Below are 69609 nucleotides of genomic sequence, written 5' to 3' on the forward strand. Positions count from 1 at the left end.
ACCAGCTCAAAGCCCAGGTCGGGCCCAAACCCGTTCCGCTTTTCCCTCTGTCTTCCCCTCCAGGGACCTCCGAAGCTTCGGATGATTCTCTTGGGGGTGATCTATGGGTCCCGGCACCCCCGCACCCACTGTCTCTGTGGCCTCAGGATTGTCAGGATCCACAGGGCCCAATGAGGTGGCCTTAGTGGACAGCCTGCCAGTTCCTGAGACCCCTGCAGCATCTCCCTCTTCTCAGAGGCATCCATCAACCAGTGGTCCATCAGTTCCACATCGCACCCCTCGATTAACAGCTGGGCAACACTCAAATGTTTATCATCTTCCTCGGCCTGTGATTCATGAGGCCGACGGGGCCATTGGTACTTGGAGGGCCTGTGTCAAATACGCAGTCAGCAGTCTTCTGGCCTTGGTGCTAGCGTGTTGAGGGCTTTATCCATCGTCGGGGCGACAATGCAGAACTAGGGGGTAGAATGTGGCAGGACGGTCTCATCTTTGTCCCACCCCTCCTCCTTGCTCCATCCACATCAGGTGTGGATTGATGCACTGATTGATGGGCGGCGCTGCACGCTTTATTTATACTGTCCTGGCCACACCTGCGAACCCTTCCTCCTTTCCGGTTCTGCTCATCCTCCATGGTGGCTGTGCGTGGCAGAGCTGGTGCACGTGTTTGAGCCTTTGTGGCATGTCGGAGTGTGGTGGAGCCCGGTTTGGCGTGGCGGATCATCTTGGCACACGTTTCCTCTCAGGTATGCGCACCACTGTCCTCCTTCCCATCTAGTGTGCCGCAGGGCGCATCTGTGAAACGGTTCTCCTTTTTGTTGCTGTAGTGTGGCAGGTTGCTGGGTGTAGTTGTGCGTCCTCATGGTAAGTCGCCGTTGTCCGCCCTACTCTTTCCCTTCTAACCGCTGCTCGACCCCCGGCTAATTGTTAACATTCTATGCCAAAGTTTGGATCAGGCAGAAGCCGTGTAATAATTCTGCTACCTGGCCTGCTGTGACCCTGCGCCTGTGAGGTCCATTTCAACATTTATTCATCGCCACGGCTCCCTGGATGACGCTGCTGTTTTGTGTGGCTCCATTGTTTTGGCAGCTGTTTTGTTTTCATTTAACAAAGAATAATTTTGGTTGTTTTCTTTTATTTGGGTTTTTTCTAAATTGAGTTTGGGTCCAGCATACCCCTCACAGAGCTGTCATCAGAGCCCTAATGCTGGGCTCTCTGGGGACTGCTGCAGGGGTTATTGACTTGAGGAGAAGCTTGATTTATTAATTTGTTTATTGTTTAGTGTAAATTTGAGTTCTTTGTGTTTTTTCATCGTTTTTTGTTTAATTGTATTTGATGTAATTGGTTATTTTGGGGTCCTTTTTATAATATTTTGTGTGTGTGTGTGTGTGTGTGTGTGTGTGTGTGTGTGTGTGTGTGTGTGTGTGTGTGTGTGTGTGTGTGTGTGTGTGTGTGTGATACCAGCCAGACTGAGGCCATTTTAATTCTCCCTCTCTCCTTGTGGACAGGTGCTGGAGCTCAGAGCGGCGACCCACCCTGGTGGCGGGTTCTTTATTTCTCAGTTGCGTGGGTGTGCAGTGTCAAGGGTGATATTATTTTTGGTTTGTTTCTCCCTCCTCTTTGGTTTTAGGTCGCCGTGGCAAGCCCAGCTCTGTCCATCCCCTTTTATTGGCCCCGTGATTACTGTGAGATGGCTTGGTAAATTTTGAATTTAAGGAACCCGTTGTACAATAAAATGATTTCTATATTTTGAACACTGTCTCCTGCCCAGTGGTGATTCACGAACCTGTGTGATCTTATAGTCTCCTAGCAAAACAGTAACTACTTCCTGTGGCAAAATTCCCCAGGTGGCGGTGCAACACTCACCCTTAGCTACCACCTCGCCACATTAAGTTACCATTTTACCCATTGACTTTTTCCCTCCCCTGCCATTTTTCTTATTAAAGACTCTTTGATTCTTGCCTTATCTGTCTGGAATCAGATTGCCCTCCCTCCCCTGGTGTGCCACTGAACCCCTTTTCCCTTGTCCTCGAACAGTTTCTCCACTTTCTCATGCGTGATCTAAAAGTGCTCTCAGACATTCTTGATAATGGTGCACGATCTCAGACATTCTTGATCAGGTGCACGATTACTAGTTTTTCATACCAGACCTCAAATGTCACAGATGGTTACATGAGGGGTATATCTTTGGTCATTGTTTGCTTTTAAACAGCTCCTCCCTGTATAAAAAACAAAAAAACCACATGCAGCATACTTGTCACCAGCCATTCCAATAAAGATGAAATTAACCAAATATCACATTTGCTCTCTGAGGAAACAATTTTATCGAAATAACACAGACAATGAAATTAAAGATCAAAAACCATTTTATTGTGGTATATTTCACATCATATTATATAATTAGAAACAACCCATCAGTTGAAGTACTTCATTCAGCTGCCTCTTTTCCCTGTTAAAAAAGAACAAAAAAACAAACAAATAATACATATCCTAAATATGTATCTTCATACACATCATACTCTAAAAAGTTTTGTCAGTTAATTTTATGAAGCTTATTGAAATAATTGGTCAATTTCAATTATGTGAGTTTTGCATGACATACATGAAAAGTACTTTGAATTTCATTTTTTAATTTCATTTTCATTAAGCTTAAATTAATTATATATTGCATATTTACCTTGCCAGCGTCACGGCTCTTTGCTCTCAACTTGTTGACCTGGGACTCTGCGATGTCAGCACGCTCCTCAGCCTCCTCCAGCTCATGCTGGACCTTCCTGCACTTGGACAGATGAACATTGGCCTGCTCCTCCTGGAAATCAATAGATTGACATTTCTGATTGTCCTACAAAGGCCAAAGGTCTATTTTGTGTGAAAAAAATCTGCTACAGTATCATGTTTTCAGTTTAAAAAATAAATTGTCCTTACCGCCTCCTCGGCCTGCCTCTTGTAGGCCTTCACCTTGAGCTGCAACTTGTCAACCAGATCCTGCAGCCTGGCAACATTTTTCTTGTCCTCTTCAGTCTGTTCAAGTTAATTTTAAAGTATAGTTAATGTACACGTTATGTTATTCACAATAGGTTTGTTAAATTGATTTAAGTATATTAACTATCAAAGTGACTGTACCTGATAGGTGAGCTCCTTCACTCTCCTCTCATATTTGCGGACACCCTTAACAGCATCTGCTCCACGTCTCTGTTCAGCCTCAACCTCTGCTTCCAGCTCACGCACCTTCAAAGGACAATAAGACAATAAGTATCTATTTTCTTTCATGTCAAGTCTTGCTTCAGCTTTGAAATTATCAGCATGACTTTCTTACCCTAGACTCAAGTTTCTGGAGCTGCTTTTTGCCTCCCTTCATGGCCAGGTTCTCAGCCTCATCCAGGCGGTGCTGCAGGTCCTTAACAGCAACCTCTAGGTTCTTCTTCATCCTCTCCAGGTGAGCGCTAGTATCCTGCTCCTTCTTCAGCTCCTCAGCCATCATAGCAGCCTGGAGGAGACACCATTAAATGTTAATTGAAATTATATTGAGAAAACATTTTAGTAAAGAGGTAGGAACAAATGAAATTCAAACCTACATCAGTGATGGCCTTTTTGGCCTTCTCCTCTGCATTCCTTGCTTCCTGAACAGTATCATCCACTTCACCCTGGACCTGGACCAGGTCAGACTCAAGCTTCTTCTTGGTGTTCAGAAGGCTTGTGTTCTAAACGGTAAAAAGATGCAGGCACTTAGGGCAACACATTATTTCACATGTTAAATCATATCTGGAGATTAGATTTTCGAATTATTGAAAAAATGATTGGGATTGTTCACCTGAGAGTGCAGAAGTCCAACACGCTCACTGGCGTCCACCAACTCCTGCTCAGCAACTTTGCGGCTTCTCTCTGTCTGTTCCAGAGCAGCTCTGAGTTCCTCAATTTCAGCTACCATGAGACCGTTTCTGCGATCCACCATAGCAGCTTGTTCCTTGAAGTCATCCTGAGCTCTGACAGCATCATCAAGGTGCAGTTGTGAATCCTAGTGAAAAAATATCAGGAAAATATTCACATGGATGCCAAAATGTAGCTTCACTGACCATAGTCTGTGTAAAAACTCTGTGTCTTACCTTCAGTTGTGCCTGGACATTCCTCAGCTGCTTCTGTGACTCAGCAGCCTGGCGATTGGCATGGCTCAGCTGAATCTCCATCTCATTGAGGTCTCCCTCCATCTTCTTCTTAATTCTCAGGGCATCGTTCCTGCTCCTGACCTCAGAATCCAGAGTGCTCTGCATGGAGTCAATCACCCTCTGGCTGTTCCTCTTGATCTGCTCCATCTCCTCATCTTTCTCTGCCAGCTTTCTGTCCACCTCACCCTTAATCTGGTTGAGCTCCAGCTGGACACGCAGGATCTTGGACTCTTCGTGTTCCAGAGTTCCCTATAAAAAATTATATATTAATGTCTGCTTTCAAACTTTTTGTAGTATATTTGTTCATGACTTAGATTCAGAAGACCTCCTCAGAGAAATTTTTACCTCAGCCTCTTCAAGAGCTGTCTGGATCTCAGCCTTCTCCGTCTCCACTTGTTTCTTGGACTTCTCCAGCTCATGGATGCTCTTGCCAGTCTCACCAATCTGTTCAGTCAGATCTGAGATCTCCTCTACAGAGAGATACATAAAATAAATAAAATATCAAATATCTGAACTTTATTATGATATAGAGTTTGTACAGAGAGTATTCAGACACCCTTAAATTTTTCACATTAATTTGAAAATATCACATGGCCATAAATATTCAGACCATTTGCTGTGACATTCGTATATTTAACTCTGGTGCGGTCATTTATTCTGATCATCCTTGAGATGGTTCTATACCTTTATTGGAGTCCAACTGTGTTTAAGTAAATTAATTGGACTTGATTAGGAAAGGCACACACCTGTCTATACCACACCATACAGGTCACAGTGCATGTCAAAGCAAATGAGAATCATGAGGCAAAAGGTACTGCCCGAAGAGCCCAAAGAAAAATTGTTGCAAGGCACGGATCAGGCCAAGGTTACAACATTGTTTCTGCTGTACTGTGAGCTCAATGGCCTCCATAATCCTTAAATGGAAGACATTTGGGACAACCAGAAATCGTCCTAGAGATGGCCGTCTGGCCAAACTGAGCATTTGGAGAAGACAGCCTTCAAGTCAATAACCAAATGACCAAATTCAATCCAAAAGGAAGGAGCCCATTGATGATTTCTTCCGACAAAACACGTAAACGTTGTGGTTTGTTGCAGACATGGGAATCCCCCTGCCTCGATCGACGTCTCAGTGTCAAGATTCAAACTAATGAGCCACTGGTTTATCAGAGCAAGGTCAGCGTACCGCAATATCAGCCTATGAAAAGTTTCTGGGTTTATAAGCTTTCGTTTTTTGTTTCACAGACGGGAAAGATACAAACAAGAAGCATTCTGTCTCTCTTCATTTCAAGTTGCAGTCAAGTTGTCTATCCCTGTGCTTGCACTCACATATGCTGTGCGTCTTCCAGCAACACTGGGCCCTGACCCCTGCCCCCTGAGACCTGCGTGATGTTTCGGTGCTGCGGGGAAAGCTGTGTGTGACTTTTCCAAACCTTTAACACTATTGTTAACTTATATTTCACGAAACTGCCACAAACCACAACATTTATGTGTTTCACTGGAATAAATCATCAATGGGCTCCTTCCTTTTGGATTGAATTTGGTAATTGACTTGCTGAGTGTATTTGCCTAAACACAGCCTGGGATGATTTTACACAGGAATTTTACTTTAAATCCAAGAAGAATGTGTGGCGAAAAACCAGGAACCTCTCATCACCTGCCCATTGCAATCCCAACAGTGAACCATGGTGGTGGCAGCCTCATGCTGTGAGGGTGTCTCAGCTGCAGGGACAGCAATGGTTGCAGTTGAAGGTAAGATGAATGCGGCCTAGTACAAAGTTATCCTGGAAGAAAAATTTTTCCAGAGTGCTCAGGACCTCAGACAGGGCCGAAGGATCACCTTCCCACAAGATAATGACCCAAAAATCAAACAGCTAAAATTACAAAGGAGTGGCTTAGGAATAACTCCAGCCGGAGCCCTGACTTATACCCAGTTGAGCATCTCTGGAGAGACCTGAAAATATCTGTCCATTACCTTCCAACCTGACAGAACTTGAGAGGACCTGCAAGGAGGAATGGCAGAGGATCCCTAAATCGTGGTGTAAAAAAAAATGTTTCATTCCCAACAACACTTACGGCTGTAATAGCTCAAAAGGGTGCTTCTACTCAATACTGACAAAATAAATTGTCATGGGGAGAATCAATATTTTCTCTTGGGGCAACATCGGGACGTCTTTCATTTTAATCCCTTTTAATTCGGGACGTTTTCGGTACGGTGGTGAAAAAAGTTTGTTTTAACCCCTGTTTTACTCTTGGTATATATGTGTTCAATGCAATGTAAGAAATAAACATGTAACTATAACTGTTACTCACGTTGCAGGTTCTTGTTTTCACGCTTCATGGTTTCAAGATGATCCAGGGTTTCCTCATAAGAGTTCTTCATCTTGAACAGCTCAGTGCTGAGAGAACGAGCCTCCTTCTGTGCTCCCTCAAGCTCTGCCTGACCTTCCTCGTACTTCTGTTTCCACTCTGCCAAAACCTAAATAGCAAAATACAGTTCAGTTGTTAATGTAGAAATGTTGAGAGAAATAAATATATCTATTTCATTGATTGTGTGGCAACATAAAGTAAACAATGCTACCTTGTCAAAGTTCCTCTGCTTCTTGTCCAGGTTGGCAGCCAGTGCATTGGCCCTCTCCACATCAATCATGAGGTCCTCCACCTCACTCTGGAGCCTCTGTTTGGTTTTCTCAAGAGAGGCACACTTGGAATTCACTGCCTCAATCTGCTCCTCAGCCTCCTGAAGGCGCTGGGCCAACTTTTTCCTGTTTGAAGAGGTAAGATTAGTCTTCCAGTGAAAACTATGAAGTTACATGCACTTTTTCCATATAATTCTGCATAATATACATGAAATACAATATTATTACAGATTTTTTTCAACAGAAATGATCAAATGAAAGCAGTGCTTTTCATCTCAACTGTCATTATATCATATATCATATTTTTGGATGCATTTGATAAATACAAGAACTGTATTGATCCAAGCAATGCAGTTGTCAGTTGAGTTATGCTGACAGGCTACACTTCTGATCTGGCCATTTAATTGTTTGAATGTTACTCACTTGGCTTCCTCCAGCTCCTCAGTGCGCTGGATAGCATCAGTTTCATACTTAGATCTCCACTGAGCCACCTCACTGTTGGCCTTGGACATTCCACGCTGCAGCTCAGCCTTGGCCTCCTGCTCCTCCTCAAACTGCTCCCTCAGCAGATCACAGTCATGACGGGCTGATTGCAGTCCATGGGCAAGAGCATTCTTCGCCTGATGAAAGTAATATGATTGAATACAACAATTTCCCCAACCCCAACCTCATAACACCAGTACACACTTAACAGTTTCTTACCTTAACTTCCTCTTCAATCTGTCTTTTCAGCTCCTCAATCTGCTGTGTGAAGGCCTGTTTTCCTCTGGTCAGCTGGGAGACAAGAGCTTCTTTCTCTTCAATTTGACGGCTGAACTCACCTTGTGTGAAAGATTTCATTATAAACTGTATTAGTTTGTGTTACGTCTCTCAATAACATACACAACCGATCATTCACTGATAACATGTAGATACCATTTTCTGTCAGGAGACGTGCTTTCTGTGCACTTGTGTCATTGATTTGACGAACATTTTCATCATTCTTGGTCTTCAGTTCGCTAAGTTGGTCCTCAAGAGTACGGCACATCTTTTCAAGATTTCCCTAATGAGGAAAGGTGAGATTAAATCAGTGATCACATATTATTCATAATATGTATTACCTTATCTACTATATTAATTTTAGAATTAAAATAGCATATTGTGTACCTTTGCTTTAGCTACAGCCTCCATGTTGCTTGAGAGGTCATCAATCTCCATCTTGTATTCACTCTTTTCCTTCTCAAGCTTCTGCTTGACACGCTGGAGGTTGTCAATTTGTTCTCCCAGTTCAGCAACGCTGTCAGCCTGCTTCTTGCGAAGAGCAGCAGCAGTGGCTTCATGCTGCAGAGTGGACTCCTCAAGGTCACGACGGAGCTTCTGGAACTCAGCTTCACGCTTCTTGTTCATCTCAATCTGAGAAGCAGTGGCACCACCGGCCTCCTCCAGCCTCTCACTGATCTCCTCAAGTTCCCTGGAGAGGTCAGCTCTCTGCTTCTCAACCTTGGCACGAGCAGCACGCTCAGCCTCAATCTCCTCCTCCAGTTCCTCAATACGAGCCTGTTTCATGTAGATGGTATGTCTTTTAGTAAACTTTCACTTTTAATTCACAAAAATAAATGTATATACCAATGTTAAATAAACATGTCACCTGAAGCTCCTTGATCTTCTTCTGAAGCTGAGCGCCCATTGACTGCTCATCTTCAATCTTGCTAAGGAGCTGACTGATTTCAAAGTCCTTCCTGTGAAAATTATAGAAAAGAGCTCATGCATTTGACAGTTTTTTTTTCTTGAAGAAGAAGAATGGCTGTTGTAGAAATTCAAAAAACTGTTACTTTTTAATTTTCTCATCAGACTGCTGCTTGTCATTCTCAAGATCCATGATGGATTCCTGGGCCAGTTTCAGATCACCCTCGAGCTTCCTCTTGGCTCTCTCAAGGTCCATGCGCAGCTTCTTCTCTTGCTCCAGAGAACCCTCAAGCTGAACATTAACATGAGTTTTTAATGATCACATTAAAGAAGAGTCTTGCTTTGTCAACCCAAGTGTCTTTGTAAACTTACATCATCCACTTGCTGCTCCAGCTTGGTCTTGGCCTTGGTCAGAGTGTTGACTTTGTCTTCCTCAGCCTGCAGGTCATCAAGAGTCTGCTGATGAGCCTCCTGAAGGGCTTTCTTTTCCTTGGTCAGCTTAGCAATGCTCTCATCCTGAGAGGCCATCTCCTCAGTCAGGTTCTTCACCTAGTGTCCAAGAAAGATTTTGTCATTAAACACAAGTCCTTACAATCTTACTTGATCAGCTGGATAGATAATTATTTACGAACCTTGTTCTCAGTGGCATGTTTCTCTTTCTCCACTTTGGCCAAGGTAAGCTCCAGATCATCAATGTCCTTCTTGAGCTCAGAGCATTCATCCTCCAGCTTTCTCTTCTTGGCAGTGAGCTCAGCATTGATTTCCTCTTCATCCTCCAGTCTCTCAGTTGTCTCTTTAAGTTTGGCTTCCATCTGAATCTTACTTTTGATGAGTCCCTCACACCTCTCTTCAGCATCTGACAGATTCTCTGATTCCTAGTTGAGTGTATTCAAAATGGATGTTAGTACATCAACATTGGAACATATGAAACAACAACAAGTGTCTTTTGGTGTGTACTTACTGATGCTACTTGCAGCTGCAGATCATTCTTCTCCTGCAGAAGGGACACCATCTTCTCCTCTAGTTCCTTCTTTTTGGCCAGGGCAGTAGCCAAGTCAGTCTTCATCTTATCATAGTTCTCCTTCATATTTGCCAGCTCCTTCTCAGTTTCAGCACTCTTCAGTAGAGGCTTGATCTTGTAGTACACCTTCATCCATGGCCAATGTTTCACATTCATGAATGAGCGGACGTTGTACTGGATGGTATATATGGCTTCCCTGTGCACAAGAAGTGGCTGTTATGAAAAAAATGTTTTTGTCATTTTATATAGTATCATTTAGAATGAGCTGTTTTAAACATGCCTCCTCTCCGTCATCTTGACAAACTCCTTTCTCATGACGTAACCACGGCACAAAGCTTGAGTCATGGTGACCAGAGCTGCCAGTTTTTCATCCCTCATCTCCTCAAGAACTCCCAGTAGACCAGCCTTGAAGAACACCTGAACAAACAAATGATAAAAATGAATGTAGCATAAACTCAGAAAGTGAATACTTCAACAAGTTCTTTGGTAACAAATGCACTACAGTAATGTAAACATTTACTACATATTCTGCTTTATTAAAACATATATTACATTTTTATTTATTAGAAAAATGCTGCTTACTTTGGTGTGTCCGAATTTGTACTCATCATGGTTAACATCAATTGACCCAAGCAGCTTCTCTGAAGCCTTCTTGTTGTCAATGAACTGTCCATCAGGGATTACACTGGCATTCAGCACCTTGTACCTTTTTATGACATAGTTAATGATCAGTGTAAGTATTTTCTTTTAATAATCGGCATCAAAATTCTATTAAAATATCAATTAATACCTCTGCTTGAAGTCAGCATAGAGGATTCTGCTGGGGAAACCTTTCCTGCAGATTCTGATACCCTCCAGCACACCGTTACACCTGAGCTGGTGGATGACCAGGAAGTTCTCCATCAGACCTATAGAAAGACAATTCTTAATGATTTCTTTGAATAAATAGTATTTTTTAGGGCAGCACAAAATTAAGAAAACCATACAAGCATATCAAAATAACTTCTTGAAGAATATGATGATAGTGTTCTCTATGCACCTGGAGTCTTTGACTCATTGGGAATCAGGCAGCGCACAAAGTGAGGATGGGTGCTCCTCAAGTTAGTCATCAGCTTCCCCAAGTTCTCCTGTAAGTTTAAAATGGAAATTACTATCATACAAAACACAATTATGAGTTTGAGTAAAACTTGAGTTTTAAGTTGTGTTTGCCCTTACCCTAAACTGTGAAGACACAGTCTGCATAGAACCACCCTTCTTCTTACCTCCCTTCTTTCCAACCTCTGTTGAAATGTTTTATTAGAACAAACCAAAACATATCCATGAGCATTACATGAACCCATACTGCAATACAGAATGACCTTTAAATGCATTTTACTCTACTGTAGTTAGCATCTTACCCTCAACAACAGGAGGATACAGAAGTGACAGCAGTTTCACTGAGGATTTCATGTACAGCTGAATAACAGAGTCATTCAGTGGATCCTTGTTCTTGTCCAGCCAGCCACCGATGTTGTAGTCCACAGTACCAGCATAGTGCACCAGGGAGAAGTGGGCCTCAACCTTGCCCTTAGCAGGCTTTGGCTTCTCAAATGCTTTGTTTTTGCCAAGATGCTGGTCATACAACTTGTTCTTAAAGGATGTGTCTGTGGCCTTGGGGAACATGCACTCCTCTTCAAGGATGGAGAAGATGCCCATGGGCTTGAGAAGAATAGAAGTAATATGTCATTAAGTGATGCATAAAGTCAAACTAAGAATAATTACACATGATCACCTTATTACCTTTTCAATCAGCTCAATGCAGGCAGCCAAGTCCATGCCAAAGTCAATGAAATCCCAGATAATACCCTCCTTCTTGTACTCCTCTTGCTCCAGGACAAACATGGTGTGGTTGAAAAACTGTTGCAGTTTCTCATTGGTGAAGTTGATGCACAGCTGCTCCAAGGTGTTGAACTGTGAGGGGACAAGCAGCTTAATATCTTATAGGCAACTATAATGTTTCCTTAATGAAAAGTATTTTCTACTGAATTGTTGGAAATTAAGCTTACATCAAAGATTTCAAAGCCAGCGATATCCAGGACACCAATGTAGTACTGCCTCGCCTGTTTGGTGTCCAACATCTGGTTGATACGGACGACCATCCACAAGAACATCCTCTCATAGATAGACTTTGCCAGGGCAGTCACTGAGTTGTTCACCTGAATAAAACCAAGTATGTGGTTTCATTAATGGATTACCGCTATAAATACTTATTCTAATGAGATAAATGAAAAAAGATTAAAAAATAATTGTATCTAAGGTCCTTGACTTATTTTACATTATGTATTTCAAATCCAATTGGTGAAACTCACTGATATTAATGAATGAAGTGAACCCTGCCATTGCATTTTTTTATATCAAAAATAGGATATTGGATATTGATGTTTCATGCATACCTGAGGTACAGTCTGCCCCTTGGTCACATACTCATTTCCGACCTTCACTCTGGGATAGCACATAGCCTTCAGCATGTCAGCAGAATTCAGACCGAGCAAATAAGCAACCTTGTCAGCATCTGAAAATAATTCAGTGATTTTCATTATGATATGAACAGCAAGAACTGTTATTAAGAACTACGTATATTACTGTTGTTTCCAAGCTATTCACTTTGAGTTAACATTAAATACTCACCCTCTGTGCCATCAGGCTCAGCCTGCTCCTCACGCTGCTTCTGCTTGAACTTCATGTTACCATGGTGAAGCACAGCACCAGTCATCTTGTAGATGCTCATCTTCTCTTCATTAGTGAAGCCCAGGATGTCAATAGCATTCTGAGTTCAAAGGAGATGTCCACACAAAATGTAATTACTTCAAAAAATTAAAAGAGTTGTTCCGATCTTGCATTTTATGCAACACTTTTTTTAAACGTCTTGAAGTAAATATCACTCACGTCAGTGGCCTCCAGCTCAACTTTGTCATCAATGCTGGCCACAGTGATCTGACCCATGCTGCACATGGGGAAGTCATAGGGGTTGGTTGTGATGAGTGCCAAGTCTGGAGGTCATAAAAGATCCAAAACATCAATACATGTGTTTCATAGAAAAACTTCAAGTACTTTAACATTGTGCAACATCTCAGTCCGCTTACCCAGCAGCTCAGGTTTGTGGGCTGTCATCATCTGGTAGAAGATGTGGTAGCCTCTTTCATCAGGAAGCTGGAATGTCACTCTAGACTTCTCCAGCAGATCTATGAATATTGTTCATAGGTTACAGCCTAGTTAATTCTCATTTCCAGTTGCTTGTATACACAATGAGTATTATTACTTACATGTCTCAATATCAGCACTAGCCAGTTTGCCAGTTGTGCCGAAATGGATTCGGATAAATTTACCCTGTTTGGGAACAAAGGGATTTTTAATGTCCTTCCATATTGATTACTTGTAATAAGACCTGTCATGTGTAGAAATATTTCCATACTTACAAAACGAGAAGAGTTGTCATTCCTCACAGTTTTGGCGTTACCATAGGCCTCCAACAGGGGATTGGCTGCAATAATCTGATCCTCCAGGGACCCCTATAATCCAGGATTAGAACTGCTATCAGAAAATGACTTTTGAAAGATCTCTGAATTTTAATCATCATACAATAACATACCTTTGATGTGTCCCTCTTCTTGTCTCCCCCAACTGAGATTGTTGCAAAGTACTGGATGACACGCTTGGTGTTCACAGTCTTTCCAGCACCAGATTCTCCACTAGGTATAGACACAGACTTATAAGAATTTGGTAAAGACATTTGACACATTAAACCAACTCAACAAATGTAACACTTACGTGATCAAGACAGACTGGTTCTCCCTATCTGTTATATTAAAATAAAAATAATTAACAATTTTTTACTACAACCGAAACCTCATAAACTGATGAATTCTACATGGTTATGATAATGACTTACCAGTAAGCATGAACTGATAAGCGTTGTCAGAGACAGAGAAGATGTGGGGTGGAGCTTCCATACGCTTCTTGCCTCTATAGGCACTTACACATTCAGAATCGTACACTGGGAGCCACTTGTAGGGGTTCACAGTAGCACAGAACAACCCAGAGTAGGTCTGAAAGTGATCATAGATAATAAACAGTTAACTTTATCTTCCCTACATACCAATATAGCATGTTTTTAATAGTTATATTTTCTTATTGGGCAGATTGTCTTACGTAGATCATCCATGCTGCATAACGCTCTTTGAGGTTATACAGCACAGAGGCTTCATTGAGATGGGTCATCATGGCCATGTCCTCAATCTTGTCATACTTAGGAGGGTTCATTGGAGAGACATCAGCTTCTTTAACTGTCTTCTCCTGTAATTGAACATTTGTCACAATGAGAACTGATCATAATTAATTCCCAGTTGACTCTATGACTTTATGATACCAACCTCCTGCGTGGTCAAGACTTTGACGGTGACTTTGTCACCGTCTTTCTTGATGATCGTTCCCTTCAAGTACAGCTCCTTGACATCAGTCACGTAGCAGGCACTCTTGGCATCAAATGGTGCAGATTGTGCCTCAATTCTCTCCCTCTCTGGCTTACGGAGATAAATGGCAGCTTTGCCATAAGTGGCCATCTCCGCGTCTGTGCTCATGGTGGCAGCTGATGTCTGTTAGATAATTATAAAGAAACCACATTCTAAGACAAACTTTTGACGTCCATGTAATTAAACAGCACTTTAATCCAAAATTCTGCTTCAAAGAAAACATATCGCCACTGAAATCATGTCTGTGGATAGTTAGAAGTGGGCTTCGGCATCACTCAAAGTCCTTTTCAGACTTAGTTGTTATTAATAAATAATAACATTGTTTAGTTTTGTCTAAATGTTTTAATGAATACCTGCAGAACATTAATATTTGAAAAATATTAAATGTTTTTAAAGAAAGGTTTACATATTTAAAGGTTTTCCTTACCTTGACCCCCCTCTGTTAGCAGTATTCACCAATCCTGTTTAAAACAGTTTTTGTTGTTGACTACTGTATGTTCAAAATCAAGATTCACTCACATTTATTTCTTAAATTTAGAGTACAAGTAAATGGTATCAACCTTAAGGGAACATAGTCTTACCACAAGCAGGAACAGGTCTTCAGTGTAACACAGTGTGTCCACAAGTAGCCCTTATATTGAATCAGGTTATGATGACACTGCTAAGTTAATTATGGTATACATACCAAATGTGGTATGGCACACATGCAGACATAAAACATATGTTGTAAGTACATATCATATGATGTTTCAGGTTTCAGTTTGTAAAGCCAGGTTTACTGACAGGAGGTATACTTGTAGTTTTGTATGTAGCCATCAGTTTTTCTATTTTCCTAACCTGTTTCTTTAATTGACCTTAACCTGATAAGGACCCAACTCTATGTTTAGAATCTAGACATCCACTCTAACTTACAATATCAAAGCACTTGCTTGTGTCTTGGTATTTAATCTTGAGCCAAATTTGTTCACTGTGACCAGACAGGTTTTACTAACACACATTTAAATATTTTGAAAACCTTGGAGTTAAAATGTATTCATGGGATTTATAAAAGTATTGTATTTGACCTAGCATATGGACTAACCTGCTTAAAATATTCCCTCAAAATCCCAATAATTAGCAGATTCCCTTTTAACTTTTTACATGGATCTTGTCTCTTTCCAAAGAAGCATGTGTTAGTATTTTAAGTGTAGCAGATTATTGTTTCTCCTTTCTTCCTGCTCAATGCATTGTACAATTAGTCACTGCTGGTTAATATATTTATAGCCCAAATGCTGGGTTGAGGCTGTTAGTCTGTAGGTTGGGTGGGTTTGACTTTAAATTTGATTATAAATAGTGACCCAGTGTAATGGATTAGAGATATAAGACTGAGAAATGGCATCTCATCATTCTTTACAGTCTACCATTTTTATGCTGATGACATCAGCGACCAGATATTCACTTCCCTTTGGTTCTGCTAGTAAGATGGTAAGTCTGTAAGGGGTCATACCTATGTTGCCCGGGTCCTATGTTCCCCGGTCGCATAAGCCTCTGCCTTCTTGGATTTAATTCAGCATTTTGTTAGGGCTAGAGGCTATGGTTAGGGTCTACATAGGTCCATTTGCCATTGAATTCGGCACTGATTGTGGCAAAAAATAACAGACTGGGGAACATCTGACCCTGCCTCTGAATAGCGGGAAACATTGCACCGTTTTTTTTTTTTTTTTAATTTTTTTTTTAATGTCCGCTTATCCCCGTCACGAAACCCGGGCATTCTCTTCTATTTGTTTTAGTTAGTACACGAGCTGCAGCATTTCGGACCAATTGGAGACTCTTAACAGACTTATTGGAGCAGCCTGATAATAAGGAGTTGCAATAGTCCAGCCTAGAAGTAACAAATGCATGGACAAGTTTCTCTGCATCTTTCTGAGACACAATGTTCCTAATTTTTGCAATATTACGCAGGTGAAAATATGCAGTCCTTGTTGTTAGTTTTATGTGAGAATCGAAGGACATATCCTGATCAAAAATAACACCCAGATTCCTTACTGTGGGGCTGGAGGACAACACAACATCATCCAGAGTAACAATGTTTTTAGCTATTGAGTTTCGGAGGCCTTTGGGGCCAAGTACAATAACTTCAACATCAGAAAATTGCAGGTCATCCAGTTTTTTATTTCCTTAATGCACATTTGAAGTTTATCTAACTGATGGGTTTCTTCTGGTTTGATCGACAAATATAATTGTGTATCATCAGCATAACAATGAAAATGTTTTTGTTACGATGTTACCCTGTCATAGGGGAACATAGCAACTGGCACTGTATGAAAAGTGCGATTCGCGGTAGTTATCGTCTGTGAAACTCCCAGCCAACTGAAGGTCTTCACTTCCTTCAGGAATTTCAGATTACATTTTGAAGAGGCATTATTCAGTTGACCAACTAAAGCATTATTTACTTTTATTATGTGGTTGGAAACTGGACTATACAGCCACACTTATACTTAGTGATGACATGTATCAACATTTTGTGTATTTTACCTGCTGTGCATAGTAACTTTAATAGAAGGATTAACAATTGTTAATGTCCATTAAGATAAGTCCCCTGTTCATTGTTTAGTATAGATGATAAGAAAACATAAGAAAATAACAGTTAAACTCTTAAACATTAACTGACAATTTAAAACAATTTACATGTTTGAAAGTATAGAAGTATCTATAAAAGCAGCAAGAAATCCTATCTGAGAAGGAGGTTTTAGTATAATATTATATAATATTACAACCTCTTTGTTTAAAATTAACACTAAACAGTCTAGAGCCAGCTCTGTCATTTGGCTGCATGTGTGTGTGTGTGTGTCTGTGTGTGTGTGGGTGGGTGGGGGTGGGGGGGTCTGTCCCTGGGAACAGCCACATGACTACGAGGCTGGGGGTGGGGTTATTATGAGCAAGCACCATTTCTTGAAACCATAGACTGATGCTTAAAAGACAATATACCCTCTAAGTATTAACGTTAACTATGGATGCAAAATCCAAGCAGTTGTTGGTGGAGGAGACAAACTGTCTCCTTGGAGTATGGTCATTCATCAGAGTTACAGAAAAAACTAGAGGGGGCCTCGGAGAAAACCTCATTTAACGTATACAGACACGGCTTGACTCCCAGACCACCGGTGAATAAACTTTCCCGCAGCTTGGCTCGAGGCAACAGTGATACGCTGCTGCAGAGTTCAAACAGCTTCACTTAACCTGGTAAGTTTCACTTTTCAAATGTTTCGTTGCAAACCGACTATGAATTTCTTAGCTGTGTGGTTTACCAATTTAGCGTTACTGACTATGTTGGTAACAGCATAATTTAGTAGCAATGCTAGCTTGGGTAATGTAAGCTGACCAGCTTGCGTGATATTACTAACAATAGCTAACGTTAGCATTCATACTAATGCTACTTTCTAACGCTGCCATTGACTCACTAAACATTAGTAATTACCAAAGTAACTTAACACCTGGCTTCACAAAAAGCTGACACTGCCTAGAGTGTAACTTAGTGAAAAAGTTTGTGGTTTGTGACTGTTCTCTTGTTTGTTGTTGTTGTTGTTGTTTAGAGAGCTGTCGGCCATCGAAGTTAATGAAACTGACCCGGGCCCAGAACGCAGGCCCAAATGAACTCTGAGACTGACCTCTGAGTTGATCCTGAGATGGGAAACTGCCTTTTCTGAACAGCTGATCAGAGTTACTTCAATCAAATCTGAGTAGTTTGAGCATGAACTCAGCTCTGATACTACAATTCACCAGACCAGGGGTCCGTTTCACAAAGCAGGTTCAAAAAACTCTGAGTTTAACCCTGAACTCTGAGTTGATCTACTCTGAGATAGGAAACTCTGAGTTTTCAGTTCCAGAACAGCAGATTTGCGTTAGGTTGATCAACTCAGAGTAGTTTGACCTGGAGTTAAGCGCGTGCACCACAAGTAAAAAAAGACAGCATCAATGGAGCCCTGATTTGACGAGTCACCATGGCAACGGGGAAGCGGAGGGCTACGCTACAACTGGAATTGGAAATATGAATGCGCTCATACGGGAGTTTGAGCATGTTTACAACGCTGCAGCAGCAAAAGAGAGGGAGACGGTGCGGGAGAACATTGCGGCTCGGGTCAGTGCATAAGTTTAAATGTAGTCCTTTTGCAATCACAATAATATCACAGGGGGAACTGCTTGAGTGGGAGCCTATTAATTTATTTAATTTAAGTGCATTCCCACGGGGGAGAAGCGCACTTGGCAGCAGCTTAAGATGAAACATAAAAACATTGTTCAAACAGGTAAAACCTCAGCACTCTCTCATGGTGACGCCTCATTTTGAGCATGTTTTACATTGTAAAGTAAATATTACCATAAGTGGCTGTTTTATATGTTGCAAAAAAAACTCCCATGTGCAAAAAAACGCAGCGCAACACACAATATCTGCTGTGATATAAGAGCATTACTGGTTGTTAATGTTGGAAATGTAAGGAGGGATGTGATGGACTGTGACATGAAACGGTGTTTCCCTGCCGTGAAATGGACCCCCTCGCATTATAGGTGATATTCTGGATCAGAAGGCTGTTGTTTCCACCTATAGGAGTAGTTTATATACCGGTAACCACATTAAAAGCACACACTTTTGAACCTATGAATTGCAAGAAAAGCTGGGATTATATTTAGGAACGTTGAGTCAAATACATTCAACTTGCTCAAAAGATCCATTTCATTCATTTTGTAATTATGGATGCAGTATATTAAGGACGTCATCTCCCGACAAATATTTAATTCTCTGCTCAGTAATGCGTCACCTTCATCCACGGGATCGTTATCAAAAAGACATTCCATGGTAGTGAAATAGTCACCACTTAATATAACTTCTATAGGCATTAAATGTCCAAAGTGTATGAGTGATACTTTCCCATTTCAAGTTGTACTCCTTCACTTTATCAAGCAACCAATAAGGCAATTGTTCTAGAGCCGCCAGCTGACTAAGAGAGATGTGCCACAAAGATACTGCTGGTGTGGAGAAGGCTTTCCATTCTTTGACCAGAAGTCTCCGGCCTAACATGAGACCAGTCTGGGTCCAGTAGGGGTACTGGACCCAGTACGGGTCAGAACACTTAACGCAGAGGGGCCCCCCAGAATAAACAGACTAGGGGTGAAGAGGATAATCTGGTCGATAATTTTCTCTGATTGAATTTAGGGAAGACCAAAAAGCCTGAATTTTTGGGCAACTCCAGAGTACCATTTTTCTCCCGACACCTCAAGCATTCTGAGTTGTTAACCAGACCTACCTTGTGCAGCCTGGATGGTGTCCAGTATATTCTATTCAGTATTTTGAATCGCGTTCGCAGTTCCCTACACATTTTTTTTCCCCATTTCTAAGAATTCCGCCCCATTCTGTATCTGTGAAGGACACCTTTAGGTCCATTTCCCATGTCATTTTAAGGGACAATATATTCGAGGCCGTAATGATCAAAGGGTAGTAAGCAGAGGCTTCATGGCCGCGCCTAAATATTTTTAGAACCTTCTATAACATGTCACCACTTGGTGGGACTTATGAAGGGGAGCTGAACACCTGCACCAGGAGGTGTCTCCACTGGAAATATTTCCATTGTTGATCACGCGACAAGCCAAATTCCTGTCTTAGTGCCTCAAAAGATTTTAATGTCCCATCCTGGTACAAGTCTCTTAGCACCCTAATCTCTTTTTGCAACCAGAGCTTCCAAAGGAAGAAAGATTTATTCATACAGAGCTTGGGATTTTGCCAGATCTCGGCGGACTGGTGCAAATACATATCAAAGATCTTAGCTACTCTCTTCCAGACCCATTGAATGTGGGACAAAATGGGATGTGACTGATTCTGTTTGGCTAATTTAGCTGTAATGTATGCTATGGGTGTTAGAGGGGTGGACACCACACTTTCGAGGTGGAACCACGACGGGGCTCCCTCCCGGGGGCAGAGACCACTGTGCCATATGCCTAATGGTGAAAACATAGTGGTAAAACAGCAAGTTGGGCACACCTAATCCTCCTCTGTCCACTGACCTCTGCAGCTTTTGCAGGCTCATCCTGGGGCGTTTGTTATTCCATAAAATTGTATTACAAAGTTGATCAAATTGTTTGAAATAGTGCAAAGGAATAGGGATTTAGGGTAATGTGCTGGGAGAGGGAGAGCCTCAGATTTTGTCCAGTTGACTTTATATTCCGAAATGGATGAGTACTTGTTAATAATTTTAAATAGGGCGAAAGAGACTGTTCGGGATCCATGACAAACAGAAGAATATCGTCTGCATACACCATCAGTTTGTGACTTTCGTCGCCGATTTGTATGCCTGGAAATACAGGCTCTCTACGTATAGCAACTGCTAGCAGTTCAAATGCGACTGCAAAAAGTAGAGGAGAAAGAGGGTCTCTCTGCCTCATACCTCTTCCGAGTTCAAATTGGGGGGACATGATGCCATTTGTAAGCACTGTATATGAGACCAATCCAAGCTATGAACTTTTTGCTGAAGCCGAAACATTCCAGGCGGGAGAGCAGATAATGCCACTCCACCCTGTCAAATGCCTTTTTGGCATCTAGCGAGATAGCAGCCATGGGAGAGGTGTTATCTTGAGTAGCCCACATAATAAGTCTTCTGATGTTGTCAGATGAGGAGCGCGACGGCATAAAGCCTACCTGGTCAGGATGGATCAAGGAGGCTCTTACCTCGTCCAGGCGGTTAGCTAAAATTTTAAATCGTATTTTTCTGTCACAGGAGGTCAAGCCCCGGACATAGTAAGTCTTGGGTGGAGAGCCACACTTGCTGTTCTGCTTGGTAGGTAGGTGCAGGTGTACGGTGTTGGTTGGCAGCGGCAGTGTAGCGACCCAAGGAACGAAGAAGGTTGGAGCGAGCTTGGAGCCATGTTCTGCGGCAGCGGCGGATGAAGACTTGGACAGAAGGGCAGGAAACCTCCTTCTCATGGGCTGGGAACAGTGGTGGTTGATAGCCGTATACACACTGAAATGGAGAGAGGCTGGTGGCAGAACAGAGAAGGGAGTTGTGGGCATATTCAACCCACAGTAGTTGTGATGACCAGGACGAGGGGTTCTGGGAGGCCATGCACCGTAGGGGCGTTTCCAGGTCTTGGTTCATGCGCTTGGTCTGTCCATTGCTCTGGGGTCGAAATCCAGAGGACAGACAGGCAGTGGCCCCCAGCAGACTGCAGAACTCCCTTCAAAACACAGACGAAAACTGGGGAACACGATCCGAAACCACATCCACAGGAAGGCCGTGCAGGCGGAATACATGGAGCAGGACCAACTGAGCAGTCTCTTTAGCAGTGGGGAGCTTTGAAAGAGGTAAAAAGTGGTCAGGATGACAGTATGGCCATCAGAGGTGGGAAGACCAGAAACAAAGTTCAAAGATATGTGGGACCATGGGTGATGAGGAACAGGAAGAGGTTGAAGCAGCCCAGCAGGTGGCTGGCGGGAGGATTTGTGTTGATTGCAAGTGGGACAGGCTTTGACAAATTCTTGGACGTCCTCCTGCAAGGTGGGCCGCCAGAAATGCTGGAGAAGGGCCTGTCGTGTCCGTTGTACCCCAGGGTGGCAGGAGAGCTTGGAGGAGTGGGCCCATAGTAGCACATCTGACCTCAAGGCTGGAGGGACAAAAAGGCAGGCAGATGGGCAGGAGCTGGGACCCGGCTGTCCATCTGTGGCTGCTCTCACTCTCTCCTCTATGTCCCAGGTCAATGTGGCAGCAAGGCAAGACGTAGGTAGGATGGACTCAGGTTTCTCAACAGAATCCTCTGTCCTCTGGAACTGGCGGGAAAGGGCATCAGGCTTAACTTTGCAGGCCCCTGGACGGTCAGGGGAAGAGCTGGAGCTGGAGGAGTGAAATGGAGCTGAGGCATGCTGCAGACACCTTTAATGACAGGAGGAGCTCCACTCCAGAATGGCCCCAGAGGCCCAGTCGATGTGAAGGTTGTTAAGACGGAGCCATGGATACCCCAGGATGAGAGGCAGACGGGAATAGCTTAAGATGTGGAACTGAACTGTCTCGTGATGATTACCAGAAAGGAGCAGGTGAACCGGGGAGGTCTGTTGCATTACAGTGCCCAAGATGTGTCCATCTAACGCTCTAGCAGGAACCGAACGAGGCAAAGGAACCCGCTTGAGACCCAGCTGAAGGACCACCTCCTAATTAATGATACAGGCATCAGCCCCAGAGTCAATGAAGATGGCCAAGGTGTTGGGGCCACCTGGAAGGAGAAGGCGGCCTTGAAACAGAGGTCTCTGGCTTTGGGGAGGTGACAGGGCAGTTGAGCTCACCAGGATCTCCCCAACTACTGGTGAGCTGGCTTTTGCTGGACAGTTGGAGATGTAGTGTCCTGCTGCCCCACAATAGAGGCAAAGATTAGCCTTGCGGCAGTGCTCCCTCTCTATCAGGGAGAGGGAGGTTCGACCCAAGTGCATGGGTTCAGGATCCTCAACCTGCTGATGAAGTGAGGTGGAGTTGGCTGCTGCAGCACCCCCACGGGAGCGAGGTGGAAAAGAGCGCTGGGTCCCCCCTTGACGCCTCTCTCGTCGACGGTTCTGAATGCGTAGATCAATGCCGATGGCCAAATCAATCACCCCGTCCAAGGTCATGGGGGTTTCATGTGAGACCAGTTCATCTTTAGTATAGTCAGCCAAACCGTGGAGGAAGGCATCACAGAGAGCAGAACTGTTCAAACTGCTTTGGCTGGCTCTGGTGCGGAAATTGATAGAATAATCTGCCACCGTTTGCTCACCTTGCTTCAGTCCTATCAGTCCTCTTGTTGACTCGGATCCACAATTCTCGAACCCAAAAACTTTGTGAAGCTCAGCAGCAAACAGGTCAAAGGAATCACAGGCTGCAGACCGTCTCTCCCACTCAGCTGTTCCCCTCAGTCGAGCTCTGCCTTTTCTGTGGCAAAGGTGCGGGGCTGCAGGGTGAACAGAAGAGAGCAGTTGGTGAGGAGGGGGCCACAAGTCTCTCGATCACCGTTGTAACGCTCCGGGGTTCCCACCCGGGGCTCAGGGGCATCTCTGGGCAGTGAAGAGGCTGGTACATGTGCAGGAGCAGAAGCTGGTTCTCCAGAAGAGGGGACAGACACAGCAGACGGTGAGAGCTGGGGGAAGCAGGCTGCTAGCTGTTGCATCTGTCCGGCTAACGCCGCTAGTGCTCGTCCATGAGTCTCAGCAGCTTGTCTGGCTTCAGCAGCAGATGCAGTCATCATGGCCTCATGCTGCTGCAGGACACCCTCAATTGTCTCCAGGTGACTAAGTTGTGTGGGATTGTCTGCTGGGTTCCTAGCTGGCCAGAATCAGAATCAGAATTAGAAAACCTTTAATGTCCCGCAGACAGGGAAATTCTTTTGTCACAGCAGCAACAGAATATGACAAAATAAGATAAAAAATAGCAAAAATAAGCAATAAAGTTAAATTAAAAAAGGGAAGAAATGGAAATAGACATATATACATATTCACATGATATAGATTGTACTGTAAAGGGTGTGGAGTGAACGCAATTGCAGCACAGATAAACCAGGTATTCGTTTTAAAACAGTCTTTATTCAGCAGGTAAAAGCAGGTACACGGCTGACCAGGGGAGAGCAGAAACAGGCCAGGTGCCAACCAGCCACAGGCAGACGAGGAACAGAAAACAGGCAGGCAATACTTGTGGTCAGGGACAGAAGGCTAGTGGATTTACCGGGGCTTAGACGAGAGGCAAAGGTCAGGGGCAAGTCAGGTCAATACCAGGTAAGCAATCCCGGAACAAGAGCTGGAGAATCAGGCATGAGAGCGATGACAATCTGGCAAAGAGTGAGTGGAGTGAGGATGCATATATACTGGCTTGATTGGAAATGGTGAGCAGGTGAGAGCAGCAGGTGAAAGCTGTAGACTGATCAGGAGTGTGGCTGAGCAGCAGAGAAGGGGAGGAGCCGAGAAGACTGTGACAAATATAGGGTCCATTACCTCATTAACCCCCCCCCCCCCAATGATTATAGGAAAGTCCCCCAAATCGTTCCGTTTAAACGTCACCTCATGAAGTTCTCCTACTGGGTCCAGCACTTGGTTGGATCCTTTTGTTATGAGGAGCGAAATAGGTGAACCCAAACACAGGAGACTACAGACAACTTGTAGCCGACTCTTTATTATTATTAAGGGAAACTGGTCTCAAGATAACCAGACAACAATGATTGAACAAAAAATAAAATATTGTATAAAATAAATAAATAAAATAAATAATTGGAAATAAAATAATGACTTAAATTTACAAACTAAACTGACGTGTGGATGAAGTGCATCTTGAGAACTCAGGTGAGGGACGTGAGAGAAACAGATCAGGCACAAAACTCATTGGCAGGGAAAAACTCCCAATTCACAAGATTAAACACAATACAGGTGCACAAGATAAGACATGCAGGGCAGGGCTACAAGAACACAGACAGGAAGTAAAATATATGGCACAAGAGGAGAGTAATTTCAAATTAAAACAGGGAACAAATCAATCAAAATCTAAGACCATGAAATTTGTAGATAGGAAATTCCTGCATTTTTGCATTAGCTCTGCTGAAAATCAAACTGCATATTGTGCTTTGTTGATGAAAGGGTCCTTGAAAGTGAGCAAATACAGGGTTGTGGAGCAGAGTTAGCCATGTTTAGAAACCTGGCACCTTATTACATCAATCGGAGCTGAGAGTAGAAATCTAAAATTAATCTAAACTAGTCTAAAAAAAATGATTTACCTCATTATTTTATGTTTGGCCCTGTTAAATATGTATATCAGACTCAAAATAGTAAGGGAACACTCAATCATATAACACCAAGTCAGTTACACTTCAGGGATATCAATCTGTCAATTTAGGAAACACAGGTGATTGTGAATCAATTTCACCTTCTTTGGTGCAAATGAAAGTGACAGGTCCAACGGAGAAGGAAGACAACCCCGAAAAGGGAATGTTTTTGCATATAGATGCCACACACAATTGTTCTTTCCTCATCCTTACTGTCGGTATCTTCTCTAGTTTTGTGTCTTGCTAGTGTCCTTGTCACTACGGGTAGCAGGAGGCGGTACCTGCAGCTCAATCCAGTTGCACTGTTAATTCAGCTCCTCCAGGATAGCACATCTATTCGTGCCCCAAGAAGGTTTACGTTGTTTTCCAGCACAGTCTCAAGTGCATGGAGGAGATACCAGGAGACACGTGGAGAGTTGGACAAGGCCATAGAAGGGCATCAATCCTGCAGCAGGATTGGTATCTGATTCTTTTTGCAAAGAGGAAAAGGGCGAACAATGCCAGAGCCCTACAAAATGACCTCTAGCAGGCTACTGGTGTGCATGATTATTGCTAAATTGTCAGAAACAGACCCCATTAGGGCCCAACGTCCTCTAGTGGGACATATGCTCACAACCCAGCACCACGCTGTTTGATAGGCATTCCCAAAACCAGAATTCCCATTTTCTTTACAGGTGAGAGCAGAATGAGGCTGGTTTATCTCACTGAAACGCTGCATGTGAGTTGCTCAAGGGGCCGTTTTTCATCATACGGGCCACCTTAAAATTGGAACTATCACTTCAGAGTGATTTGTCGCCTACGGAGTTTCGTTAATCCCTCTCAGGTTTTTTTTTTGTATTGGAAACAGGACAAGTTAAAGGTCATTTACCCTGAAACTTTCTGAGCGGCCACATTTCACCTAATTGGAAACACACCTCAAAGCTGTCCCCAAGTACTGAGTTGTAGAGGATGATGGCCTGAGGGACAAAGGAGTTCTTGAGTCTGTTGGTCCTACACTTAGGCAGGAGCAGCCTTCCACTGAACAGGCTCCTCTGGTTGCTGATGATGGTGTGCAGGAGGTGGCTTGCATTGTTAATATGTAAAGCAGATCGTCCAGTGTCCTCCTCTCTGCTGCCGTCACCAGTGAGTCCAGTTTCATGCCAACAACAGAATTGGCCGCCTGATCAGTTTATCCAGTCTGGAGGTGTCCGGTGACCTCAGACTGGTAAAACTTCCACAGCAGTTTGCTGCAGATGTTGAAGGACCACAGTCTCCTCAGGAAGTACAACCTGCTTTGTGACTTCCTATACAGGTGGCTGGTATGTTTTGTTAAGTCCAGTTTATTGTCCAGCCACAGCCCTGTCCACCGCCTCCACCTCATCTCCCTCTAGCAGGACTGGTCGCAGTCTTGGTCTGGACCTCCTAAAATCAAAGACCAGCTCCTTCGTCTTGGAGTTGTTGAGCTGTAGGTGGTTAGTGTGGCACCAGAGAACAAAGTCCTTCAGAAGACTCCGATACTACTCCTCTCTGTCACCCCTGATACATCCCACAATGGCTGTGTCATCGGCGTACTTCTGTATGTGACACAGATCCGAGTTGTAGCAGAAGTCCGAGGTGTAAAGGGTGAAGAGAAGAGGGGCCAGCACTGTGCCCTGAGGGGCTCCAGTGCTGCTGATCACAGTGTCTGACGGGGTGTCCTTCAGCCTGACGTACTGTGGCCTGTCAGTGAGGTAGTCTCTGACCCAGTCCACCAGATAGGGGTCCACTCCCATCCAGTTCAGTTTGTCCTGAAGTATAGGGGGCTGGATGGTATTAAAGGCACTGGAGAAGCCCAAAGAAACCTCTCTGTGCTGCTTCTCTTATCTACCGGGAGTGAACTCAGTGCAGCATGTAGAGGATGGCATCCTCGAAACCAACATCTGGCTGGTACGCAAATGCCACCGGTTGGAAGTCATTCAGGCCTGTTCCTCTTGGGAACCAGAACAATGCAGGATGTCTTCCAGAGGGTGGGCAATCTCCCTAGCTGTAGGCTAAGGTTGAAGATCCATTGAAGTGGTTCTCCACATCTGCGTAGAAGTTTACGTACTCCATCAGACAATGTGTCATCCCCTCTATGTCCTCACCATGCGGGTTGATCAGCACATCCCAGACTGTGGTGTTGTAACAGTCTCTCAGGGCACTTTCCATCTCCGGGGGCCAACCGGCTATTTGGACCAGGGGGGTATACAGTGGCTGTAGGTGAACCAGGTTGTGATCAACCTTCCCCAGTAGGGGGTGGAGAGTCGCTCTGTATGCTTCCCTTACATTAGCATACAGGAGATCAATTGTCCTGTTGTTTCTGGTGGGACAGTCTACAACCTGGTGAAAGACAGCCAAAGTAGAATCCAAAGTTGCATGATTAAAGTCCCCAGAGATGATCATAAATGCTTCAGGGTGCTGTGTCTGCAGCCTTGCTGTAACTGAATGGATCTTGTCACAGGTAGTGGCTACGTCCGCTCTCGGAGGGCTGTAAACACAGATGGTGATCACGTGACTGAACTCCCATGGCAGATAATATGGCCGTAGGCTAACAGCTAGCAGCTCGAGGTCCCGGTAACATGAGACTGTTTTTACTGAGATATGTCCTGGGTTACACCAGCTGCTGTTCACATACATGATGAGTCTGAAAAAGCAAAGGTGGGGCCTTTGCTTTTTCCACTCACTTTTGTGTCTCTACGGCAGTGAATCCCGGCAGGTCCATGTTAGCATCCAGTACAAGGTGGTTTAGCCATGTCTCCGTCAAGATGAACAAGCTGCTCTAATGGTAGAGCCGCTGGTTGTTCAGCGTGGACAGCTCGTCGATCTTGTTCGGCAGCGAGTTCACATTCTCCATGATTATAGAGGGGATTCGATGGCTTGTAGCGCCTCCGATTCTCCACTCGCTTGGTCTTTAGCTTAGCCCCAGCCTTGCAGCCCCGGGGTCTCCTCCTCAGCCGGATGTCTTATCCCAAATCGTCCCTTTGTGCGCAGAGTCAGCAGTTCCTCTCTTGAGTAATTGAGAAAACTAGCTCTTGGTTGCATTTTGAAGTTAGAAATATCCATGGGATATATATTAAACACACAATCTCTTCACAAGAAGAGTAAAAAAATTGAAAGAAAGAGGTTTAAATAGGATAAAAGAGCTAAAAACTGGAGAGCTACTGGAGAGGCAGCCATCTCCTACAGCGCCAGAGAGACGTGGCGCGAAAAGCATCTAGAGCGTCTGGAGCGTATCGAGCGTCTGAAGCTATGTGAATAAAGTTTAAAAAATTGAACTTTTCAGGTGACATCGCACCACGACAGCCAATCAGTGTTTAGATTGCGGTAAGCGTCATCAAAGTTCTCTGTGAGACATCCAGGGGCCACTAAAGCCACCAAAGCCACTATTGTTGCAGTCCTTGGGGGAAACCAGTCTGTTCCTGTGGATATAATATAATGGATATAACTATTAACTATGACGTGCCTATAGATATCTATTCTGCCGGAATTCAAGAAGAAGAAAGCCTTTAGTGCAGAATTAAGCTGAGGAGGAGACCGGGCTGCACCCTGTACGGCTTCGGAGGGTAAATCACTGACGGCTTGATCTCTCTACAACACAACAGCTCTTTTAAGAGCCACGCACTTCCTCTGAGAGCTAATTTCTGTTCTTTTAAAAGCATTCAGATCCCTGGTTAGCACTAGCATAACTTTCCATTTAGCACAACAGCAGACTAGGCTGAGGGGGGGGTAAGCAGTAGTAAGGCTAGCCGCCTCAGCTGCTACATGCGATAGGCGTGAATGAAGCGATGATCAAAAATGTGACAAATGTGAGCAAGTGGCGTGGTATAAGCGTCTGAAGCAATTGTATTTGTGTCATTTGCGTTTGGTGTGAACGCAACATTACACTCTCAAGGTGGGGTATGTTTCTGTGTTTGGTGGGTTTTTTTCCTTTTTGAGAGGGAGGTAAAAAGAGACAGATGGTGAAATAGAGTGTCTCAGATGTTTTTCGAACATTAACACATGTAAATATGTAGTAGTAGAACCATAAAATACATGCGTGAACTTGAAAACGAGAATAATAGGTCCACTTAAAGGTGATCTGACTACAAATAAGGGTAGGGGATATTATTAATAGCTGTGGGAAAAATGCAGCTGATCTCAAGGAATGGAGTGGGCACCTCACTAGTGGTTAGAACTATAAACAAAATTGTGAATTCTAGTTGCTCCCATTTGATCCCTGACAATTGTGCTACTATAATGCATAAAGTTGGCGGTTTTCAGATCAGGCCTTGAGAATCCCGGGCACCACATTTTTTTATACAGGATATTTATTAAACTTAGGTGAAGGTTTAATACCTGTTACTGTAGAAGAATACCTTTAGCAATTTAATTTCATGTATTAACTAGATTATCAGTCTCGTCTCAAATCCGTTAGTTTGTACCGTAACAGTGACCATCAACTCTGCACAGAAGGGAAGATTTTCACAACGGCGTGAAGTTACAAACATTTATTTAATTAACTTGTAAGAATAATACAGAATAATAGAGTACTGAATTGAACAAGGAATAAATAGGTTAAAGGCGGATATAACAAGCTTAAGACCAGAGTAGTTCAAACGGGCTGGTTTTAAAAACGTTACTGGTGGACTGAAGCTGGCTCTAATTAACCTATCACCAGATCTCCGGCATGTGTATTACAGCGTTTTCAGCTGGTTTCGTGTGGACAGACACGACGGCACAGATATTTCTGAGCTGAGTCCGTGTGGACGGAAACCTTTTCAAGAACGGAGGTGGAAAAAAACGGTCGTTTTCGATCGTGTGGCCAGGGACTAAAAGTAAAGTAATTTTTTTCTTTTCTTTTTCATTACCCAGTCCTTCTACTGGGGGTCGCTTTGGGATAGTCTTTCAGTTCAGTTAGCGGTCAGATTTGAAAAGGCGTCTGGTTGATTTACAATCCTTATCTCACTTTGCTTCATGTGTCAGTTAATAGATGACAAAAAAATGGAGAGAATGGAAGAAGGAATGCAAGGTGACAAAGGAGAGGATCACACATTAACATACTGTATTTCTGCATGTCAAGCGATGCAGATTTGGTAGGGTGGGTATTAAAAAAACTGACCCATGTCAGATTTATGCATTTATGCCCTACAAAATGTATGCATCTCCATTTAACCTACGCACAAGGAACATCGCTGGTATACCATAAAATGCTGAGGATAACGTTATTTTTTCTGTAGCTGGATGCATTTTGATCAGGGCCAAAAGGGAGCACTCATGGTGTGGGATGCCAGAGTTCATTGAAATGTCAAATTCAAAAGTATTGGCCTCCAAAAAAGCTTCTAGAGTTTATGTTGAACTAAGCCACCTATTAATTTATGCTTATGTGAATTTTGCATGTTAGGATAACTGACAATAGTGATACACCTTTTCCCTTCTCCCCAAACAATTTCTCCACTTTCTTGTGAGTGATCTAAAAGTGCTATCAAACATTTTTCATCATGAAGTCCCTCTGGAATGTCACATTGGGGGAACGATTACTACTTCATACCTCAGGCCTTAAATGTTACAGAGGGGTATATTTTTGGTCATTTTTTTTGCTTTTAAACAGCTCCTAAATGCAGCATACTTAATCTTGTAACCAGCCATTCTTATAAAGATGAAATGAACCAAATATCACATTTGCTCTCTGAGGAAACAATTGGATCAAAATAAGACAGACAATGCAATTAAAGATCAAAAAACATTTTATTGTGGTATATTTCACATCATATTATATAATTAGAAACAACCCATCAGTTGAAGTATTTCATTCAGCTGCCTCTTTTCCCTGTTAGAAAAAAACAAATAAACAAAAAAATAGTTTATATCCTGCATATGCACCTACATATAGATCATACTCTGTAAAAAATGTTGTCAGTTAATTTAACAAAGCTTATTGAAATAATTGGTAAATTGTAATTATGTTTTTACAATTATGTCAGTTTTGCACGACATATATGTAAACTAGAGTACTTTGAATTTAGTTTTTAATTTCATTTTCATTAAGATTAAATTAATTATATATTGCATATTTACCTTGCCAGAGTCACGGCTCTTTGCTCTCAACTTGTTGACCTGGGACTCTGCGATGTCAGCACGCTCCTCAGCCTCCTCCAGCTCATGCTGGACCTTCCTGCACTTGGACAGATGAACATTGGCCTGCTCCTCCTGGAAATCCAAAGAAATTGACATTTTTTAATGTCCTAAAAGGCCAAAGGTCTATTTTGTGTGAAAAAGATCTGCTACAGTATCATATTTTCAATGTTAAAAATATATTGTCCTTACCGCCTCCTCAGCCTGCCTCTTGTAGGCCTTCACCTTGAGCTGCAACTTGTCAACCAGATCCTGCAGCCTGGTAACATTTTTCTTGTCCTCTTCAGTCTGTTCAATTTTTTTTAAAGTATAGTAAATGTACATGTTGTGTTTTTCACAATAGGTATGTTAAATTGCTTTGTATATTAACTATCAAACTGACTGTACCTGATAGGTGAGCTCCTTCACTCTCCTCTCATATTTGCGGACACCCTTAACAGCATCTGCTCCACGCCTCTGCTCAGCCTCAACCTCTGCCTCCAGCTCACGCACCTTCAAAAGACAATAAGACAATAAGTATCCAAGTAAGTAAAGAAGTAAGTATCCAACCTTTTGCATAAGTCTTGCTTCAGCTTTGAAATTATCAGCATGACTTTCTTACCCTAGACTCAAGTTTCTGGAGCTGCTTTTTGCCTCCCTTCATGGCCAGGTTCTCAGCTTCATCCAGGCGATGCTGTAGGTCCTTAACAGCAACCTCCAGGTTCTTCTTCATCCTCTCCAGGTGAGCGCTAGTATCCTGCTCCTTCTTCAGCTCCTCAGCCATCATGGCAGCCTGGAAGAGACACCAATAAATGTTAGTTAAAACTATCTTGAGAAAACACATTGGAGTAAAGGTAAGAACAAGTGAAATTCAAGCCTACATCAGTGATGGCCTTCTTGGCCTTCTCCTCTGCATTCCTTGCTTCCTGAACAGTATCATCCACTTCACCCTGGACCTGGACCAGGTCTGTCTCAAGCTTCTTCTTGGTGTTCAGAAGGCTTGTGTTCTAAACGGTAAAAAGAGTCATCAGTTGCCTGATTTTCACAGTATTTGAAATCTCATTGGATAATTAAATAAATGATTGGGATTGTTCACCTGAGAGTGCAGAAGTCCAACACGCTCACTGGCGTCCACCAGCTCCTGCTCAGCAACTTTGCGGCTTCTCTCTGTCTGTTCCAGAGCAGCTCTGAGTTCCTCAATTTCAGCTACCATGAGACCATTTCTGCGATCCACCATAGCAGCTTGTTCCTTGAAGTCATCCTGAGCTCTGACAGCATCATCAAGGTGCAGTTGTGCATCCTAGTGAAAAATATCAGGAAAATATTCACATGGATGCCAAAATGCAGCTGCACTGACCACAGTCTGTGGAACAACTCTGTGTCTTACCTTCAGTTGTGCCTGGACATTCCTCAGCTGCTTCTGTGACTCAGCAGCCTGGCGATTGGCATGGCTCAGCTGAATCTCCATCTCATTGAGGTCTCCCTCCATCTTCTTCTTAATTCTCAGGGCATCGTTCCTGCTCCTGACCTCAGAATCAAGAGTGCTCTGCATGGAGTCAATCACCCTCTGGCTGTTCCTCTTGATCTGCTCCATCTCCTCATCTTTCTCTGCCAGCTTTCTGTCCACCTCACCCTTAATCTGGTTGAGCTCCAGCTGGACACGCAGGATCTTGGACTCTTCATGTTCCAGAGTTCCCTAATAATTTCAAAGAATCATAGATTAATCTCTGCCTTCCTTTTGTAGTTTATTTCGTGACTTAGATTTAGAAGATATCTCAAGAATTTTTTTTTTTACCTCAGCCTCTTCAAGAGCTGTCTGGATCTCAGCTTTCTCTGTCTCCACTTGTTTCTTGGACTTCTCCAGCTCATGGATGCTCTTGCCAGTCTCACCAATCTGTTCAGTCAGATCTGAAATCTCCTCTGCAGAGAGATACTTGTGTTTTATATCGTTATGCCTTTAAATATAAAATCTGAAAACCTCATTCTAACATGTGTGTTCAATACAATGAGAGAAATACACATGTTAAAGTTAACTGTAACTCACGTTGCAGGTTCTTGTTTTCACGCTTCATGGTTTCCAGTTGATCCAGAGCTTCTTCATAAGAGTTCTTCATCTTAAACAGTTCAGTGCTGAGAGAACGAGCCTCCTTCTGTGCTCCCTCAAGCTCTGCTTGACCCTCCTCGTACTTCTGTTTCCATTCAGCCAAAACCTGAAAAACAAAAAAATATTTTAGTTGGTTTTGTTGGCAAATAAATACATATATATTCCATTGATTGTATGGCAACACAATGTAAACAATGCTACCTTGTCAAAGTTCCTCTGCTTCTTGTCCAGGTTGGCAGCAAGCCCATTGGCCCTCTCCACATCAATCATGAGGTCCTCCACCTCACTCTGGAGCCTCTGTTTGGTTTTCTCAAGAGAAGCACATTTGGAATTCACTGCCTCAATCTGCTCCTCAGCCTCCTGAAGGCGCTGGGCCAACTTTTTCCTGTTTGAAGAGGTAAGATTAGTCTTCCAGTGAAAACTATTGAGTTATAAATACTTTTTCCAGATATTTTCACATGTATGAAATGCAAATTGTTTTTGTTTTTTTAGCACAGACATGAACATATTAAAGCATTGCTTTTACCAAAATCAGATACTCAACACATTTGGACACAATACTTGTGGAAGCATTTGTTTAAATACAAGAACTGAATTGATCCAAGCGATGCGATTTTCAGTTGAGTTATGCTGACATGCAACACTTCTGATGTGGCCATATAATTGTTTGAATGTTACTCACTTGGCTTCCTCCAGCTCCTCAGTGCGCTGGATAGCATCAGTTTCATACTTAGATCTCCACTGAGCCACCTCACTGTTGGCCTTGGACATTCCACGCTGCAGCTCAGCCTTGGCCTCCTGCTCCTCCTCAAACTGCTCCCTCAGCAGATCACAGTCATGACGGGCTGATTGCAGTCCATGGGCAAGAGCATTCTTCGCCTGATGAAAGTAATATGATTGAATACAACAATTTTCCCAACCCCAACCTAATAACACCAGTACACACTTAACAGTTTCTTACCTTAACTTCCTCTTCAATCTGTCTTTTCAGCTCCTCAATCTGCTGTGTGAAGGCCTGTTTTCCTCTGGTCAGCTGGGAGACAAGAGCTTCTTTCTCTTCAATTTGACGGCTGAACTCACCTTGTGTGAAAGATGTCATGATATATTAGTTTGTGTTACGTTTCTCGACAAAATATGCGACAGATCATTCACTGATAACTTGTAGATACCATTTTCTGTCAGGAGACGTGCTTTCTGTGCACTTGTGTCATTGATTTGACGAACATTTTCATCATTCTTGGTCTTCAGTTCGCTAAGTTGGTCCTCAAGAGTACGGCACATCTTTTCAAGATTTCCCTAATGATGAAAAGTGAGATGAGATTAGTGATCACATGTTATTCATATGTATTACCTTATTACTTCATCTACTACAGTAATTTGGACATTAAAAAAGGAAAAAATGCCTTGTGTACCTTTGCTTTAGCTACAGCCTCCATGTTGCTTGAGAGGTCATCAATCTCCATCTTGTATTCACTCTTTTCCTTCTCAAGCTTCTGCTTGACACGCTGGAGGTTGTCGATCTGTTCTCCCAGTTCAGCAACGCTGTCAGCCTGCTTCTTGCGAAGAGCAGCAGCAGTGGCTTCATGCTGCAGAGTGGACTCCTCAAGGTCACGACGGAGCTTCTGGAACTCAGCTTCACGCTTCTTGTTCATCTCAATCTGAGCAGCAGTGGCACCACCAGCCTCCTCCAGCCTCTCACTGATCTCCTCAAGTTCCCTGGAGAGGTCAGCTCTCTGCTTCTCAACCTTGGCACGAGCAGCACGCTCAGCCTCAATCTCCTCCTCCAGTTCCTCAATACGAGCCTGTTTCATGTAGGTGTCTTTTAGTAAACTTTCACTTTTAATTCACAAGGCTAAATGTATATACCAATATTTAATATAAAATATTAAATGTAACATGTCACCTGAAGCTCCTTGATCTTCTTCTGAAGCTGAGCGCCCATTGACTGCTCATCTTCAATCTTGCTAAGGAGCTGACTGACTTCAAAGTCCTTCCTGTGAAAATTATAGAAAAGAGCTCATGCATTTGACCGTTTTTTTTTCTTGAAGAATGGTTGTTGTAGAAATTCAAAAACTGTTACTTTTTAAGTTTCTCATCAGACTGCTGCTTGTCATTCTCAAGATCCATGATGGATTCCTGGGCCAGTTTCAGATCACCCTCGAGCTTCCTCTTGGCTCTCTCAAGGTCCATGCGCATCTTCTTCTCTTGCTCCAGAGAACCCTCAAGCTGAACATTAACATGAGTTTTTAATGATCACTTTAAAGAAAGATCTTGCTTTGTCAACCCAAGTGTCTTTGTAAACTTACATCATCCACTTGCTGCTCCAGCTTGGTCTTGGCCTTGGTCAGAGTGTTGACTTTGTCTTCCTCAGCCTGCAGGTCATCAAGAGTCTGCTGATGAGCCTCCTGAAGGGCTTTCTTTTCCTTGGTCAGCTTAGCAATGCTCTCATCCTGAGAGGCCATCTCCTCAGTCAGGTTCTTCACCTAGTGTCCAAGAAAGATTTTGTCATCAAACAAAAGTCATACAATCTTACTTGATTAGCCGGAAAGATAATTATTTACAAACCTTGTTCTCAGTGGCATGCTTCTCTTTCTCCACTTTGGCCAAGGTAAGCTCCAGATCATCAATATCCTTCTTGAGCTCAGAACATTCATCCTCCAGCTTTCTCTTCTTGGCAGTGAGCTCAGCATTGATTTCCTCTTCATCCTCCAGTCTCTCAGTTGTCTCTTTGAGTTTGGCCTCCATCTGAATCTTACTTTTGATAAGTCCCTCACACCTCTCTTCAGCATCTGACAGATTCTCTGATTCCTAGTTGAGTGTATTAAAAATGGATTTAGTCCATCAACATTGAAACATATGAAACAACAACAACTGTATGTTGGTGTGTACTTACAGATGCTACTTGCAGCTGCAAATCATTCTTCTCCTGCAGAAGGGACACCATCTTCTCCTCTAGTTCCTTCTTTTTAGCAAGGGCAGTAGCCAAGTCAGTCTTCATCTTATCATAGTTCTCCTTCATATTTGCCAGCTCCTTCTCAGTTTCAGCACTCTTCAGCAGAGGCTTGATCTTGTAGTACACCTTCATCCATGGCCAATGTTTCACATTCATGAATGAGCGGACATTGTACTGGATAGTATAAATGGCTTCCCTGCAGACAAGAAGCAGCTGTTATGAAGACGTTTTTGCGTTTTTTCATACCATTAGTCAGAAAGTGCTTTTTTAAACATGCCTCCTCTCCGTCATCTTCACAAACTCCTTTCTCATCATGTAACCACGGCACAAAGCCTGAGTCATGGTGACCAGAGCTGCCAGTTTTTCATCTCTCATCTCTTCAAGGGTACCCAGCAGACCGGCCTTGAAGAACACCTGACCAAACAAATGCATTTTGGATAAACTCCTGTCAAACACACAAACATTTTGCACACTCCAGATTTAACACAGGTTCTTGGGTTCTAAGGAAAGGATGTTTTATAAATGGTCAAATTCTCGCTATTCCGCTTCTTTACCGTGAATTTTCTTTGGTACCAAGTCCGAAAAGATAACATTTGAATTTCTTAGATAATCTGCTTTATTATAAGAACATATAATACATTTAAAATTAATGGAAAAATGGTGCTGACCTTGGTGTGTCCGAATTTGTACTCATCATGATTAACATCAATTGACCCAAGCAGCTTCTCTGAAGCCTTCTTGTTGTCAATGAACTGTCCATCAGGGATGACACCGGCATTCAGCACCTTGTACCTTTTTATGAGCGGGGTAAGGGTCAGTGTAAGTATTTTCTTTTAATAATCTGCATCAAATTCTATTAAAATCTCAATGAATACCTCTGCTTGAAGTCAGCATATAGGATTCTGCTGGGGAAACCTTTCCTGCAGATTCTGATACCCTCCAGCACACCGTTACACCTGAGCTGGTGGATGACCAGGAAGTTCTCCATCAGACCTATGAAAAGACATTTCTTAATGATTTCTTTGAAAATATGGTCTTTTCTGTTTGGGCAGCACAAAATTAGGTAAACCATACAGGCATATCCAAACCACTTCTTAAAGAATATAATGATTATGTTCTCTATATACCTGGAGTCTTTGACTCATTGGGAATCAGGCAGCGCACAAAGTGAGGATGGGTGCTCCTCAAGTTAGTCATCAGCTTTCCCAAGTTCTCCTATAGGTTCAAAAAAATTAAAAATGACAATTAGTATCACACAAAACACTATTGTTATTTTGTGTACAAACTGGGATATAAAAGCTACATCTGCAAAGTGAAACCTTACCCTAAACTGTGATGACACAGTCTGCATAGAACCACCCTTCTTCTTGCCTCCCTTCTTTCCAGTCTCTGTTGATAATTTTAAGACGACATTTTTATAAGAACAACCCATAACATTTTCATTAGCACATGCAGTTAGCTGAAAATGAGTTTTAATTTACTGTAGTAACTGTCATACCCTCAACAACAGGAGGGAACAGAAGTGACAGCAGTTTCACTGAGGATTTCATGTACAGCTGAATGACAGACTCATTCAGTGGATCCTTGTTCTTATCCAGCCAGCCAGAGATGTTGTAGTCCACAGTACCAGCATAGTGCACCAGGGAGAAGTGGCCCTCAACCTTGCCTTTGGCAGGCTTTGGCTTCTCAAATGCTTTGTTTTTGCCAAGATGCTGGTCATACAACTTGTTCTTGAAGGATGTGTCTGTGGCCTTGGGGAACATGCACTCCTCTTCAAGGATGGAGAAGATGCCCATGGGCTTGAGAAGAATTGAAGAAGTAAGTATTAAGTGATGCATGAAGTCAACTTAGAAAAAAATACACATGATCACCTTATTACCTTTTCAATCAGCTCAATGCAGGCAGCCAAGTCCATGCCAAAGTCAATGAAATCCCAGATAATACCCTCCTTCTTGTACTCCTCTTGCTCCAGGACAAACATGGTGTGGTTGAAAAACTGTTGCAGTTTCTCATTTGTGAAGTTGATGCACAGCTGCTCCAAGGTGTTGAACTGTAAGGGGACAAGCAACTTAATCTTTTGCAAGCAATACAAAATATTCTTTCATGAAATGTATTTCGTAATTGTTGGAAATTAAGCTTACATCAAAGATTTCAAAGCCAGCGATATCCAGGACACCAATGTAGTACTGCCTCGCCTGTTTCGTGTCCAACATCTGGTTGATACGGACGACCATCCACAAGAACATCCTCTCATAGATAGCCTTGGCCAGCGCAGGCACCGAGTTGTTCACCTGAATAAAAAACATGATTTGATCTTATAAATACATTACTGCTATTTTGAACCTTATCGAATGAGATAAATGACAAAAGATCCCAAAAAATAAATAGGATCTATGGTCCTTGACTTCTTTTACATTATGTATTTTGATTTCAATGGATACAACTGATTAAAAATATGGTATAAGGTAAACAATGTCCTTGCATTTTTTTTCTTTCTCATAAACTCTGTACTACTTTATTTGAATAAAGGTAACACAACTAATCTGTTAAATAGTAAGACTTTGGATATTGTTAATTAATGTTTACCTGAGGTACAGTCTGCCCCTTGGTGACAAACTCATTTCCGACCTTCACTCTGGGATAGCACAGAGCCTTCAGCATGTCAGCAGAATTCAGACCGAGCAAATAAGCAACCTTGTCAGCATCTGAAAATAATTCAGTGATTTTCATTATGATATGAACAGCAAGAACTGTTATTAAGAACTATGTATAAAATACTGTTGTTTCCAAGCTATTCACTTTGAGTTATCATTAAATACTCACCCTCTGTGCCATCAGGCTCAGCCTGCTCCTCACGCTGCTTCTGCTTGAACTTCATGTTACCATGGTGAAGCACAGCACCAGTCATCTTGTAGATGCTCATCTTCTCTTCATTAGTGAATCCCAGGATATCAATAGCATTCTGAGTTCCAAAGAGATGTCCACACAAAATGTAATTACTTCAAAAAATTAAAAGAGTTGTTCCGATTTTGCATTTTATGCAACACTTTTTTTATATGTCTTGAAGTAAAGATCACTCACGTCAGTGGCCTCCAGCTCAACTTTGTCATCAATGCTGGCCACAGTGATCTGACCCATGCTGCACATGGGGAAGTCGTAGGGGTTGGTTGTGATGAGACACAAATCTGGAGATCAAAAACAGGTGAAAAAATCTAAACATTTATTTCATATTAAAACTGTAAGTACCCAATGTTGTGCAACATCTCAGTCTGCTTACCCAGCAGCTCAGGTTTGTGGGCCGTCATCATCTGGTAGAAGATGTGGTAGCCTCTTTCATCAGGAAGCTGGAATGTCACTCTAGACTTCTCCAACAGATCTATAAATATTGTTTATAGATTACAGCCTTGTTAACTTAGTTCCAGTTGATTGTATATACAGTGAGTATTATTACTTACATGTCTCAATATCAGCACTAGCCAGTTTGCCAGTTGCTCCGAAATGGATTCTGATGAATTTACCCTTTTGGAACAAATTCATTTTTGAATATCTTTCCAGATTGGCAATCTTTAATAAGACTTTACGAAAACCTATGTGTAGAAATTGTCCCATACTTACAAAACGAGAAGAGTTGTCATTCCTCACAGTTTTGGCGTTACCATAGGCCTCCAGCAAGGGATTGGCTGCAATGATCTGATCCTCCAGTGACCCCTATAATCAAGGATTAGAACTGTTGACTGAGAAAATAACTCTTTCCCCTTGCAAAATATACCATTCTCAAAGAACTCTGAATTGTAATCATCATACAGTAACATACCTTTGATGTGTCCCTCTTCTTGTCTCCACCAACTGAGATTGTTGCAAAGTACTGGATGACACGCTTGGTGTTCACAGTCTTTCCAGCACCAGATTCTCCACTAGGTATAGACACAGACTTATAAGAATTTGATCAAGATTTGACAACATTAAACCAACTCAACAAATATAACACTTACGTGATCAAGACAGACTGGTTCTCCCTATCTGTTGAATTAAAATAAAAATAATTAACAATTTTTTACTACAACAGAAACCTCATATACTGATAAATTCTAAATTGGTTATGATAATGACTTACCAGTAAGCATGAACTGAAAAGCGTTGTCAGAGACGGAGAAGATGTGGGGTGGAGCTTCCATACGCTTCTTGCCTCTATAGGCACTTACACATTCAGCATCGTACACTGGGAGCCACTTGTAGGGATTCACAGTGGCACAGAACAACCCAGAGTAGGTCTGAAAGCGATCATAGAGAATAAACGGTTAACTCTATTTTTCCTACATACAATTATAGCACCTTTTCAATAGTTCTCTTTTCTTATTGGTCAGATTGCCTTACATAGATCATCCATGCTGCATAACGCTCTTTGAGGTTATACAGCACAGAGGCTTCATTGAGATGGGTCATCATTGCCATGTCTTCAATCTTGTCATACTTAGGAGGGTTCATTGGAGAAATGTCATCTTCTTTGACTGTCTTCTCCTGTAATTGGACATTAGTCACAATGAGAACTGATCATATTGAATTCCCAGTTGACTCTGACTTTATGATACCAACCTCCTGAGTGTCCAGGACTTTGACAGTGACTTTGCCACCATCTCTCTTGAGGATTGTTCCCTTCAAGTACAGCTCCTTGACATCAGCCACGTAGCAGGCACTCTTGGCATCAAATGGTGCAGTTTGTGCCTCAATTCTCTCCTTCTCTGGCTTACGAAGGTAAATAGCAGCTTTGCCATAAGTGGCCATCTCCGCGTCCGTACTCATGGTGGCAGCTGTTGTCTGTTAGGTAATTATAAAGAAACCACTTTCTAAGACTAAGTTTTGAAGTCAATTTAAATAAAAGACACTTGAATCTCAAATTCTGCTGAAAAGTAAACATATCTTCACTGAAACCATGTCTGTGTCGTTACAGGTGTGCTTCAACTTTACTCAAAGACCTTTTCAAACTTAATTGTAACTGAGAAAAAATACTGACATTGTTTAGTTTTTGTCAAAATAATCTGATGAATAACTGCAGACCTTTAATGAATGAGAAATATTGAAATGCTTTAAAGAAAAGGTAAACATTTAAAATATTTCCTTACCTTGACCCCCCCTCAGTATTCACCAATCCTGTTTAAAACAGTTTTTGTTGTTGACTACTCAAGGCTAATCAAGATTTAATCACATTTATTTCTTAAATGAAGAGTACAATCAAATGGTATTAACCTTAAGAGAACATAGTCTTACCACAAGCAGGAGCTCACAGGTCTTCAGTGTCACACACTGTGTTCACAGGAAGTCTTTATATGTGATTGGTTTTGATGACAATGCAAAGATAAATGTGGAATGCAAACCATATGTGGTATGCAGGCATAACCCATATGTTGAAAGTATATACCATGCAGCGTATCAGGTTTCACGAACAAGATCCCACCCCTCCCCCTAGAAAAAAGTGAGCTCCCTCTATAGCCATGGTATAGTTTTCACACTGGAAGAATGTGTCACTTGACTGGAAAAATGTTTGGAGATACATAGCTGATACCTAAAATCCCCAAATATTAACAGATCTGCCTAATCTATTTACACTGAGCTTATGTCATTCCCCAGAAGCATGTTTCTTCTAAATGTGGCAGATTAAGTTTTATCGTTTTTTCCTGCCCAATCAATTGTATAACTAGTAATATTCAGGGTTTTTTGTTTGTTTGGATTATTCATTTTATTTCCCCTGCTTCTTTTCTGTTTGGTCAACTGTGCCTGAATGTATGTGTGTAACATGTATTGTCTAGTCACAGTTGACCATTGTGATGGTATTTACCTGGCCAGGTATACAATGTGTGTTGGAGCGGCTATTGTGCTTCTTTAATCTAACAGAAATGTGGCCTCTTGTGGACATGAGCTTTAAATAAAACTCCAAGAATAAATTTCACTTTTTCTCTCTCTTTGTTATCCAAACACACATTTCCAAGTGTATCTTAGGGATATCTAGTTGGGGGTTGGGTGGTAGGTGTCAACTTTAGTTCACGTTTAAATTTTTCTAATAAAGTTTGTTTCCTTTTAGTGGCTTATGTTTACTAGTTTCAATGTACAGTATATCCTGCATGTCAATAACAATGTGTTTACAAAAACTGAATTGGACTGAATCATATTGAATATATAGTAATGCTATTTTTAAAGTATAAGTCGTATAATAATTTAAATTGATCTTATTACGTTCATACAATTTACACAAAATGATATAAGTTTATCATCAATGACAGAAGTAATCATTTTTAAATCAACTATTGAGTGTGATTGAGTTATTTTGGTTAGGGTCAAAAGTCTGAACTCAAGGATGTTTCTGGGATGCCAGAGATCAGTTATTTATTAAATTCAAATGTATTTTGTCCAAAGCCACCTATTCAGCTCATGCAAATTTTAGGTTTACAGTGACAATCCCTTCTCCTCAAACAGTTGATCAAAAAGTTCTCTCAGACAATAATGTCTGATAATAAAGTTGGAATGGCTTGGCTATACTCTCAAATGCCTGTCCTTGCCAAGTGCTTGTGACCGTAGTGGTTTTCTGTACCTCAGAACTCAAATGTTACAGATGGCTACATCGGATATATAATTTTTGGTCATTGTTGGTTTAAAAACAGCCCCTAAAACTTAATAAGAAAAAATGTGCAGCATTTGCTCTATCAGAGGAAACAATTAAATCAACATGACACAGAAAATGCAATTTGAAAACTATTTTATTGTGGTGTATTTCACATCATATTATATGATTAAAACAACCCATCAGTTGAAGCTTTTCACTCAGCTGCCTCTTTTCCCTGTAAAAAAAATGAATAATAATAATGAATAAATCACACTGCATAAGAGTCTAAATTTTGAATTTCATATTTTATGTTATTTTCATTAAGCTGAAATTACTTATATATTGCATATTTACCTTGCCAGAGTCACGGCTCTTTGCTCTCAACTTGTTGACCTGGGACTCTGCGATGTCAGCACGCTCCTCAGCCTCCTCCAGCTCATGCTGGACCTTCCTGCACTTGGACAGATGAACATTGGCCTGCTCCTCCTGAAAATCAATAGATTGTCATTTCTGAATGTCCTAAAAGGCCAAAGGTCTATTTTGTGTGAAAAAAATCTGCTAAAGTATCATATTTTCAATGTCAAAAATATATTGTCCTTACCGCCTCCTCAGCCTGCCTCTTGTAGGCCTTCACCTTGAGCTGCAACTTGTCAACCAGATCCTGCAGCCTGGCAACATTTTTCTTGTCCTCTTCAGTCTGTTCAAGTTCGTTTTAAAGTATAATAAATGTACATAATGTGTTTTTTGTAATACGTAAGTAGAGTTGATTTACATATTAAGTATCAAAGTAGACTGTACCTGATAGGTGAGCTCCTTCACCCTCCTCTCATATTTGCGGACACCCTTAACAGCATCTGCCCCACGCCTCTGCTCACCTTCAACCTCTGTCTCCAGCTCACGCACCTTCAAAAAACAATAAGACAATAAGTATCCAACTTTTCCATAAGTCTTGCTTCAGCTTTGCAAAATCTTAGCATGACTTTCTTACCCTAGACTCAAGTTTCTGGAGCTGCTTTTTGCCTCCCTTCATGGCCAGGTTCTCAGCTTCATCCAGGCGATGCTGCAGGTCCTTAACAGCAACCTCCAGGTTCTTCTTCATCCTCTCCAGGTGAGCGCTAGTATCCTGCTCCTTCTTCAGCTCCTCAGCCATCATAGCAGCCTGGAGGAGACACCATTAAATGTTAGTTAAAACTATCTTGAGAAAAAACATTGGAGTAAAGGTAAGAACAAGTGAAATTCAAACCTACATCAGTGATGGCCTTCTTGGCCTTCTCCTCTGCATTCCTTGCTTCCTGAACAGTATCATCCACTTCACCCTGGACCTGGACCAGGTCCGACTCAAGCTTCTTCTTGGTGTTGAGAAGGCTTGTGTTCTAAACGGTAAAAAGAGTCATCAGTTGCCTGATTTTCACAGTATTTGAAATCTCATTGGATAATTGAATAAATGATTGGGATTGTTCACCTGAGAGTGCAGAAGTCCAACACGCTCACTGGCGTCCACCAGCTCCTGCTCAGCAACTTTGCGGCTTCTCTCTGTCTGTTCCAGAGCAGCTCTGAGTTCCTCAATTTCAGCTACCATGAGACCGTTTCTGCGATCCACCATAGCAGCTTGTTCCTTGAGGTCATCCTGAGCTCTGACAGCATCATCAAGGTGCAGTTGTGCATCCTAGTGAAAAATATCAGGAAAATATTCACATGGATGCCAAAATGTAGCTGCACTGACCACAGTCTGTGGAACAACTCTGTGTCTTACCTTCAGTTGTGCCTGGACATTCCTCAGCTGCTTCTGTGACTCAGCAGCCTGCCGATTGGCATGGCTCAGCTGAATCTCCATCTCATTGAGGTCTCCCTCCATCTTCTTCTTAATTCTCAGGGCATCGTTCCTGCTCCTGACCTCAGAATCCAGAGTGCTCTGCATGGAGTCAATCACCCTCTGGCTGTTCCTCTTGATCTGCTCCATCTCCTCATCTTTCTCTGCCAGCTTTCTGTCCACCTCACCCTTAATCTGGTTGAGCTCCAGCTGGACACGCAGGATCTTGGACTCTTCATGTTCCAGAGTTCCCTTAAAATATCAACAAATTACATATGAATCTCGGCTTTCAAACCTTCATTCATTCATCCATCTTCTACCGCTTGTCCCTAACAGGGTTACGGAGGGCTGGAGCCGATCCCAGCTGCTTTCAAACCTTTTATAATATTCTAATTCATGACTTAGATTCAGAAGACCTCCTCAGAAAAAATATACCTCAGCCTCTTCAAGAGCTGTCTGGATCTCAGCTTTCTCTGACTCCACTTGTTTCTTAGACTTCTCCAGCTCATGGATGCTCTTGCCAGTCTCACCAATCTGTTCAGTCAGATCTGAGATCTCCTCTGCAGAGAGATACATGTGTTTTTTATTGTTAAGCCTTAACATGTCGAATCAAAACACCATGACACATACATGCTGAATACAATGTAACTGTTACTCACGTTGCAGGTTCTTGTTTTCACGCTTCATGGTCTCCAGATGGTCCAGAGCTTCTTCATAAGAGTTCTTCATCTTGAACAACTCAGTGCTGAGAGAACGAGCCTCCTTCTGTGCTCCCTCAAGCTCTGCCTGACCCTCCTCGTGTTTCTGTTTCCACTCTGCCAGCACCTGATTAACACAATATAGTTCAGTTGGTTATGTAGGCAAATAAATATATACATATTTCATCGATTGTATGGCTTGGGCACACAAATTAAACAATGCTACCTTGTCAAAGTTCCTCTGCTTCTTGTCCAGGTTAGCAGCCAGTGCATTGGCCCTCTCCACATCAATCATGAGGTCCTCCACCTCACTCTGGAGCCTCTGTTTGGTTTTCTCAAGAGAAGCACACTTGGAATTCACTGCCTCAATCTGCTCCTCAGCGTCCTGAAGGCGCTGGGCCAACTTTTTCCTGTTTGAAGAGGTAAGAAGAGTCTTCCAGTGAAAACTGAGATTCCGAAGCCTTAGTAACAAGGATCTACAACATGAGTTCTTAACTGTGCTCTATTCGAAATGTTGAAAAAAGAAGAAAAAGGTCTGAGATTGCCTCCACATGGCTCTCTTTTCCAATACATGAGATACTGATGTATTTTCACAGTCACATGCACACGTGGCTGGACCATCGATTACAACAAACAACAGAGAAGCTCAGAGTACGACACACACGGAGGGAGAGTGACTTAATTCTCTGATCAAAACACTATTAATTCACTATATCTTTACATAAAAAATGTATCTTTGATGCCATATTAATGTTAAGGAAAGTACAGTGCCTTTAACATTTCATGTTACACATCATAATCTCTATACTGTGAAATTTTGCACATCCCCAGTTAATATATATTTGAACATTCTGCATGAAACACAACAGCTGTCCATTTCTAAAACATTTTTTTTTATTTCATTATACTAATTAAAATTATAATTAATTAAAACACTATGGTATCATACTATTGTAATAGTATCTCTTTCATATTGTTTGTATATTTTTTGTATTCTATATTTCTGTTTTTAACTGTTATAGCATAATTTTTTATTTCCACTTTATGTTTATTGTATCACCGAACTTCTTGTATGTAAAAATCAACTCGGCAAATAAAGTCATCGTGATTTTGATGTAACAATGAGTTGAATTCATATATCATACCATATCATTTCAATTGTAAGACATTTTTTCCGGGAATTACATTTTAAAATGGGAACTATACTAATATGTTTGAGAACTAGACGCTTGTGTCTTAAGAACAGTTGATTTAGTTTTTTAATGGACTGGTTTTATCGTGATTTGTTTAAAAATGTGATGTTCTTGGGGTGACAAGTATTTTTCACGAACACAAAAGGGGGTGGTGGGTCAATTTTCAGTTGAGTTATGCTAAAATGCAACACTTCTGATATGACCATTTACTGTTTGAATGTTACTCACTTGGCTTCCTCCAGCTCCTCAGTGCGCTGGATAGCATCAGTTTCATACTTAGATCTCCACTGAGCCACCTCACTGTTGGCCTTGGACATTCCACGCTGCAGCTCAGCCTTGGCCTCCTGCTCCTCTTCAAACTGCTCCCTCAGCAGATCACAGTCATGACGGGCTGATTGCAGTCCATGGGCAAGAGCATTCTTGGCCTGGTGAAAGTAATATGATTGAATAGTATAATTTCCAAAATCCCAACCTTATAACACCAGTACACACTTAACAGTTTCTTACCTTAACTTCCTCTTCAATCTGTCTTTTCAGCTCCTCAATCTGCTGTGTGAAGGCCTGTTTTCCTCTGGTCAGCTGGGAGACAAGAGCTTCTTTCTCTTCAATTTGACGGCTGAACTCACCTTGTGTTAAAGATTTCATGATAAACTGTATTAGTTTGTGTTACGTCTCTCAATAACATACACAACAGATCATTCACTGATAACCTGTAGATACCATTTTCTGTCAGGAGACGTGCTTTCTGTGCACTTGTGTCATTGATTTGACGAACATTTTCATCATTTTTGGTCTTCAGTTCGCTAAGTTGGTCCTCAAGAGTACGGCACATCTTTTCAAGATTTCCCTAATGAGGAAAGGTGAGATGAGATTAGAGATCAAATATAATTCATAATGTGTATTACCTTATTTACTATACTAATTTGGACATTAAAAAAGAAAAAAATGCCTTGTGTACCTTTGCTTTAGCTACAGCCTCCATGTTGCTTGAGAGGTCATCAATCTCCATCTTGTATTCACTCTTTTCCTTCTCAAGCTTCTGCTTGACACGCTGGAGGTTGTCGATCTGTTCTCCCAGTTCAGCAACGCTGTCAGCCTGCTTCTTGCGAAGAGCAGCAGCAGTGGCTTCATGCTGCAGAGTGGACTCCTCAAGGTCACGACGGAGCTTCTGGAACTCAGCTTCACGCTTCTTGTTCATCTCAATCTGAGCAGCAGTGGCACCACCGGCCTCCTCCAGCCTCTCACTGATCTCCTCAAGTTCCCTGGAGAGGTCAGCTCTCTGCTTCTCAACCTTGGCACGAGCAGCACGCTCAGCCTCAATCTCCTCCTCCAGTTCCTCAATACGAGCCTGTTTCATGTAGGTGTTATGTCTTTTAGTAAACTTTCACCTTTAATTCACGAAAACAGATTTATACACCAATGTTTAATATAAAATATTAAATGTAACATGTCACCTGAAGCTCCTTGATCTTCTTCTGAAGCTGAGCGCCCATTGACTGCTCATCTTCAATCTTGCTAAGGAGCTGACTGACTTCAAAGTCCTTCCTGTGAAAATTATAGAAAAGAGCTCATGCAGTTGACATTTTTTTTCTTCTTGAGGAAGATGAATGGTTGTTGTAGAAATTCAAAAACTGTTACTTTTTAAGTTTCTCATCAGACTGCTGCTTGTCGTTCTCAAGATCCATGATGGATTCCTGGGCCAGTTTCAGATCACCCTCGAGCTTCCTCTTGGCTCTCTCAAGGTCCATACGCAGCTTCTTCTCTTGCTCCAGAGAACCCTCCAGCTGAATATTATTATGAGTTTTTAATTATCCCGTTAAAGAAGAATCTTGCTTTGTCAATCTAAGTGTCTTTGTAAACTTACATCATCCACTTGCTGCTCCAGCTTGGTCTTGGCCTTGGTCAGAGTGTTGACTTTGTCTTCCTCGGCCTGCAGGTCATCAAGAGTCTGCTGATGAGCCTCCTGTAGGGCTTTCTTTTCCTTGGTCAGCTTAGCAATGCTCTCATCCTGAGAGGCCATCTCCTCAGTCAGGTTCTTCACCTAGTGTCCAAGAGAGATTTTGTCATTAAACAAAAGTCATACAATCTTACTTGATTAGCTGGAAAGATAATTATTTACAAACCTTGTTCTCAGTGGCATGTTTCTCTTTCTCCACTTTGGCCAAGGTAAGCTCCAGATCATCAATATCCTTCTTGAGCTCAGAACATTCATCCTCCAGCTTTCTCTTCTTGGCAGTGAGCTCAGCATTGATTTCCTCTTCATCCTCCAGTCTCTCAGTTGTCTCTTTGAGTTTGGCCTCCATCTGAATCTTACTTTTGATAAGTCCCTCACACCTCTCTTCAGCATCTGACAGATTCTCTGATTCCTAGTTGAGTGTATTAAAAATGGATGTTAGTTCATCAACATTGAAACCTATAAAACAACAACAACAACTGTCTGTTGGTGTGTACTTACTGATGCTACTTGCAGCTGCAGATCATTCTTCTCCTGCAGAAGGGACACCATCTTCTCCTCTAGTTCCTTCTTTTTGGCCAGGGCAGTAGCCAAGTCGGTCTTCATCTTATCATAGTTCTCCTTCATATTTGCCAGCTCCTTCTCAGTTTCAGCACTCTTCAGTAGAGGCTTGATCTTGTAGTACACCTTCATCCATGGCCAATGTTTCACATTCATGAATGAGCGGACATTGTACTGGATGGTATATATGGCTTCCCTGCAGACATGAAGTAGCTCTTATAGAAAATGTTGTTTGTTTTTTCATTCAATCATTTACAATAAGCTGTTTTCAACTTGCCTCCTCTCCATCATCTTGACAAACTCCTTTCTCATCATGTAACCACGGCACAAAGCCTGAGTCATGGTGACCAGAGCTGCCAGTTTTTCATCTCTCATCTCCTCAAGAACACCTATCAGACCAGCCTTGAAGAACACCTGAACAAACGAATAATAAAAATGAATTTAGCCTAAACTCAGAAAGTGAATTCTTCACACCCTGTAAAACACAAAAAAAACAAAAACAAAAAGGGTTTTTGCCTATCCCACTTTGTCCAGGGATCTTAAGGAAAACTTGTTATATAATTAGCCACATTTTGGCTTTTCTACTTTTTATTGATATATACATATATTATAAACAGTAAGGTTCCAGATTGATGGAATGTCAATAAATTATATTATATTGTATAATGTTGTTTTGTGCTTTTTTCAAATTATTCTGTTTCTTGTCTTGTTTTATTGTTTTTTCATGTCGTTTATACGACGGCATATTAGGGCTAAGTGTGAAAAAAAAATTTACAGACCCAGGGGATGGGGGTAATATTTTTTGGGAAAAAAATGCAGATCTATGAAATTAAAAAGTAGCAAATCAACCAGAAAAAAGTTGCAGATTTACGAGATCTAAAACACTATCGGAAAAATAGTGTTTGGATTTACACCTTCGGTGTTGTTTCACACTACATCACTTCAGGATTAACACAGACACTCACTTCACTAGTAGCATTAATCGCGCATCAAAAATATTAGTGGCGTTAAGGTTTTATTGTACTTTAGTGTCTTTAGTGTGCATGTGCGAAAGTTGCACGCTACCTGTTACTGCTCCGGTCTTTGAGTTAGCTTTTTTTAAACTTTTATTTTCTTTTTGTTCGTTCTGTTTTTTCACCCTGGCGTATGGATGTGTCTACCCTCTGTTGTTATGGGCAGTGTATGGAACTCCAACCGGAGTACCGTGAGTGCAGTCTAATGTGTTTCATGGAGACATGGCTGCACAGGGACATTACAGACCAGAACGTCTACGTGGAGAGCTTCCACACCATTCGGGCAGACCAGGATTGCACCAAGAGCGGTAAGAGGATAGGAGGGGGGCTTGCTGTTCTAGTGAACAGCAGATGGTGTAATCCTGGTCATATCACCATTAAAGAACAGCTCTGTAGCCCGGATGTTGAACTGCTGGCTGTTGGACTCCGTCCATACCGTCTGGATAGAGAGATCCAGCATGTCATCACTGTTGTTCTGTGTATCCCTCCCTCTGCAAACCCGACATCTGCCTGCAGCATCATACACACCACCATCTCGAGACTCCAAACAACTCAGTGCCCTCATCATCATGTCGGGAGACTTTAACCACGTCACCTTGGATAGAGTTCTGCCGACCTTCCAACAGTACGTGAGCTGTCTTACCAGAGAGGAGAGGACTCTGGACCTGATGTATGCTAACATTAAGGATGCATACACCTCCTCTTCTCTCCCTCCTCTGGGCAGGTCAGATCATAACCTGGTTCACCTCAAACCCTGCTATGTGCCTCTGGTGAACAGGAAGCCTACAACCACAAGGACTGTGAGGAGGTGGTCTGAGGAGGCTTATGAGACACTGCAGGGCTGCTTTAAAGTGACTGACTGACCTGCACTTTCTGAGCCGCACGGGGAGGACATCGATGGACTCACTGAGTGCAACACGGACTACATTAATTTTTTCGTGGACTGCAATGTCCCAGTTCTGGCTGTAACCTGCTACACCAACAACAAACCCTGGATCACCAACGACATTAAGGCCATCCTGAATGATAAGAAGAGAGCATTTAGAGATGGCAACCATGATGAGGTGAAGAGAGTGCAAGTGGTTCTCAGAATCAGGGAGGCTAAAGACAATTATAGGAGAAAGCTGGACAATAAACTCCAGCGAAACAACATGAAGGATGTGTGGAGTGGCATGAGAACCATCCCCGGGTTCCAGAAGACTGGTAGCACGGGGTAGGAGGACCATGTGGACCAGGCCAATGAACTGAACCTATGTTTCAATAGGTTTGATACTGCGGCCCATCCCCCAATGCCACTTTACCTCCACTTAGAGCCTACTCACACTGTCCCTTTGGCCGCGGCCAAAACTGGTTTTTCAGCTAAAGCCTAGTACCTTTAAGCAGTGTGAGTGCACCCGCTCCGTGCACAACTGCGGCCAGCGGGCCGAAAGAGGTGGGCTTTAGCGGAGCCGTTTGCACATGTACGAGCACGAGCGTGCGCACGTGTACGAGCACGAGCACGAGCCCTACGGCAGTATCGTTATGTCTGCCTGTTCGGACATGGAAATAGAAGGACGGACCATGCGCGGACATTTAACAACAACAACAATGGCGGTGAAAGGTTCATGTTGGTGTGGTGCGGAGGTGGAGTGTTTACTGCAGATTTGGTCGGATGAAAATATTCAAAAACGGTCGACAAGACGCACAAAAACTCAGAGGTCTATGGAAAGATTTGTAAACAAAGCCACACACACGCGATCAATGCGTGTGACGTGTTACGGCGTGATGGCGTATGGACAGCAAGAAGCATTGGCCGGCCCTGGCAGTGTGAGTACAAACGGGGCTGGGGCGCAGGGGGGAGAGGGAGGGGGGACAAGTACCCTAAAGTCCGGGTCGCGGTCCGGGAGGACAGTGTGAGTACGCTCTTAGAGCGTGATCACACTATCCTTTTGGCCGCGGCCAAAACCGGTTTTTCAGCTAAAGTCTAGTACCTTTAAGTAGTGTGAGCGCACCCGCTCCGCGCTCAACTGGGGCCAGCTGGGCCGCCACGGCCCGCTTGAAAGAGGTGGGCTTTAGCGGAGCCGTTTTCACATGTACGAGCACGAGCGTGCGCACGTGTACGAGCACGAGCACGAGCCCTACGGCAGTAGCGTTATGTCCGCCTGTTCGGATATGTAAATAGAAGGACGGACCATGCGCGGACATTTAACAACAACAACAATGGTGGTGAAAGGTTCACGTTGTGTTTACTGCAGATTTGGTCGGATAAAAAGATTCAAAAACAGTCGACAAGACGCACAAAAACTCTGAGGTCTACGGAAAGATTTGTAAACAAAGCCACACACACGCGATCAATGCGTGTGACGTGTTACCGCTTGAAGGCGTATGGACAGCAAGAAGCATTGGCCGAGGCCCAGGTAGTGTGAGTACAAACGGGGCTGGGGCGCGGGGGGGAGAGGGAGGGGGGACAAGTACCCTAAAGTCCGGGTCATGGTCCGGGAGGACAGTGTGATCACGCCCTTACTCCTCCTCCTTACAGACACCTTACCTTCCCCTCACCACCTCACTTCACACCTAGCTATTCCACCCCTCCCCCCTGCTCTACATCATGTCCTCCACAACCTGATGACCTCAGCCCTCCCCCAACGGACACCTCTACAGTGTCCTTCACGCCTGACCTGGTGAGAAGACAGCCGACGAGACTCCACTCTGGCAAAGCTGCAGGCCCCGATGGCGTATTTCCCAAGGTTCTTAAAGCTTGTGCCCACAAGCTGTGTGGAGTGAGTCAAGTCTTAGGGCATACTCACACTGTCCATTTGGACGGGGCCAAAACCGGGTTTTCAGCTAAAGCCTAGTACCTTTAAGCAGTGTGAGTGCAGCCGTTCTGCGCATAACTGCGGCCAGCGGCCGGGGGGAGAGGGAGGGGGGACAAGTACCCTAAAGCCTGGGTCGCAGTCTGGAAGGACAGTGTGAGTACGCCCTTAAGAGTGAGCCTGCACCTCCAGAGCATCCCTGTGCTGTGGAAGACGTCCTGCCTCTGCCAAAGAAACCACGTCCCAGTGGCCCTCAGGACTACAGACCGGTGGCCCTGACGTCCCACATCATGAAGTGATGTTTGCTTACCAGCCCTTGCTGGGAGTTGAGGACTGCATCACCTGCATCTGCTGAATAGAGTCTACAGTCATCCTGACAAGCCTGTGAGCAGTGTGAGAGTCATGTTTTTTGACTTCTCCAGTGCATTCAATACAATCCGTCCGGCTCTCCGGCCCTAACGGGCAGACCACAGTATGTATGCCTACAGAACTGTGTGTCTCACAGGATGGTCAGCAACGCTGGGGCCCCACAGGGGACTGTCCTCTCTCCCTTTCGCTTCAACCTCAGACTTCAATTATTGAGTCCTGCCACCTTCAGAAGTTGTCTACAAAAAGGGCCAAAGTCGACTCTTCTTCCAGAGGAGGTCCTTTAACATCTGCCGGACAATGCTGAGGAAGTTTATGAGTCTGTTTTGGCCAGTGCGATCTTCTTTGCTGTCACATGCTGGGGCAGTGGGATGAAAGCTGTCTGTATCTATTCTAATGGTTTTTTTTAGGTTACCACAAATCTTTGGCGAAGTGCTATGAAGAAGCTGCTGGCTGAAACAAACCAGAACCTGTCTCTAATTTTGGTGGCTTATTATACATGTCATTAGAACTTGTGGCATCCATTCTTTCTACTTCAAAACATAGTATTTTCCAGAATTTGTTGCCAACATAATAGCCTGCGTGGCATGCAGCAGCCTCTGTGTTGATCCTGAAGCGATGTAGTTCAACAGGGAGTATAAAACAAAACACCGGAGGTGTAAATCAAAACACTATTTTTCTGACTTTAAACCTCATAAATCTGTGACTTTTTTCTTGTAGATTGGATATACATTTTTATCTTATAAATCTGCAACTTTATTTCTCAAAATATTACCCCTCTCCTCGGGGTCCAAATTCTTTTTTCATACTTGTTCTTATTCGCTGTTGTATGTTCATCACTAGTTTGTTTGCCTTTTTTCTTTCTTATTCTATACATATACAACTATCTGCTTGTACATTTGTGAATATAATTTATTAACAATTCAATAGCTAGTACATTTTACTAAGAAATAACAACTTGTTCCTTGGCACCAAATTACATAAACTAACAGTTTTTAGAAATTCTACTTTATTATTAACACATATAATCCATATATACCGTAATTAACAGAAAAACTATGAAACACACTAGAATAAACCACTTAACCTCCTTGGTAATTATTCTTCAGTAAAATGATGTAGGCATGGTGCTTACCTTGGTGTGTCCAAATTTGTACTCATCATGGTTAACATCAATTGACCCAAGCAGCTTCTCCGAAGCCTTCTTGTTGTCAATGAACTGGCCCTCAGGGATGACACTGGCATTTAGCACCTTATACCTTTTTATGAGAGCATTAATGATCAGTGCAAGTATTTTCTTTTAATAATCTGCATCAAATTATATTAAATTATCAATGAATACCTCTGCTTGAAGTCAGCATAGAGGACTCTGCTTGGAAAACCTTTCCTGCAGATTCTGATACCCTCCAGCACACCGTTACACCTGAGCTGGTGGATGACCAGGAAGTTCTCCATCAGACCTATAAAAAGACATTTCTTAAGGACTGAATAGTGTCTTTTTTGAAGTAGCACAGAATTAAGCAAACCATACCAACAAATCCAAACCACTTATCAAAGACTGTAATGATTATGTTCTCTATATACCTGGAGTCTTTGACTCATTGGGAATCAGGCAGCGCACAAAGTGAGGGTGGGTGCTCCTCAAGTTAGTCATCAGCTTCCCCAAGTTCTCCTGAGGGGTTCAAAATGGTAATTATTATCATCACGACTATGGGTTTCCGTATACTTTAGGATATATTGTAAATGTTTGCAATGTGAAACCTTACCCTAAACTGTGAAGACACTGTCTGCATTGAACCACCCTTCTTCTTACCTCCCTTCTTTCCAGTCTCTGTTGATAATTTGAAGTAGACATTCTTTTTTAAAACACATATACTTTACATGAACTCATGCTACAGTTAGTAAAAAAGGGTGTTTTGGTTTACTGTAGTAACTGTCTTACCCTCAACAACCGGAGGATACAGATGAACCAGCAGTTTCACTGAGGATTTCATGTACAGCTGAACAACAGAGTCATTCAGTGGATCCTTGTTCTTGTCCAGCCAGCCAGCAATATTGTAGTCCACAGTACCAGCATAGTGCACCAAGGAGAAGTGGGCCTCAGCCTTGCCCTTAGTGGGCTTTGGCTTCTCAAATGCTTTGGTTTTGCCAAGATGCTGGTCATACAGCTTGTTCTTGAAGGATGTGTCTGTGGCCTTGGGGAACATGCACTCCTCTTCAAGGATGGAGAAGATGCCCATGGGCTTGAGAAGAATAGAATAAGTATGTCATTAAGTGATGCGTAAAGTCAAACTAAGAATAATTACACATTATCACCTTATTACCTTTTCAATCAGCTCAATGCAGGCAGCCAAGTCCATGCCAAAGTCAATGAATTCCCAGATAATACCTTCCTTCTTGTACTCCTCTTGCTCCAGGACAAACATGTGGTGGTTGAAAAACTGTTGCAGTTTCTCATTGGTGAAGTTGATGCACAGCTGCTCCAAGGTGTTGAACTGTGAGGGTACAAGCAGCTTAATCTCTTGCAGGCAATGATAACATTTCTGTTCTGAAAACTATTTTCTACTGAATTGTTGGAAATTAAGCTTACATCAAAGATTTCAAATCCAGCGATATCCAGGACACCAATGTAGTACTGCCTCGCCTGTTTGGTGTCCAACATCTGGTTGATACGGATGACCATCCACAAGAACATCCTCTCATAGATAGACTTTGCCAGGGCAGTCACTGAGTTGTTCACCTGAATAAAACCAAGGACGTGATTTTATAAATACATTACTGCTATTCTGAACTTCATCTAATGAGATAAATGACAAAAGATCCAAAATAATGAATAACATCAATGGTCCTTGACTTCTTTTACATTATGTATTTTCAATTTAATCGATACAACTCACTGAAAATAAAGTAATAAAGTATACAATGTAATTTGTCACGACCTGGCTCAAGGGCATGGCAAAACATGGAGACCACACATGACTTTTAAAGTAGTAAACATAACTTTATCTAAATAAACTAATTTAACCATGTTAGTCAGTTCATCAGTAATGTTTGTACTGCGTGGGTGTGTATGAACAAAGAAACAAAAGGCTGAATAACAAAAGCACAAAGAGGAGAGAGAGTGTGAATGCTCAGACACCCATTTATATAGGTGAGCAATCACACACACAATCAGGTGTTAGCCATCTCTCCTGACGAGCCACTCCCCAGGTCCCAGGCAACCAAATGAAAATTAGGTCAGAGGCCAAGAAGCTGTCACAAATTGCATTTTTTTTCTCTCGAAATAAACTCTGTACTACATTGTTTGTGGTTGTTGTACCTAATTTTTCAAATAGTAAGATATTGGATATTGTTAATTAATGTTTACCTGAGGTACAGTCTGCCCCTTGGTCACATACTCATTTCCGACCTTCACTCTGGGATAGCACAGAGCCTTTAGCATGTCAGCAGAGTTCAGACCCAGTAAGTAAGCAACCTTGTCAGCATCTGAAAATAATTCATAATCCATTATGATATGATCAGAAACAAGTCTGATAAATTACTTTATTGCTGTTGTAAGGTGTTAAAGGTATTCACTTTGAGTTGACATTAAATACTCACCCTCTGTGCCATCAGGCTCGGCCTGCTCCTCACGCTGCTTCTGCTTGAACTTCATGTTACCATGGTGAAGCACAGCACCAGTCATCTTGTAGATGCTCATCTTCTCTTCATTAGTAAAGCCCAGGATGTCAATAGCATTCTTAATTCAAAAGAGATGTCCACACAAAATACGTATAATCACTTGGGACGGCCGGAGGAACAGTGGTTAGAGCAGTTGCACCTGGTAAAAAAGGTCCTCGAGGCAGCGGCCGCGGGTTCGACTCTTACCTGCGGCCCTTTCCTGCATAACCCTCCCCCCTTTCTCACCCCATTTCTCACCCCATTTCTTGTCTGTCCTCTCTAATAAAAGGCTCGAAAACTGCCAAAAAATTATTCTTTAAAAAATATGTATATAATCACTTTAAATAATGCACTTAAACAAATAATTTAACACACAAAATATATCTTGAAGTAAAGATCACTCACATCAGTGGCCTCCAGCTCAACTTTGTCATCAATGCTGGCCACAGTGATCTGACCCATGCTGCACATGGGGAAGTCGTAGGGGTTGGTTGTGATGAGACACAAATCTGGAGATCAAAAACAGGTGAAAAAATCTAAGCATTTATTTCATATTAAAACTGTAAGTACCCAATGTTGTGCAACATCTCAGTCTGCTTACCCAGCAGCTCAGGTTTGTGGGCCGTCATCATCTGGTAGAAGATGTGGTAGCCTCTTTCATCAGGAAGCTGGAATGTCACTCTAGACTTCTCCAACAGATCTATAAATATTTTTTTATAGATTACAGCCTAGTTAATTCTCAGTGCCAGTTGATTGTATATACAGTGAGTATTATTACTTACATGTCTCAATATCAGCACTAGCCAGTTTGCCAGTTGCCCCAAAATGGATTCTGATGAATTTACCCTTTTGGAACAAAGTTTTTTTTTAATGTCTTTCCACACTGGCAATCATATAAGACCTTAATAAGACCAATCTCATGTGTAGAAATATTTCCATACTTACAAAACGAGAAGAGTTATCATTCCTCACAGTTTTGGCATTACCATAGGCCTCCAGCAGGGGATTGGCTGCAATGATCTGATCCTCCAGGGACCCCTATAATCCAGGAATAGAACTGCTATCAGAACATGACGTTTTCCCCTTGAAAAATATACCATTCTCAAAGAACTCTGAATTGTAATCATCATACAGTAACATACCTTTGATGTGTCCCTCTTCTTGTCTCCACCAACTGAGATTGTTGCGAAGTACTGGATGACACGTTTGGTGTTCACAGTCTTTCCAGCCCCAGATTCTCCACTAGGTAAAGACACAGGAATTTGATCAAGATATTTGACAACATTGAACCAGGTCAATAAATGCAAATGTAACACTCTTACGTGATCAAGACAGACTGGTTCTCCCTATCTGTTAAAAAAACCGAAATAATTACCTATTTTGGACTACAACAGAAACCTCATAAACTGATAAATTCTACATGGTTATGATAATGACTTACCAGTAAGCATGAACTGAAAAGCGTTGTCAGAGACGGAGAAGATGTGGGGTGGAGCTTCCATACGCTTCTTGCCTCTATAGGCACTTACAACTTCAGAATCGTACACTGGGAGCCACTTGTAGGGGTTCACAGTGGCACAGAACAACCCAGAGTAGGTCTGAAAGTGATCATAGAGAATAAACAGTGAACTCTATTTTTCCTACATACAATTATAGCACCTTTTCAATAGTTCTCTTTTCTTATTGGGCAGATTGTCTTACGTAGATCATCCATGCTGCATAACGCTCTTTGAGGTTATACAGCACAGAGGCTTCATTGAGATGGGTCATCATGGCCATGTCTTCAATCTTGTCATACTTAGGAGGGTTCATTGGAGTGACGTCATCTTCTTTGACTGTCTTCTCCTGTAATTATACATTTGTCAAAATGAGAACTGATCATAATTAATTCCCAGTTGACTCTGACTTTTTGATACCAACCTCCTGAGTGTCCAGGACTTTGACAGTGACTTTGCCACCATCTCTCTTGAGTATTGTTCCCTTCAAGTAAAGCTCCTTGGCATCGGCCACGTAGCAGGCACTCTTGGCATCAAATGGTGCAGTTTGTGCCTCAATTCTCTCCTTCTCTGGCTTACGAAGGTAAATGGCAGCTTTGCCATACATGGCCATTTCTGCGTCTGTGCTCATGGTGGAGGCTTATGTCTGCGTAAAAGTCAAACATTAGCAATCTTAGAATTATGTTTTATGTCTTTGTCATTGAACAGTATCTAAGTGCCTGGTTTGTACTAAGCAGTTAATATATCCACACAATAATAATGTTTTTGCATCATTACAAGTGTCGTTCAGCTTGACTTTTAGACTATCAGACAGATTGCTCTTCTTGGGCTTTCTTCAATTTTTTTTCCGAATTGAGGTCTGTGGACAGTCGTATGCTGTATAAATTGACCTTGACCTGACTTGAGCTGGCTGACTGGTGCATTTATCCCCTTCTCTGGCTCACAAAGGTAAATTGCAGCTTTGCCATAAAATATACTAAAATTATCCTGAATTAGAACTGAACTTTTGATGTCTATGTACCCTTTTCTCTATTGTTTTTTTTAATGCTGAACCATAAAGCACTGCATGAGCTGCATATGAAATATGTTTTACGTATAACGTTATTATAAATGTGTGTCTTCACATCCGTACTCTATGAAGTAATATAATGGCCCATTCAAAAAGAAATTCTAGACTGAGTTGATAACGATAAGATTAACATGAACCTGGTTTTGACAAAAGTGGATAAACAAAAATGTTCTACTGGACAAAATGTTTCACATAGATACTGCATCGATATAAACAAGTTAAGTATAATGGAGAAAAAAAAGTCATACCTGACCTTCTCTACTTCGTCTGATATAGACCACAATCCTATTGAGAACATATCACATATTTTCAGGCATAGGTGAGGGTATGAAAGAAAAGTTGTTAATTGATATTTTTAAACTGATCAAAAGAGGTACAAAATAAACTTACCACAAGCTGAAGTCTCCAAGGGTATTGTACCACGAGCGCCTTTGTCTTGTTTGACGCCTTTTATTGTGTCTGCTTTGCTTACACAGCAAGGTTAACCTTGAGCACATGCCAAATTTGGAATTGACTGCACATATTAATAGGGACACCTGTTTCTACAACATAGCAATTGTTTTTTTGGATTTCCCTTTTTTCTTTCTAAATATGTATGGATACTTTTTTAAACTTATGTGTCTTTCGTGACAGCAATCCCTGGTGTCGTATCAACATAAGATAAATGGGTCCACATAAAGCATTACATATTTACATTACTTATAATTGTTGAACATATTTCATATAAGGCCTCAATGGCATCATGTCTCGGTGATTAACTTTATCACCACAGAATGCTTTTCAGCATTCGTGCATCTCAGTATTTGTGTTTCTGAGTTGTACGTCTGATGCACAGGTGATGTAACAGATAAGCTTTCATCCTAATATATAAAGATTTTTACTGAGGCCGCATAGCATCTCACATTTCATTCATGCTTTACATGTGCGACCATGACCCCAAACTTCTTTACAAGCTTCAGGTCTATTTTCTGCCTTTCTATGGGCATAACTTCCTTCACTTAAAGTGTTATTCTTTTGGTTGCAAGGCAGCCTCAATACATGTTTGTGATTATTATTCATCACCATTGTCGGATGTGCATATGTGCTGTATCATTTAGAACAAATATGTTCTTCTTTAAATGCTGAAATATTTACTTCCACCTTGTAAGTCTTTGTGTGTGTGTCATCATGACCAAATGAAGCTACTGTAGCGGGAACTACCACAGAGGTGGTTTTGAGTTTTTGACATTTGTTTATATGTCTGTCTGTCTGTGGACAGATTTTGTCATTGGGATAGTGTCGCCACTGTGCAAGATACAGTCACAAATTCTGTAATATGTTTAGTTTAGATCAAAATTAAGGTAGAAGGTAGGTACTTTTGGTAATATTATATTCACCAATTATTTTGGTAAAGATGGAGAGAACAGTATCATTTCATCTCTGCCCCACAGAGTCTGAGGAGGAGTCATCCATGATATGTGGGAAAACATATCTATTTTATAATACTTGGGCAACCATGGGCAAATAGTCATCCTGAGATAGTTGAATTTTGAATAACAAATGGAAGAAAAGAGTAGTAATTGGTGGGCAAATGACAATACTATAACAAATACTAGTCAAATAATCCACACATGTTGCAGTGGACTGTGCTGCAGGAATGCTTTGAGACATTTTGAACTTTTGATATATATAGACAAGTTTTTTTTCTGTGACTCAGGGTCGCCATTGGAATCTATTGCAGCTGCCATGAATGCAAGTTGACTACAGCTGTCATTGTCCCATTCAAATGAGTGAGATTTTCATTTTTCAATGGCAACATTAAAGCCTGTGCTTGACACAAGGTCAGGCTAATCTGTGATGCCAAAACACCCACAAAAAAATCAGATATTGGGAGCATGCACAGGTATCCTTCGACACAAGTATTTCAAATGTTGGATCAGGATTTTTAGTTGTGTGAGGAATAAATATACCTTTTGCTACTTGATCTGAGCTTTAAAAGTTATGCTTTACAGAAACAGCATGCATGCTTGATGTTACAGCCAACTATTATTTTAAGGAATGCAGATTTCCATATGTTAAGTTTGGTTTGTTGTGTTTCAGATGGCTATATATTCATTTGTTTTCTCTGGGACACCAACACCAAATAAAGCAGGGGCCGAAGGGCGCTTAAGTCCCTTTTCTTCTTTCTACCCCCAACTTCATTTTGATCTCTACTACACACCTGTAAAATTTCATGACCATATGGCCATTGTCATATATGAACCCCAGACAGTGTTAGGAGAATCGAGCCTTGGGATACCCCAAAATTTCTTGTACACACATGCAGCACACAACCACAGATTATCTGTCTTAAATGTGTTCTTACATAATGGAAATTCTCTGTTTGGTTTAGGAAAGGGGGTGCCTGTGTGGAACATGCAGGGGAGAAGACATGACTGATACCAACGCACCAAAGGAGCCGGCTCTTAATTTAGTCACAAACAACCAAGTCTCTCGCTGTTCTTTGAATTTGTCTGATGATGATCGAGTGGAGTTTCCGAATCTCTCCAGTTAGACATTTTTGTTGCTGTTTTTGTGTAAATAACCCTTGTTTGTTACCGGCAGAGGTTTGTTTTGCTCAGCTGTCATCAAGATGCCTGATTTAACTCTTTGGATTCACCTAAGAATAAGACATGGACTCATTCAGACGTTACCGGTCTTTTTACTAGGGAGCTGGCAGGGTAGGCTCTGTTTGATGTGCGGTCCATCTGAATGTGATATTTGAGTTCACACATACAGCCCGACAGTTAATGTCTAGAACATTTCAGGTTTGCAGGGCATGTGTGAACAGGGTGGGGGGACAGATTCCTTGGTCAGACCACACCACTGCTCCACAGCTCTACTCTCATTTGGATCACAGGCAGACAGACAGATAAACGCACATTAAAATACTCTAAACTGCCTTTGTGGTAGTTCCCCCTACAGTAGGTGTCTCCAGGACCACATTTTGCCATGATGACAGACACACAAAGACTCACAAGTTGAAAACAATAACCCCTGTCCATTCATTACAAGAAGTTGGTACATGGAGGTGAGGATTTCTCAACGTTTCCTGTCGCCCCATGTCCCATAATTGTTTAGGTGAGGGTTTTGGCACCAGGGTAGAGCATGCAGGGGGGGAGGACATGACTGATACACCTCACCAAGGGAGCTGGTTCTGAATTTAGTCTCAAACAACAGAGTCTCCTGCTGTTCTTTGAATTTGTCTGATGATTTTGGTGTGGAGTTTCAGAATCTCTACAGTTAGACTTTTTTGTTGCTGTTTTTGTGTAAATAACCCTTGTTTGTTACCGGCGGAGGTTTGTTTTGCTCAGCTGTCATCAAAATGCTCGATTTAACTCTTTGGATTCACCTAAGAACAAGACATGGACTAATTCGGACGTTACCGGTCTTTTTACTAGGGAGCTGGCAGGGTAAACTCTGTTTGATGTGCGGTCCATCTGAATGTGATATTTGAGTTCACACATACAGCCCCGAGAGTTAATGTCTAGAACATTTCAGGTTTGCAGGGCATGTGTGAACAGGGTGGGGGGACAGATTCCTTGGTCAGACCACACCACTGCTCCACAGCTCTACTCTCATTTGGATCACAGGCAGTTAGACAGATAAAGGCACATTAAAATACTCAAAACTGCCTTTGTTGTAGTTCCCGCTACAGTAGGTGTCTCCAGGACCACATTTTGCCATGATGACAGACACACAAAGACTCACAAGTTGAAAACAATAACCCCTGTCCATTCATTACAAGAAGTTGGTACATGGAGGTGAGAATTTCTCAACTTTTCCTGCCACCCCATGTCCCATAATTGTTAAGGTGAGGGTTTTGGCACCAGTATAGAGCATGCAGGGGGGAGGACATGACTGATACACCTCACCAAGGGAGCTGGTTCTGAATTTAGTCTCAAACAACAGATTCTCCTGCTGTTCTTTGAAATTGTCTGATGATTCTGGTGTGGAGTTTCCGAATCTCTACAGTTAGACTTTTTTGTTGCTGTTTTTGTGTAAATCACCCTGGTGTGTCACCGGCGGAGGTTTGTTTTGCTCAGCTGTCATCAAAATGCCTGATTCAACTCTTTGGATTCACCTAAGAATTAGACTTGGACTCATTCAGACGTTACTGGTCTTTTTACCAGGGAGCTGGCAGGGTAAACTCTGTTTGATATGTGGTCCATCTGAATTTGATATTTGAGTTCACACATACAGCCCCGACAGTTAATGTCTCGATAATTTCAGGTTTGCAGGGCATGTGTGAACAGGGTGGGGGGACAGATTCCACACCACTGCTCCACAGCTCTACCCTTATTTGGATCACAGGCAGACGGACAGATAAACCCATATTAAAATACTCAAAACTGCCTTTGTTGTAATTCCCGCTTCAGTAGGTGTCTCCAGGACCATATTTTGCCGTGATGACACACACACAAAGACTCTTAAGACGAAAACAATTACCCCTGTTTGTTCATTTCAAGAAGTTGGTACTTTTCCTGTTGCCCCATGTCCCATAATTATCTCAATCCCAGTAGTTTCAGATCCGTCAAGTTTTGTGAGTTGAGTACAGCATTTTCCATTCAGTTTTCAAGAGCATGAAGATAGCTTTTACTGCTCCCTTAAAATGCTCAGGCCATCCCCTTGAGCCTAGTAATGTAACCTGAAAAGTATTCAGTTTGTGTTATCACTTAAAATTTGCATGTTTTAATTTCTTCAGTGATAACTAGGTTTTATTTATTTTATTTGAATAAATGTCATTGGGAATATATATTTTTTTGTGTACGTGTTGCCACTCTGTACTCTTCAGCCTCATCCACGCAGTTCAGTAGTTTGAGTATCACCTGCTGCTCATACACTTTGCAACCTGTCTCTGTCTATTTCACAGGATCACTTAGATCCTTAGTTAATACTATTGAGTTATACTAAATAGGAAATGCATTCACAAAAAAATTAATACGTAACACTATAGTTTTTAAGTATTAAAGTAATTTATTGAGCGAGTAATGACGTATAAACTTGAAAACATTTAAAAGTTGTGCATATATAACTTGTTATTGAACAGATGTTTGATCAAAGTATCTAAAATATATTGCATATTATACACAACATATTGTATAGTGTATATTTGTACGGCTGTGGTCTGGAGCATCATAGTCAACAAGCATGAGATTCAGAGGTCCACATCCACAGGCTTGAATTGGAATCCTTGTATCAAATTTGTTTTGCCTTCAAAGCAAAGTTAAATATGGGAGACATGCCAAATATGGAAAGGTTGACAGCTGGTGCTTACGTTAGTGGCAGTTAGAGGCACCTGTTGCAAGTACATTCATCTTAGGTTTCAGTTTTCCATCAGCAAAAGCACATCCTGAATTTGTGATAATCCCTACTTAAAATAGGTTACCTTCATTTAAGGTGTTTTGAAAAACATGTATCTGTGACATTCACATCTTTGTATGATTAAAAATAATGCTAATTTAAAATACTATTTGGAGGAAGATGCTTCAAAATAAAATCGTTCAGGTTTAAATTATGTTAACACTTTCATAAGAAATAAATAATGAATAATTTATAACTACTGCTTGTTATATAGATATGTCGACAGTACTCACATGCCAAGCTATTAACACTTCAGCTGACTGCAGATATAGCCTCAAGTCCTTTTTTGGCTCTGCACACTGCATGTTAAATGTCAACTTCGTTCCAGTTGCTAAGCAATAACATTTTTAAATGTCAAAGGCAATGGTGTTGAACTTGAAGTGTGTCCACTTTAAATTGTCACTGAATAAAATGACATGATATTGTTGCAAGCTAAAAGATGTCCTGTGATTAAGAATTATCATAATATAATTCAGAAATATTTCATTGACTTTTTATAGTTTCTTCCACAGGGCCATAATGTTTCAATGTGTTTGCATGTACACTGTGTTTTTGAGAAGGATCAGGGCATCTCAAACAGCTGTTACAGAGCAACTGACACAATGTCATATTTGATTAACTCCTTTACCATGTGAACATACAGAAATATCAATATCAGATCAAGCCAGGTTCATTCCATACTTGGCTCTGTGGAGGGCCTGCTTCATATAAATGTCATTATTAAAGTATACAATCATACTAGTTTTTATTTTGTTTATTCAATTTAATAATTATATAATTGGATTTAATATACAGTGATAACATTTGATGATTCTATGAGAAGTGCAGTTGACTGCCTTCTGATCACAGCCAAAGTTGTCTAGGATACCAAAGATTAACATGCTATCTCAGTCCTGCCAGTGAAAGCCAAAGGCAGCTCACAAGTGACAGCTTATCTTGTAATAGGTAATAAAGTAATCTATTTTTTTTTTTTGCCTTGTCTAGGTTAGGATTAAAGAAACAATAACAAATTGAGTCTACATTAAATAGATAATGAGTGTAAAATATTGGTTACCGTTTTAGCTTTTTAGTTTTTTTTACATGATTCTCATGTAAAAAAAAATGTTATTCAAATCTCACATCAAGTGCCTTTCATGCAAAGCAAGAAATGAAAATATTACAGACAGATTTTAGGATCAACAGCTTAACCTTTATTGCTTCAGCATGAATTATATCATATTATATGATTCAACACAGTAAAACTTTTTTACTCTGCTGCTTCTTTCCCCTGTAAAAAACAAAGAAAGTTTGTGAGAGTTTGAATAAACATTAGGTGACAATAACTTTGATCAGTTAATTTTACACTATTTAAACCTAATGCTATGTTAGACTATATGAATGTTACACTGTAAATACTCTTCTCTTACATGTTGATAGATATATAACAAACAATGATGATTGCAACTTTGATTTTTTTTTCACTGAACTGACATATGTATTTACCTTGCCAGAGTCACGGCTCTTTGCTCTCAACTTGTTGACCTGGGACTCTGCGATGTCAGCACGCTCCTCAGCCTCCTCCAGCTCATGCTGGACCTTCCTGCACTTGGACAGATGAACATTGGCCTGCTCCTCCTGGAAATCCAAAGAAATTGACATTTTTTAATGTCCTAAAAGGCCAAAGGTCTATTTTGTGTGAAAAAGATCTGCTACAGTATCATATTTTCAATGTTAAAAATATATTGTCCTTACCGCCTCCTCAGCCTGCCTCTTGTAGGCCTTCACCTTGAGCTGCAACTTGTCAACCAGATCCTGCAGCCTGGTAACATTTTTCTTGTCCTCTTCAGTCTGTTCAAGGTCATTTTAAAGTATAGTAAATGTACATGATATGTTTTTTTTGTAATAAGTAAGTAGAGTTGATTTACCTATTAAGTATCAAAGTGACTGTACCTGATAGGTGAGCTCCTTCACCCTCCTCTCATATTTGCGGACACCCTTAACAGCATCTGCCCCACGCCTCTGCTCACCTTCAACCTCTGTCTCCAGCTCACGCACCTTCAAAAAACAATAAGACAATAAGTATCCAACTTTTCCATAAGTCTTGCTTCAGCTTTGCAAAATCTTAGCATGACTTTCTTACCCTAGACTCAAGTTTCTGGAGCTGCTTTTTGCCTCCCTTCATGGCCAGGTTCTCAGCTTCATCCAGGCGATGCTGCAGGTCCTTAACAGCAACCTCCAGGTTCTTCTTCATCCTCTCCAGGTGAGCACTAGTATCCTGCTCCTTCTTCAGCTCCTCAGCCATCATAGCAGCCTGGATGAGACACCATTAAATGTTAATTAAAATTGTCTTAAGAAAAACATTGGAGTAAAGAGTTAAGAACAAATGAAATTCAAACCTACATCAGTGATGGCCTTCTTGGCCTTCTCCTCTGCATTCCTTGCTTCCTGAACCGTATCATCCACTTCACCCTGGACCTGGACCAGGTCTGTCTCAAGCTTCTTCTTGGTGTTCAGAAGGCTTGTATTCTAAACGGTAAAAAGAGTCATCAGCTGCCTGATTTTCACATTATTTGAAATCATTGGATAATTGAATAAATCATTGGGATTGTTCACCTGAGAGTGCAGAAGTCCAACACGCTCACTGGCGTCCACCAGCTCCTGCTCAGCAACTTTGCGGCTTCTCTCTGTCTGTTCCAGAGCAGCTCTGAGTTCCTCAATTTCAGCTACCATGAGACCGTTTCTGCGATCCACCATAGCAGCTTGTTCCTTGAGGTCATCCTGAGCTCTGACAGCATCATCAAGGTGCAGTTGTGCATCCTAGTGAAAAATATCAGGAAAATATTCACATGGATGTCAAAATGTAGCTGCACTGACCACAGTCTGTGGAACAACTCTGTGTCTTACCTTCAGTTGTGCCTGGACATTCCTCAGCTGCTTCTGTGACTCAGCAGCCTGGCGATTGGCATGGCTCAGCTGAATCTCCATCTCATTCAGGTCTCCCTCCATCTTCTTCTTAATTCTCAGGGCATCGTTCCTGCTCCTGACCTCAGAATCCAGAGTGCTCTGCATGGAGTCAATCACCCTCTGGCTGTTCCTCTTGATCTGCTCCATCTCCTCATCTTTCTCTGCCAGCTTTCTGTCCACCTCACCCTTAATCTGGTTGAGCTCCAGCTGGACACGCAGGATCTTGGACTCTTCATGTTCCAGAGTTCCCTTAAAATATCAACAAATTATATATGAATCTCTGCTTTCAAACCTTTTATAGTATATTTGTTTTTTGACTTAGATTCAGAAGACCTCCTCAGAAAAAATGTACCTCAGCCTCTTCAAGAGCTGTCTGGATCTCAGCTTTCTCTGACTCCACTTGTTTCTTAGACTTCTCCAGCTCATGGATGCTCTTGCCAGTCTCACCAATCTGTTCAGTGAGATCTGAGATCTCCTCTGCAGAGAGATACATGTGTTTTTTATTGTTAAGCCTTAACATGTCGAATCAAAACACCATGACACATACATGCTGAATACAATGTAACTGTTACTCACGTTGCAGGTTCTTGTTTTCACGCTTCATGGTCTCAAGTTGATCCAGAGCTTCTTCATAAGAGTTCTTCATCTTGAACAGCTCAGTGCTGAGAGAACGAGCCTCCTTCTGTGCTCCCTCAAGCTCTGCCTGACCCTCTTCGTACTTCTGTTTCCACTCTGCCAACACCTGAATAATAAAATACATTTCAGTTGTTAACTTAGCAATGGTGAGAGAAATAAATCTATCTATTTCATTGATTGTACGGCTTGGGCACACAAAGTAAACAATGCTACCTTGTCAAAGTTCCTCTGCTTTTTGTCCAGGTTGGCAGCAAGCCCATTGGCCCTCTCCACATCAATCATGAGGTCCTCCACCTCACTCTGGAGCCTCTGTTTCGTTTTCTCAAGAGAAGCACATTTGGAATTCACTGCCTCAATCTGCTCCTCAGCCTCCTGAAGGCGCTGGGCCAATTTTTTCCTGTTTGAAGAGGTAAGATTAGTCTTCCAGTGAAAACTATTGAGTTACAAATACTTTTCTAGATAATTTTGCATAATATATATGTAATACAATATTATTACATTTTTTTTCAGCACAGAGATCATCAAATGAAAGCAGTGCTTTCATCTCAACTGTTTTTTCAAAATAAGATACTAAACAAAAAAAATGTGTTTGGATACATTTGATCAATACAAGAACTGTATTGATCCAAGCAATACAGTTTTCAGTTGAGTTATGTTAAATTGCAACACTACTGAGCTGGCCATTTAATTGTTTGAATGTTACTCACTTGGCTTCCTCCAGCTCCTCAGTGCGCTGGATAGCATCAGTTTCATACTTAGATCTCCACTGAGCCACCTCACTGTTGGCCTTAGACATTCCACGCTGCAGCTCAGCCTTGGCCTCCTGCTCCTCCTCAAACTGTTCCCTCAGCAGATCACAGTCATGACGGGCTGATTGCAGTCCATGGGCAAGAGCATTCTTGGCCTGGTGAAAGTAATATGATTGAGTAAAATAATTTCCAAAATCCCAACCTTATAACATCAGTTCACACTTACTTAACAGTTTCTTACCTTAACTTCCTCTTCAATCTGTCTTTTCAGCTCCTCAATCTGCTGTGTGAAGGCCTGTTTTCCTCTGGTCAGCTGGGAGACAAGAGCTTCTTTCTCTTCAATTTGACGGCTGAACTCACCTTGTGTTAAAGATTTCATGATAAACTGTATTAGTTTGTGTTACGTCTCTCAATAACATACACAACCGATCATTCACTGATAACTTGTAGATACCATTTTCTGTCAGGAGACGTGCTTTCTGTGCACTTGTGTCATTGATTTGACGAACATTTTCATCATTCTTGGTCTTCAGTTCGCTAAGTTGGTCCTCAAGAGTACGGCACATCTTTTCAAGATTTCCCTAATGAGGAAAGGTGAGATGAGATTAGTGATCACATATTATTCCTAATATGTATTACCTTATTACCTTATCTTCTATACTAATTTAGGTATTATCACAGCATATAATGCATCGTGTACCTTTGCTTTAGCTACAGCCTCCATGTTGCTTGAGAGGTCATCAATCTCCATCTTGTATTCACTCTTTTCCTTC

General features: G+C 41.9%; 4 protein-coding genes across 4 annotated transcripts in view; all 4 read right to left on the reverse strand.

Annotated features, from left to right (window-relative positions):
• Positions 1 to 2345: 2345 nt before the first annotated feature.
• LOC310949707 (myosin heavy chain, fast skeletal muscle-like) lies at positions 2346 to 14610 on the reverse strand. The gene is made up of 41 exons (XM_083917220.1): positions 14572 to 14610; positions 14418 to 14451; positions 13892 to 14113; positions 13671 to 13814; positions 13411 to 13567; positions 13290 to 13317; positions 13111 to 13210; positions 12938 to 13030; positions 12785 to 12848; positions 12605 to 12703; positions 12408 to 12511; positions 12150 to 12288; positions 11915 to 12033; positions 11528 to 11677; positions 11262 to 11432; positions 10880 to 11180; positions 10698 to 10762; positions 10522 to 10609; positions 10273 to 10390; positions 10065 to 10188; positions 9763 to 9899; positions 9423 to 9678; positions 9094 to 9336; positions 8834 to 9010; positions 8608 to 8753; positions 8424 to 8514; positions 7943 to 8332; positions 7712 to 7838; positions 7499 to 7617; positions 7220 to 7416; positions 6739 to 6922; positions 6471 to 6636; positions 4506 to 4630; positions 4101 to 4409; positions 3809 to 4012; positions 3573 to 3698; positions 3314 to 3484; positions 3121 to 3225; positions 2923 to 3018; positions 2675 to 2806; positions 2346 to 2446 (listed from the first exon to the last, which is right to left on the reverse strand). The coding sequence occupies exons 3-41, from the start codon at positions 14096 to 14098 to the stop codon at positions 2426 to 2428; spliced, it is 5793 nt and encodes a 1930-aa protein (XP_083773346.1). The 5' UTR covers positions 14099 to 14113; positions 14418 to 14451; positions 14572 to 14610; the 3' UTR covers positions 2346 to 2425.
• A 15867-nt stretch (positions 14611 to 30477) lies between these two features.
• Positions 30478 to 40419, reverse strand: LOC310948985 (myosin heavy chain, fast skeletal muscle-like). The gene is made up of 38 exons (XM_083916299.1): positions 40294 to 40419; positions 40034 to 40190; positions 39912 to 39939; positions 39734 to 39833; positions 39535 to 39627; positions 39375 to 39438; positions 39197 to 39295; positions 39001 to 39104; positions 38743 to 38881; positions 38506 to 38624; positions 38061 to 38210; positions 37799 to 37969; positions 37418 to 37718; positions 37244 to 37308; positions 37047 to 37134; positions 36795 to 36912; positions 36588 to 36711; positions 36197 to 36333; positions 35860 to 36115; positions 35532 to 35774; positions 35273 to 35449; positions 35047 to 35192; positions 34870 to 34960; positions 34379 to 34768; positions 34136 to 34262; positions 33928 to 34046; positions 33649 to 33845; positions 33168 to 33351; positions 32907 to 33072; positions 32658 to 32782; positions 32250 to 32558; positions 31959 to 32162; positions 31744 to 31869; positions 31485 to 31655; positions 31271 to 31375; positions 31076 to 31171; positions 30827 to 30958; positions 30478 to 30578 (listed from the first exon to the last, which is right to left on the reverse strand). The coding sequence occupies exons 1-38, from the start codon at positions 40402 to 40404 to the stop codon at positions 30558 to 30560; spliced, it is 5553 nt and encodes a 1850-aa protein (XP_083772425.1). The 5' UTR covers positions 40405 to 40419; the 3' UTR covers positions 30478 to 30557.
• A 2309-nt stretch (positions 40420 to 42728) lies between these two features.
• On the reverse strand, positions 42729 to 58688 carry LOC310948984 (myosin heavy chain, fast skeletal muscle-like; the record flags this gene model as incomplete). Its single annotated transcript, XM_083916298.1, has 39 exons — positions 42729 to 42749; positions 42869 to 43000; positions 43116 to 43211; positions 43313 to 43417; positions 43503 to 43673; positions 43762 to 43887; positions 43977 to 44180; positions 44268 to 44576; positions 44760 to 44884; positions 44984 to 45149; positions 45249 to 45432; positions 46444 to 46640; positions 46723 to 46841; positions 46936 to 47062; positions 47174 to 47563; positions 47670 to 47760; positions 47854 to 47999; positions 48080 to 48256; positions 48339 to 48581; positions 48671 to 48926; positions 49008 to 49144; positions 54037 to 54160; positions 54244 to 54361; positions 54486 to 54573; positions 54668 to 54732; positions 54844 to 55144; positions 55226 to 55396; positions 55492 to 55641; positions 56269 to 56387; positions 56502 to 56640; positions 56967 to 57070; positions 57163 to 57261; positions 57344 to 57407; positions 57507 to 57599; positions 57704 to 57803; positions 57884 to 57911; positions 58003 to 58159; positions 58263 to 58406; positions 58482 to 58688. 39 exons carry the CDS (start codon positions 58686 to 58688, stop codon positions 42729 to 42731), a joined length of 5793 nt encoding a protein of 1930 aa, XP_083772424.1.
• A 7066-nt stretch (positions 58689 to 65754) lies between these two features.
• LOC310949482 (myosin heavy chain, fast skeletal muscle-like) overlaps positions 65755 to 69609 on the reverse strand; it is a gene marked incomplete at its 3' end in the record, with an annotated part of 10001 nt that continues 6146 nt past the window's right edge. Inside the window, exons 24-38 of the mRNA XM_083916956.1 lie at positions 69537 to 69609; positions 69291 to 69417; positions 69078 to 69196; positions 68795 to 68991; positions 68301 to 68484; positions 68028 to 68193; positions 67804 to 67928; positions 67392 to 67700; positions 67101 to 67304; positions 66888 to 67013; positions 66628 to 66798; positions 66438 to 66542; positions 66240 to 66335; positions 65991 to 66122; positions 65755 to 65775 (exon numbers count right to left, since the gene is read on the reverse strand). The exon at positions 69537 to 69609 is cut by the window's right edge and continues 317 nt beyond it. Of these exons, the coding sequence (XP_083773082.1) occupies positions 65755 to 65775; positions 65991 to 66122; positions 66240 to 66335; positions 66438 to 66542; positions 66628 to 66798; positions 66888 to 67013; positions 67101 to 67304; positions 67392 to 67700; positions 67804 to 67928; positions 68028 to 68193; positions 68301 to 68484; positions 68795 to 68991; positions 69078 to 69196; positions 69291 to 69417; positions 69537 to 69609 (2155 nt within the window). The remainder of the gene's footprint in view (positions 65776 to 65990; positions 66123 to 66239; positions 66336 to 66437; positions 66543 to 66627; positions 66799 to 66887; positions 67014 to 67100; positions 67305 to 67391; positions 67701 to 67803; positions 67929 to 68027; positions 68194 to 68300; positions 68485 to 68794; positions 68992 to 69077; positions 69197 to 69290; positions 69418 to 69536) is intronic.

This window comes from Echiichthys vipera, assembly GCF_963691815.1.
Source record: "Echiichthys vipera genome assembly, chromosome: 7".
Classification (NCBI taxonomy): Eukaryota; Metazoa; Chordata; class Actinopteri; order Perciformes; family Trachinidae; genus Echiichthys; species Echiichthys vipera.

Coding starts and splice junctions, on each gene's coding strand:
- LOC310949707 (XM_083917220.1), bottom strand. CDS start 14,098: ATGAGCACAGACGCGGAGATGGCCACTTATGGCAAAGCTGCCATTTAT. Junction 9,011..9,093: donor AACATGCCACTGAGAACAAG/GTTCGTAAATAA, acceptor CTTGGACACTAG/GTGAAGAACCTGACTGAGGA. Junction 6,923..7,219: donor GAGGAGCTGGAGGAAGCCAA/GTGAGTAACATT, acceptor CTCTTCAAACAG/GAAAAAGTTGGCCCAGCGCC.
- LOC310948985 (XM_083916299.1), bottom strand. CDS start 40,404: ATGAACCCTCCTAAGTATGACAAGATTGAAGACATGGCAATGATGACC. Junction 39,628..39,733: donor AGAAGAGGGACACATCAAAG/GTATGTTACTGT, acceptor CCTTGATTATAG/GGGTCACTGGAGGATCAGAT. Junction 39,105..39,196: donor CCACAAACCTGAGCTGCTGG/GTAAGCAGACTG, acceptor TTTGATCTCCAG/ATTTGTGTCTCATCACAACC.